At 38.1% G+C, this 60948-nt stretch overlaps 2 protein-coding genes across 2 annotated transcripts; one reads left to right on the top strand and one right to left on the bottom strand.

Moving 5' to 3' along the window:
- Positions 1-6608: 6608 nt before the first annotated feature.
- On the bottom strand, positions 6609-38802 carry mettl24 (methyltransferase like 24). Its single transcript, XM_053479595.1, has 5 exons — positions 38425-38802; positions 26152-26250; positions 22609-22730; positions 17789-18014; positions 6609-8639 (listed from the first exon to the last, which is right to left on the bottom strand). The coding sequence occupies exons 1-5, from the start codon at positions 38650-38652 to the stop codon at positions 8319-8321; spliced, it is 996 nt and encodes a 331-aa protein (XP_053335570.1). The 5' UTR covers positions 38653-38802; the 3' UTR covers positions 6609-8318.
- A 7690-nt stretch (positions 38803-46492) lies between these two features.
- Positions 46493-60313, top strand: slc22a16 (solute carrier family 22 member 16). Its single transcript, XM_053479561.1, has 9 exons — positions 46493-46576; positions 49305-49778; positions 50279-50396; positions 50739-51053; positions 54125-54365; positions 55611-55738; positions 57109-57218; positions 58682-58781; positions 58993-60313. Exons 1-9 carry the CDS (start codon positions 46527-46529, stop codon positions 59167-59169), a joined length of 1713 nt encoding a protein of 570 aa, XP_053335536.1. The 5' UTR covers positions 46493-46526; the 3' UTR covers positions 59170-60313.
- Positions 60314-60948: the final 635 nt, after the last annotated feature.

Raw genomic sequence — 60948 nt, 5'->3', positions numbered from 1 at the left:
ACACACACACACACACACACACACGCACACACATACACAGTACCTGCATGCACAAAGGGAAACGCTTATCTGCCGGGATTTATTTTTAACTTTTTTGAAAGTAACATGCAGGTTAATTTGTTTTATTTTTACTTAATATTTTGTATTAATTATTTTTATGTATTTATTTTTTTGGGCTGTAAAACAAATACTTTAAGTTTCCATTATTTCTTATGGGAAAATTTAATTTGGTTTACGAGCATTTTGGAATACGAGCCCACTTCCGGAACGAATTATACTCGTAATCCAAGGTTCCACTGTACATTGTTTGATTTTGGTTTGGAGCCATTTAATCCCTTAATCCACGGCACCCTAAGAACACACTGTCAACATCCTGGTGCCAAACAGCACAACACACCTCCAGAGGTCTTGTGGAGTCATACCATGAGCAGTCAGACCTGGCTCACGTGGCACAGGGGAACTTACACAATACTGGGTATAATGTTTTGCATTGTAAAGTTATAACTGATCAATGTATATCTATAGTTACATTACAACAGTGAACATACCTGACCTGTTTGAGTCATTGTTTTTAGAAGGGAGAAGGAATATCCAAGGACTGTTAACAAAAAACTGATGTGTTGGAAGAAGGTTGAGTTTAAATCAATCTGTGAAGCTACATCATTGTTCCTTAACAAGTGCCTTAGGTAATTCAGAGACAGATTCTTTCCATGCCTTTTGGCCATAGCTTTCAGGATTCTTGCTGTGATTTCACACTGGACTTCATCAGAGGATGATGCTTTAAGGCCTTGAATCTCACACTCCTCTGACAGCTTTATCAGGAGCTTTTCAGTATTGTTCCAAACTTGTTTAATTTCGTTAGCTGACATCATTGCATTTTTCATCACTTCACAGGACTTCCACTTCTTCACAATTTTGTCTGAAAGCGTCTTCATGCTACTTATTCCCACCGTACCTAATCCGAGTAGCAAAAGCGGAAGTGAAGGCAGACCTGCCAGGAAAAGCCCACAAATTCCTCCAATGACCAGGCCAGAGGAAACGGACACATTTAGTGTGTTATATTTCAACTGACGTTTTCTCTTGATCTCTGTTATCTCCTCCAGCTCAGCTGCCAGGTCCTTGAGATGTTCTGCACATTTCTCCTGCTGATCAATCCAACGAAATAGCTCACCACACAGTTCATCAGCCTTATTCATTGTATCCATGACAGAACAGCAAAAAAAAAATCAGGAACTGAAATTAGAAAATGGAGTTTTGGTTTTATGTCATGAAAAATAACTTAATCTCAAACCAAAAATATAAGATGGTTTTAACAGTTCATTAAAGTAACTTATATCATCATTAGCATCATCATTGCTTTAGTACTGTGTGCACCCTTATAAACACTTTTAAACAGACTAAAGAGTGAAGAGAAACATACCAGAAGCAGGACACACACACACACACACACACACACACACAGAGAGCTCATTTTAACAATGCTCAAGTATTTAAAGTGTTATCTTATGTAATAAGATATTTTATCTTAACTGATTATTTATAATCTTTACCTGACAAAACCAGACCATTAGTTTTAACTAATAAAAATGCAACATACTTACATAGACACCAAGATTGTAACAAGGTTCCAAAGAGGAGCAAACTAATTTAGTTTCGCTTTTAAGACCCTTTTATAACTTTGTGGTTGTGGGTTGTGCCGAAGAAGCAGTTTTTGTCTGGCTCCCTCAATGGACCTCTTACAGCTGGCCTTCCAATAGAAATGGACCTCTGTCATTGGTTGAAATTGCACATCATTATTTTCTTGACATTTGTATCTTAAGCGAGCAGTGTACAAAATGTCAGTGGTGAATTCCTTATTAGTTTTCTGACAGTAACTGACAGGCTTTCTCAGTGTTATGAAAGTAAAAGTATAGAGTTTAGTCTGGGGTCCGGAGATAAAGCACAGGATCGTGCGGTGGAGTTATAGTGAGTGGCAATCGGGTGGGACGATGTTATGCACCCTAGAGACTTTAAATGCGAGACTGGAATGCCGCCCCTTTGATCTCTGTGATGAGCCCGTCTTTGCATCCCGGCTAGAGGAAAAGAACGCCAAGAGGACTGCGTTAAGGCCCCTGATACCAGCCAGGAAAGCAGATCAGCCAATGGACATTGAGGAAAAACTATTGCCTGTGGCAGCGCCGAGCTGGGAGGGGCCGGTCTTGGCTCGTGTCTGCGAGAGAGACAACAGAAAGGGGAAAAGGTGCTTTAAGTGACTTTGCAATGGTTGTTGGTGCCAGATGGGTGCTATTTCTGAAACTGCTGATCTACTTCTATTTTCATACATAACAAGAGGAAACACATAACCATAAGGGGTAATATCCAGTGCGCAGCAGGTCACTGGGAGAAAATGCCTTGTTGATGCCAGCGGTCAGAGGAGAATGGCCAGACTGGTTCAACCTGATAGAAAGGCAACAGTAACATCTTGTTACAACTGAGATATGACGAAGAGCATCCAACCTTAAAGACCGGTGCTACAACTGTCAGCTAAGAACAGGAAACTGAGGCTACAATTTTTATGGGTTCAGCAAAATCAAACATTATTAAACAAACATCATCAAGAAGCCCAAGGAATTGCCATTGGAAGTTTAAAGATAAGGTGGCTTGGGTGTGAGGGGTCCAAAGTAATATTCCGAGCCCTTTACCTCGCTCCGGATGTATACAGTTCTTGCAGCGTGGCCAGGGGAATGCCGATAATCCTTTCAGCAGTCCGAACCGTCCTTTGAAATTTTCTGAAGTCTGCTTTCATAGCTGAGCCAAACCAAACAGTTATTGAAGTGCACAGGACGGATTCAATGACGGTGGGTAGAAACGTGTGAGCAGCTGCTGTGGCAGGTTGAACTTCTTCAGAGTCATGATTGTTCAAGTAGATTCCACAAAGGGGCCGATATCCGCCAGAATAGTTCAGATTTGTTCTGTAAATCTGTAAGTTCTGTAAGTTTTTCCAATGGGAGAAGATTACCCACTTGTGCCAAACACATCTTTAAAGTTGGTACATGAGATAATGACCATAAGATCTTATCGTTGCCAGATAAGTAATGAAATTTAATAAACAGTTTAAATCAGAAGGAAGATCTAATGATATTTTACAGTTTAGCAGGTATATAGTTGGAGACAGTGAATTTTCTAGCCAGTATTTTCTCAACCAGATCATGCACTTCATACCAAAAAGTTTTAATTTTCTTACACTCCCAAAATAAATGCTTCAATGTTTCTGTTTCTGAATTACATTTAAAACACAGCTGAGATACATTTTAATACATTGTGTGTAGACGCACAGGGGTGAGATATGTTCTTTATATGAATTTCAAGTTTTGCTCATGCACAGAAATTGAAGTTGATTTGTGAAAAACCTCCTCACATATAGAGAGCCATTCATCATCAGTGAATGATCGGCCCATATCCTTTTCCCAAACCTTTCTTAAAGGATTTAAAGGTGAAGAGGTTTCTGATAAAAGGGAACCATACAGATAGGAACCAGCCATACAGATAGGAAATGAACTGGATACTACCAGTTCGTTTCTTTTATACTGCATCACATCCATTATAACCTTCATAGAGTTTAATTCACGGTTCTGTGAAGCATTTGTTTAAAACTCAGGAAACCAGCCCTGGCCACCTCCATGCCTTATACTACCCTTAGTGAAGTTTAGTTTTCCAAAAGCTCTTTTTTTATTATTGTTACATCCCTGACGTATTATATACATATATATTTGTTATATTAATCTTTTTGTTGCCTGCTCTCTTGGGTGTGTTTCCCTCTCTCTGTTTGTACAGCAGGTTTAATTGCCCTCTACCGTGGAGAGGGGTGCTGATCGGAGGATCAGTCAGTGATGTGTGCCTTACTCCCGCCTCCTGTATCTCCATTGGACAAGCACTTTGTGCAACGCCATCCTGCCTGCTGCTTGAGAGACAACTGCTTGGCTTGTTATGGTGTTCTGCTTGTGTATTTTGGACTTATTGTGTATCGACTTTTGCTACCCCTTTCAACCTCAATTTTTGTTATTGCCCTTTGTACATGAATTTGTATACTTTGTAAATATCATCCTATATATAATGCCAAGTAGGTGGTCGACACCCTTTTTGTCCCGTCCCCCCCCCCCCCCCCCCTTCTCCTGGTAAGACTCGATGTATTTTGGTATGTTTTTGTTGTTAGGTTAGGTAGACTCTAGTTTGTGGGTTTGGTTTATTATTTTGGCATTGAAGATATTATCTCGCTACAAAGCACAGTGTCATCTGCAAACATCATAGTCCTTGGAGACTCCTGTCTAACCTCATCTGTCATCCTGTCCATCACCAAAGCAAACAAAAAGGGTCTTAGAGCCGATCCTTGATGCAGACCCACCTCCACCTTGAACTCTTCTGTCACACCTACAGCACATCTCACCACTGTCTTACAGCTCTCATACATGTCCTGCACCACTCTAACATACTTCTCTGCCACTCCAGACTTCCTCATACAATACCACAGCTCCTCTCTCGGCACCCTGTAGTACCCTTTTTCTAAATCTACAAAGACACAATGCAACTCTTTATTACCTCCTCTGTACTTCTCCATCAGCATCCTTAAAGCAAATACTGCATCTGATGTACTCTTTCTGGGCATAAAACCATATTGTTGCTCACAAATGCTCACCTCTGCCCTTAACCTAGCTTCCACTACTCTTTCCCACAGCTTCATTGTATGGCTCATTAGCTTTATGTCTCTGTAAGTCCCACAGCTCTTTGTAAATATTTGTACATTTGTAATATTTGTACGTTTATTTCCCCATTATCTTCTTTCCTTTTCCTAATTTATTTTATTGTCTGTTGCTGCCTGACCCTAGACCAGGAGGTCTATATAACATTTTTCAAATTTTTATTGTTTTTTATTTTTGAGGTTGATGAATTGATTCTCCATCATTACTCTTCTTCTGTACCCATGCCTGTTTATTCTGTTTTAATAGTCAGTGCACTTACTGTATGTCTTTCTAGTAATTATTTTTAATGTCTGAAGCAAATCTTGCATCTTGGTATCTTTTTCTTGATTTCACGTCCTTCATTTTTTTACTTTCAGCAGATCCACTTCTGAATGTCCAGTAGATTTGGCAGGTCAAATAAGTTTAATATTCACACTAGTTGGGGGCTGAGTGGGCAGTTGAATGGAGGACAGGGTTCAGCGCTTTGCTTATTGCATAAGGGAGTAAGTGTCCTGTAGGGGCCACTCTGTCATTTACATTTGTGTTCCTTTACTTATTCATTTAGTGCTTTATACTTATTCATTTTGTGCTATTGCTTCATTCTAGTCAGGGCTGCAATTGATCCAGAGCCTATCCTGGGAACACCAAAAATGGAGAAAAAAAAACACCCAAAATGGGACACCAGTTCATTGTGGGGACACTGTATGCACACACACTCATACAATGTTTTATAATTTAAAGCAGCAAGTAAATGTGCTTAAATGCTTATGGACAGTGGGAGAAAACAGAAAACTGAGCACAAACCCATGCAAACACATGGACAATATACAGAGCTTTAGACAGACATTGCTGCATGGTCAAGATTAAACCAGAAACCCTGGTTGCTGCCCGTGCTTTGTAGTGGCCGAAGATCAGGCTAGACCAGGATAGGGGTAACTGAAAGGGTTTCTAATGAGGGGATCTACTAAGTAAACAATGCATGAAGAGGGCAAGCAATGGTAAAACAGTGGTTAATAAATTGTTTGTATTCTCTGCATGAGTCTAGACACGCTTTCTCTAGCCTGTGGGACATAGTCAAACAGCCTCAAGTTTGTATGAATTGGTAACCACTCGTCATGTGACTCATCACGTGCCGTTTCTTGGGGTGCAACAGCAAGTCAGCCTTCTCTACACAAGTCCCAATGGTTCCGGACAGCCTTATCATAGGAAGGAACATATATCAAGGTAGACTATACAATCTCTTTCTGTTGTATGAAGAACTGGATGAGGCTGGATGAAGTATTGCAGATCCCAACATTCATTATCCCTTATCTTAAAGTAAATGCAATCTTGGCTTCTGGATTCAACTCTACTTGCCAGTATACAATGTGCAAATCCAGGGAGCTATAACAGGAAATCTTTCGAAAAGAATGTCCTTTTGCTGCTGCATTTGTTTCTAAAGAGGACTACAGAGACTCGCCATTGACTCTAATGCTCCAAGAACCCAGACGAATCTGCATGTCTTTGGACTGTGGGAGGAAACCAGAGTACGCGAAGGAAACCCATTAAGCATGGGGAGATCATACAAACTCCATGTACACAGAGGAATTGAACCTGGAACCTGGAGGTGCAAGGCCACAGTGCTAACCACTAAGCCACCATGCTGCAATCTGTGAAACACACATAGTTTTAAACCTTGTAGAAAATACAGTGCAAGTCTTGTAAACCCTCACCCCCAATACACTCAACTGTTCCTCTGAGATTAACACTAAGAACTAAGGCTGTGACCAAAAGTGGTTTTACAAATCAAAACATTTTTTATATTTCTTTACAACTTTGTACAAATCTATGATTCTTTTTCTTAACAGATTTATGAGTCAGATTTATGCAGAATGGATTTTTTTTTTTTTCAGTTTTTAAGCTCTACTTATCAAAAGTATGGGACAAAATTAGTACATGTGAAAACACAGGGTTTTTTTTAGCAGTCAAATAGTAAGTAATTGAAGTAGAAGTAAGTATCTGAACAGTTATGATTCCAGTTTTGTGACATTATTCCAAAATGCTGAAACCAAATGGCTTCCTTAAGTTATGTTTCTCAAGACTCCAGTTGATAGTTTGTTCTCTTTTTCTATCTGAACCATTCTGTCTCTTGCAAGCATGCCATCCATTTTTCTATATCTGAGATCTGAAAGCTAACATCAGAATCGAGGCTTAAAAGTCAGAAATTAAAAACATTTTTGTGTTTTGACTGACAGGGACATAGGGAACAAATTTAAATGTTATGCAAATACAAATGATAAAATAAAATCACATAAAAAAGTCCATTTTCGTTTGAGATTAAAAGATTACAAAATGTTGCAAAGTTCATTATACTGTGGAAACATACAGCTTCAGTATAATGTCATGGCCATGCCCTAACAACAGAGTGTCTGCTTATGGAAAACCTCTGAATGAAGTGAAGTTCACACATTTATTACAGAAAAGGCAAACACACCATCCAGTTGCATTCAAGTCATAATATACCTGAGCATTCTGAGACTTTATTACTTATTGTTTCTGGTTAAAGGTTTTATTAATTAGCTTGTAAAACTTGGCAGTAGCTGGGAGGAATATCAAAACCATGAGTAGTACACTATATATTGAGTAAAGTATTTGGCGAAAACTGCAATAACATTGTATTCAAATACATGTACTTTAATATAGAGTTAGTCCCACTTTTGCAGCTATAACAGCTTCCACTCTTCTTGGAAGGCTGTGTTCAAGTTTCTGTAGTGTTTCTGTGGATACTTGTAATCATTCATTTTGTAGAGCATTTATGGGGTCAGTTACTGATGTTGGACGAGAAGGCCTGGCTCACAATCTCCGTTCCAATTTATCACAAAGGTGCTTGATGGGGTTGAGGTCATGGAACTCATCAACCAAACTGAACTCATCAACCAAACTGAACCGAACCCATGGCTTTATAGTCGTTGCTTTGTGCACTGGGGCGCAGTCATGTTGGAATAGAGAAGGACCTTCTCCTTGTTAACAGTTGCCACAAAGTTGGAAGTATAGCATTGATTATATGCTTAAGTATAGATTGCCCTTCACTGGGGATAAGGAGTCTGATTGAAACACTTAAATTCAATAATTAACAGGTTTTGCCAAATACTTTTGTCCATAATGTATCAAATTCCTCTTAGATGTATTGGTAAATTATAACCATTAGAGAATCAATGAAGTGGGAATTTTCCTGTAAAAATGGGGACCATGACTTTTGAATGTAGAAGTAAGTCTAATCAGATGAAATCCACATTTGAGGTTTTTATAAATCTGCTTCAGCTTGGCGAAGTACAGTTGTTTTTCCATTTCTTGCAATGATTGTATCGAGTACATTGTGTTGATCCACTACACTTCAGTTTATCCCTGGCTTGAGTCTCGTGTTTCTACTCCTGAAGATACACAATCTTGCAAATGAGATTGTTGCAGGGGACAACACACATCTTGCTGCTCACAATAAATTGACTCTAAGTACAATAGTTTTCCCTGCAGATTGCAATCTTTGAATAACTCCTCTATACAGCCGCTCTCCAAAATAAAATCTCTGCTGTACTCTATTTTTCTAACTTTCAGTCCGGATGAGTCTTACCGTGCCAAATAGCACTCATTGACCCATCCCAGTATGTAAGTGCTGCTTGCATTGTGTATGTTCTTTTGAAGGAAGAGCTGTGGCTTTGCTGGGTCTTTGTAACTGTGGTAGAGGCGGAAGTGTGTATTCTCCATCTCCTTCAGCAGACTAAACCAGTAGCGCACTACGGAGGACTCGTCGCCGCTCACTTCGAACCCGGCCCAGTGTAGGTGAACCTCGAGGATCAAGAGACCCACAGAGGGTAAAACGTTTTCCAAAATCAGATTCTCCAAGATTTTCCATTCGGCACTTTCCATGTCCACTTTCAGCACGTCTAGCTACAAGAGAGAAAGACAGAAAACAAGTGTTTATCAGTTCATTTGTGGGACAAAGAATGTCTCGGTAGTACCCAGATGTTGTGTAGTAACTCACTCACTCATTCTCTATACCACTTATCCTGTACAAGGTCATAGGAGGCTTGGAGGCTAATCTCAAGGGGCTTAGGGCACTAGGCAGGGTACACCCTGCATGGGGTGCCAGTCCATCACTGCACAAGCATGCACACTACAGACAATTCTGGAAATTCCAAATTATTAGCCTAATTTGCATGTCTTTGATCTGTGGTGGCAAACAGAGAGAACCCACTGAGGAGGAGGAAGCACAAGGAGAACATGCAAACTCCACACACCCACACCCTACACCACCTTGCCACCTTGTGGCTGTACAGTGTGTCCTACACAAATAAATCTCCCAATCCAATAGGAATAGAATTGACACAGTATTTATAGACAGAATAGCCAGCATGCGAACAAATTAAACACATACATCAATTAATATTCAGATGAAGCATCATTTACTTACTCACTAACTCATTGTCTAAACCACTTTATCCTGTTTACAGGGTCGCAGAGGGCCTGGAGCCTATCCCAGGAGCCTTAGGGCACGAGACAATGTACACCCTGGATGGGGTACCAATCCATCACATGGCACACACCAAAATTGTGGCAAAGTGCACATTCACCCCCTAGTTTTCCTAAAAACAGTGTCAAAGACCAAGTTACCGAGGATGTTGCTGAATCAAATATACTGTATTGCTGTCTACGAAAAAAAAAAGGTAATAACAGGAAAGAACATAAAGTAGGACAGCCAGTGAAGGAGAGTAGAGCAAAAAGACACTGAAGTCTGTAGAGTGTACTGTATGTGGCCTGAATTGGAGGCAAGGCAGGTTTTAAGCTTGTAATGATCTGTATAGGATAAAAATGCTTTTCTATAATGACATGAAGATTATAAAGAGAATGAATATAATATGACAGAGGTTGGCAACAAAGACAGGTTGTTTTATTCTTAATACATTGTATATAGATTTAATACACATGATTTTTTTTCCTGGTGGTACCTAATCACCCACCAGAGCACTAACATTACCTGTTGAGCTAAATCACTATGTCTGTGGTTATGTGCTCGGTACAGGATGCCAGGTCCCAGCTTTTCCCACAGAATTGGACTATATCTGAACTGCTAATTAAATGAATATTACACAAAACTGATTACACAGCTATGCAACTGTACATGTGTGCATCTGACTGTGCCATCCCACAGCTTAAGTCAATGCCAGTGCACATGTTGGTTGGTTGCTGATGATGACATATACATTGGCCATGGTTCGTAAGTTTCAAACCCTGCTGCATTAATTGTTACATAAGGCGCTAACCTTCATCGTATTTGAGAGTACCCTGCTATCAAGTTTGTCTGTTTTTTTTGTGATCAAATGAAATGCTTTTCTACCATTTCTAAGAAACCCTTTTGCACCAAAGCCATTCACCTTTGTTGTTTTATTGTTCATAACCAAAAGTTATGGCATTCTGCACTCTCTTATAGCCAGAGGTCTTATTTTACTTAAATAGCAACCTGCTACTCATCCATGTCATTGTTGTTGGTTAGATAATGTAGTCTGTTTTTGCTATTTGGAGAAAATTACAAACTCACTAATCTTAAAATTCTAAAGAGTTTCGAAGGTTCCGGAACAGTGGCTTAGCAGTTAGCACTGTCGCCTTGCTCCTTCAGGGTCCAGGTTTGATTCTTGTTCTCCCAATGCTTTGTGGGTTCCTTCAGGTGCTCCAGTTTCCTCTCACAGTCCAAAGACATGTACATTAGGCTAATTGGCAGAGGTGGAAAGAGTAATAAACTTTTGTACTCAAGTAAAAGTACTGTCACTTCAGTGAAATTTTACTGAAGTTCAAGTAAAGTTACCATTATAAAAATCTACTCAGGTAAAAGTAAAAAGTAGTTTATAAAAATTTTACTCAGAGTAAAAGTTACTTTTTTAACAGCGAGGATGGGATGAGGCGTTCTAGTGTAGTTCAAAAAAGACAAGCGGATAGAAGTTACAAACTAGTTGTTTTTAATTGAAGGAATTGAGCGATTCTTTCTCAGTGACTCTTTTACTCCAAGTCCTTCGTTCTTTTGTCACATGGCTCCCATAGACGCTATGCAGTGCAGTACACAGGAAACAGAATTGAACGGTTCTCAATGAGTTCTCAAGTCCCGAGTCGCTCGTTCCTTTGTCACGTGACTCCCATAGACACTATGTGGTACAATAGATTCAAAAGAATGAATCACTCAGACCAGAAGATATGAGAGGTGATCTACTCATTCTGTTTATTATAATATGTCCGTAGCTGCATTGTAATATTTTTATTACTGGAACTATAGCTTAAATGTGTGTATGTAGACGTGTTGGAGGTCTGTTTATTAAAAAAGGTTACATTTTATTTTGTTTCTGATCAAAAGGGGAAAAAATTTAATAAACCACTCAAAAAAAGGATTCGTTCATTTTGATGAACGAGATTTAAAGAACCGAGTCCCTTAAATGATTCAAACTTTTCATCACTAAAATGTAATTCAGTACTTTCCACCTCTGCTAATTGGTGTTCCCAAATTACCCTTAGTGTGTGAATGAGTGTGTGGTTTTGTGTATGTTTGTGTGCCCTAAGTCTCCTGGGATACGCTTCAGCCCCCAGCAACCCTGTATACACAATAAGGCGCTTTAGAAGGTGAGTGAATAAGTGAGTGAATGAGAACCTCTAAGTTGTTCATTAGTTTTACTCCATAATGGACTTTAAAAATAAGTGGATGGAATCTGAAAAACCATAAACAAGTAGCGTGGTGTAAGTCATGAATGAAGTCATCAAAGAGACAATGTTGGTGTAAAATAAGTAAGTATAAGACACATGAAAAGATAACTCAGTAGCTATGTTTACAGGAACAATATTTCTTCAATCTAATTAAAAAGCCTTCCATTAGAGATTTCATCTCAATTTTTAACATCCAAGTGTATTTAAAGCATTTAACCAGTATATTGTTATGTGGGGTTGTGGCACAATATGGCACCACCGAATATGTTGTTGTTATGAGTGGGAGCCCCAACGCAAGAATTAGAGGGGAGCGTTGAGACATGGGGTGATTATGTGTACTTTGGCGGGGATTAATCAATTAGTGCAAGCACCTCACATTGCTAAGAAAAAAATAGCTTATTTATTTATTTATTTATTTATTTATTCTTCTCCAGACCTTTTTCTTTATCTTTAGCGAGATACATTGTTTATCTTTCAGGCATCTTTTCAGTATTTTCTTTTCTTAATCTTTTCAGTTTTCTCCATTCTCTTTTCTTTCTCCTCTCTATCTTTTCACGTCTCTTTTCCGTTTTCTCTATACCAGAGCACCGCTCTCGAACCTGGTGCTATTTAATGTTCGCACATAGTGTGCTGGTTTCTGGGGGTTTAAATAACCTGCTGGACAGGTGTAGCGCATCTTCTCTGATTGGCAACATGGCGGGGTTGCCTAGCAACCATGGCCGCCAGCTGCTCTGCCTGCCTAAAAAGCAGTTGTCTGCAGATTTGCCCTTCACGCGGGTGGCCGTGTTACATCTATAACGGCTTCTGTTTACTGTGTGGTTAGGTTAGGCTCCCTATCCTTTCTGATAAATTCCACCTCCTGAGTTATGATTTGATTATGAGAATTCAGTTTCATTCAATATTACCCCCACATTGTGCAAACATGCACAGAAAGAGAATATGCATTATGACAGAGAATAAATAATCAAATCATGTGCTAACATGGCTAATATTTACTTATTGGTTACTGAAAGGTTTATCAAAGGTTTACACCCAACGTCTCATTCCTATTGAAAATTCATACCGGATCAGGTCAGACTGTTCCGATCGAGATGCTTACATGATGCGGTTTTATTCCGATTACGCAATTTCTCCCATTACTACTGGAATATTAGACACCTTGTGTTGTAAGGGAAAACCATAAGAGCAGTTCATTCAATCTTTAAAAATCTACCAGTTAGAGTCAGGTTTAGTGCTTGTACAATGTTGGGAATACTAAAGAATAAAACCATGCACTGGACATTTGATCATCACTGTATAGTCTGAAAATGCTAAGGAGATTTTAATAGTACTGATAAAGCAAAAAGTCAGAAAAAGCCTTTTCCAATCTCAGATAGATTAACTTCAGCTGCTATTCTCACTATCCCCGACTCGTCCCTTCAATGTAATAATGAGACTCCAGACATTCTTTAATACAACGTAAAGCTTTTGGAAGCTTCCTGAATGAGCTGCTTTCCCAGTATGAATCTACCCACAGTATATCCCTCATACTTCCTCTACCTGCCCAAGAAAGACAAATCAATCATCCCTTCTTACGAGGCATTAACTTCGGTAATGCTGCGGAATAATGCATGGCCTGTATGCTCTTCTCTTCAGGGCATTGTATTCAATTTGCCGAGATTACACTGTTGCGCATGCGGTGAGAAACAGGAGTGTAGAGACTGATTGATGTATGACAGCATGTAAAAAGCTTATGATACTGTGCATACATCACTGTAGCATTTACCCCTTTGATAAAAGAGGGCACGAAATCGTTCCTTCTGTCAGAAATGTTTTGAGAAGAGATTTGGAAGGATGACTGGTATATTTCCTTAAGTCTCAGACCTTTAATAACACAAAAGTCACCTCCTGTAAAACTGAATCCAGTGAGCAGTTCTCTGACCTTGTTGATGCCAGAGGTCAGAGGTGAATGACCTCATAAGCAGGTGGGCTACAGCAGCCGAAGACCACATCAGGTGCCACATCTGTCGTCTAAAACCAGGAAACTGAGGGTACAGTACAAATGAACTTACCAAAAAACTGGGCTAGTCTGATGAGTCTCGATTTCTGCTGAGTCATTCCGATTGTAAAAGTACAATAAAAGTAGTAAAAGATAAGTTGATGTTGCTTTCAGCTCACCCTATATAAGAATACATGATAAGAAAATTAATTCCTCATTCTTCATTCATTCCTCGTCTCTCCTCGAAACTAAGATGCTGTTTCCTCTTACTTTCCTGCAACTACATCTGAAATGTTTTTCATTTATTTATTTCCTTCTCACTGTGCACACGTACTGTAACTCAATAATCAATACCACCTTTACCACAAAAATAATAAAATAAAGTGAGGTGCCAAGGTTACTTTCCTTTTTTACTTAAAATCCTTCAGCAGCTGCCAGTTCAGAACCTTTGCGCTCATTGGTCTAAAGTTTTTAAGTATATCATCTTTTCAAACTATGTCAAGGTGTACATATTTAACATATTTTAAACACGTGCCAAAAAAAACTGTATCTCTCCACTAATCTGAAAGAGGGAAAAAAAAACGCTTTTGTAAACTATTTCAGTGTCTTGTTCAATATGTTGGCTGTCCTTATTTTAGAAAGCTTGCAATATGAGGAATGTACTGAGTGATGAGCAATGTGCTGTACCTGGACACAGTGCTTGCGATACAATCTATAGAGGTAATTGTATTACATTCAATGTACACAGCAGTGGCTCATAGGCAGAGATTTGAGTTGAGCAGGATGACATTAATAATGACATTGGAACCTCAAAGAAAACTGACTATCATATATTTTTTAGTTTAGAGTATGTATTTCGAGTTATTTTTGCACATCCATTTGTTAAACATCAAGTATCTTATTATCATATTTGGTCACGTCAAGTAATTTTCAGTCCAAATGTTTCCCAAAAAGCACACCAAAGACCAGAAAATATAAGTCACTTGAGTAGACAAAACATTTGACTATTCTTCTTGTTGTCTGGTGCACACGTATTTCTAATGTATAGACATACATGTCTCTTTCATTCCCTATCCCAATCTTTTTAATATTCCAAAAGCAATCTTAGGAGTAAGATATTATTATTATTTATATCAATCCATTCATCTAGGAACCTCTTCAGTTCAACTAGGGACCGTGGAGGCCAGTGGTGACCACTGTATTTATTCCGACCGTAGTAGGACCTCTGGTCAACATTTACATGTGCATTCACACACTACAGGCAATTTAGGCAACACCAGTCAGCCTAATCTGCATGTCTTTAAAATGTGGGAGGAAAGAGAAGAAACCCGGATGAAACCCACCAAGCATGGGAAGAACATGCAAACTCCGGGCCACCATTATTTATATCCACAATATTTATTCTTGTGAAGCTGCATGTGACCATGTCCAATGCTATGTAAATAAAATAAAATTAAACTGAAGTGAATTGAATCTTACAATAGAAGTGATTATGGGCATCACAAGCAATCTGTAAATAGCCTGGACCTACACACTGCCTTTGTTTATAAGTAATTAAATTTTATTGCAATTAATTGCTATTAAACAAGATTTTAATCTGCCTTAACCAACTGTCCTGTTCCCTGCTTCCCCTAGGAAACTATTCCAAAAAGAAAGAATGAGGCAGAGTGATTCCTGCCCCAATAGGCAGTTTCTGCAGTTCCCATTTTGCAAAAAAACAAGCAAAAATTTTTTATTTGCTCATCTACAAAGATGAGTAAATGAATTGAACACGTTCTTATACAGTGGAGCAAAAAAGTATTTAGTCAGCCACTAATTGTTTAAGTTCTCCCACTTAAAAAGACGAGAGACGCCTGTAATTTTTTCATCATCACCTCAACTATAAGAGACAAAATAAGAAACAAAAATCCAGAAAATCACATTGTAGGATTTTTAAGGAATTTATTTGCAAATTATGGTGGAAAATAAATATTTGGTCAATAACAAAATTTCATCTCAATACTTTGTTATATACCCTTTGTTGGCAATGACAGAGGTCAAATGTTTTCTGTAAGTCTTCACAAGGTTTTCACACTGTTGCTGGTATTTTGGCCCATTCCTCCATGCAGATCTCCTCTAGAGCAGTGATGTTTTGGGGCTGTCGCTGGGCAACACAGACTTTCAACTTCCTCCAAAGATTTTCTATGGGGTTAAGATCTGGAGACTGGCTGGACCACTCCAGGACCTTAAAATGCTTCTTATGAAGGCACTCCTTTGTTGCCTGGGCGGTGTGTTTGGGATCATTGTCATGCTGAAAGACCCAGCCACGTTTCATCTTCAATGCCCTTGCTGATGGAAGGAGGTTTTCACTCAAAATCTCACGATACATGGCCCCATTCATTCTTTCCTTTACACAAATCAGCCCCAAAGCATGATGTTTCCACCCCCATGCTTCACAGAAGGCATGATGTTCTTTGGATGCAACTCAGCATTCTTTCTTTCTTTCTTTTTTTTCAAATTTAAATTTCCCATAAGAAATAATGGAAACTCAAATAATTCGTTCTACAGCCCAAAAAAATAAATACATAAAAATAATTAATACAAAATAAAAAAGTAAAAATATAACAAATTAACCTGCACTTTACCTTTGAAAAAAAGGTATGTGTGTGTGCAGAGAGTGTCATTCTGTATCTGTGTGTGAAGCTGAGAGGAGGAGGGGGTGGAAGGGGGGCTGTAAAGGCAAGAAATGTGTGTGTGTGTGTGTGTGTGTGTGTGTGTGTGTGTGTGTGTGTGTGTAATGTGCGTGCACACAACACACATTAACGGAGAGATTGTTGTATCGGATAAATTTGCAAGGAACATCGTTAGTCACACTCGCGCAAGCGCATACTAATGGAATCACTGCTGTAAAGTAAAAAAAACAAATGAACCTCCACTTTACCTTTGAAAAGAATCGCGACAGAGCGGAATTGCTGTGTAAGGCAGAGTGTGTGTGTATGTGTGTGCGAAGCCGGGAGTAGGAGGGTGTGGAGGGGGTTTGTAAAGGCAAGTGTGTGTGTGTGTGTGTGTGTGTGTGTGTGTGTGTGTGTTGCTGTGAGTGAAGCTCTCTGCTCTTTCACGATTCTTTTTAAATGTTTAAGTGCAGGTCCTTTTTTTTGTTACTTTACAGCAGTGATTCCGTTAGTAAGTACACACGCACGTTGTACAAACACACTTAAACACAAAATAAAATATGTTTTACGCACACACACATGGTCACAGTGTTATAGTAAACAGTACACGTGTGCACAGATGTTGATTATACCAGTAAGAGACGAGCACTAAGACCCAGCAGGGGAGACGATTGCCCACCATTCCGCAGCGCAAGAGAGAGAAAAACCGTTGGCTCAGTTGTGATCACGTGACGCTCGGCGTCAAAACAAGAAGCGATGCGCAATGCTCGTTTTTCTAATAAAAAATTATTACACAATCTTTGCTTGTCTTGTGGAATGCTTGTAAACTGCGTTACTTGTAATCCGAGGTTCCACTGTATTTTGGTTTCATCTGACCATATGACATTCTCCCAATCCTCTTCTGGATCATCCAAATGCTCTCGAGCTGCGGCGCAGCATGTTACTGATGGTAGCGTTTGTTACTTTGTAGGTCATTCACTAGGTCGCCCCGTGTGGTTCTGAGATTTTTGCTCACAGTTCTTGTGATCATTTTGACCCCATGGGGTGAGATCTTGCATGGAGCCCCAGATCGAGGGAGATTATCAGTGGTCTTGTACGTCTTTCATTTTCTAATAATTGCCCCCACAGTTGATTTCTTTACACCAAGCTGCTTAACTATTGCAGATTCAGTCTTCCCAGCCTGGTGCAGGTCTACAGTTCTGTTTCTGGTGTCCTTTGACAGCTCTTTGGTCTTGGCCATAATGGAGTTTGGAGTGTGACTGTTTGAGGTTGTGGACAGGTGTCTTTTATACTGATAACAGATGCCATTAATACAGGTAACATGTGGAGGATAGAGGAGCCTCTTAAAGAAGAAGTCACAGGTCTCTTGCTTGTTTGTAGGTGACCAAATACTTATTTTCCACCATAATTTGCAAATAAATTCTTAAATTCTACAATATGATTTTTCCCCTATTTTGTCTCTCATAGTTGAGGTATACCTATGATGAAAATTACAGGCCTCTCTCATCTTCATAAGTGGGAGAACTTGCACAATTGGCGGCTGACTGAATACTTTTTTGCTCCATTGTATTTGTGAAATAGTAACAATATGTCAAAATTAAATAAGGTCATTGATATTTAAATGGAATTTATAATGTGTAAATATAGTGATTTGAATGTTTGAATGTATCAAACCATACCACTATGCATTTTATCGCCACCCTTGTAACAGCATCCCGTATTACCTGTCTGTGCCCATAGTGGTTAAGGACTGCGGAAAGCTTCTTGGTGCTGCTGTGCTGTCTCTCCGTCATGACAGCAGGGTTCGGGTCCCTCCAGTCGATGGAGAGTCGGTGAAGCCACATGTGTGAGTCCTGCAGGTGAGCCTCTCTGATGCTGGGGTCGAAACAGTGAACCTCACAACCTGCCTTAGCTAACACTCTCTCCAACTGCTTATCCTCCCCTCCCAACCTGCAAAGACAGAGGATGAGAATAATTATTATCTCTCTGTCCTTAATGTTGGAGCCCCCTAGTGGTGGTGGTTGGGGGGGGTTACGGGCTGGGAATCCCCCAATAAATGATGTTATGTTAAAATGTCTGTGCAAAAAGTAAAAAAAGCACATGATTGATATTTATTAATTTATAAAAAAAATCTTTTAGTTGGTGTTTGTAGCCTGTGGTAGTTAATTTTAATGAATGTTTTCAAAGCATTAAAAAAAACGTGTGATCTTTGTAATTTCAGTAGACATGAGTGCAGTTTACAGACAACCACAAAAACTTTTTAAAAAGGGTAACAAGATCATTTATGTAAAAGGCACTGGACTCCTACATAAGCTCAGATTTTCAGCAGCTCTGATAAACCTTTTTTTAGCTGCATTCGAGAGTAGCAAGGAAGACAGATTGATCCACTTTGGAAGATAAGCCAAAGTAGGATAACTGCACAATTTGGCAAAAGAGAACGAAAGTTCACTCTGAAAGTGAGGACACGCAGCTGTGCATTGGCAAAAACACTCTCTAACTCCATCCAATCCGCTCTACCTTCAGGTCAATGAGCTTGGGAGTCGTTGAAAAGCAGAACAGAGCTGTAGGGTAACCATGTTCCCCTGCGCAGATATTATCTGGATGTGTACTTGCCCTGAGATGATTTCGGTATGAATTAAACATTAGCTTTGATGATTAAAAAGTTAAAAGACATTAATTTCCCCATTGCTGTTTTACGAGCTGCCTCAATGTGGATTACATGGAATGTTTTGTTTCCTAGCTTTCTAACCCGATTTCATGTAAACTGGATGGGCGATGTAGCGATCATTGCCAAAATGTGCTGGATTTCTTACAGATAATGTAACAAAAAAAATATATTATTATTCCCCTGCTCGTTTCTTGTAATATTTATCTCATGAGGAGACACTGATCACTTGGATGAAGCACAAGATTCACAAATTAGTGCATGAGAAATATGCAATAACACATCTGGAATTTTCTTTGAATCTGTAAAAGTTGTACAGTACAAATAAAAATGGAATCTTATGAGAAACATTAAAGCATGATGTGAGATCATTTTGGATTCTGTGGCGCATCCAGACAGATTAAATATGACGTGTGATATATATCTCCCTTGTAAATCTCAAGTGCTTCAATTTTAGCAAGCAGCACTTGCATTTACAACTCGCAGCTTCCAACACCCACAGTTTTTTAGGTCATCGCTTGTACTGTGGAGTCTCTAACAAGGCAAATGGTACAGGAGATCAGAGGGGAGATAAAGTGACAAAAACACACCTCCGGAGATCTCTGTAGCACACTGGATTGTGTTAACAAGTTATATTTATACACTACATTACCCAAAATATGTGGACATTGGAAGCACACGATTGTATATGATTGTGGACTGTTTCAGCATGACAATGCCCTTGGGCAATAAGTGAAATGGTGTGTTGAAGTTAGTGGGTAAGAACTCAAGGCCTCCTCAGCAGAGATCAGGTTGTCATCATTTTTGCATGCATAAGCTCAAATCTCCACAGCTACACTGCAAAATCTGGCCAAACAGCCTCATACGCAGCAGGCTGTAGGTGCTCTGGTGCCTTTCTATCATCGCCAGCTTTAACAATCTTTAGCAGTTTGTGCTACATTGATTTTTCGGCGGGATTGGACCGGACAGGCTGGCCTTTGCCCCCTGCGTGAATAAATGGGTGCTCATTATCCTGTCGTCAGTTTCATGTTACAGTGATGAGCCAGAACATTAACAAAACTGCCAGGTAAATTGAATTCCATTGACTATCAATGTTATTGACTATGCACACATGTCCCTCCTACTGTATAACAGATAGCAGCATCTTTGCAAGGTATTGACCATATGCATGCACCATAATATATCCTGTTCTGAGGGGATGAAGATGATTTTTCTAATTAACACTGGCGTTTTGATGACAGTGGTGATAAAGAAGAAGAAGAATGCTAACTTTAACATGTAATTATTGAACATAATAATTATTTGTTTTAATAATAAAATAAAGTCATTTAGTCACTGAACTCCTTAATATAATTTATTTTATAATAAAAAAAATCTTAACTGTATTACGTTCATTTGTGTTTGTGTACGAGTGTCTATGCAGGCACGTAAATTTTTGCAGATCATCCTTAGGGAGCAGCACTGTGCACCTCGAACCCTCCCACTTTTGTTCTTATCAAATCAATATTGTTTTTAAATATTTAGGCTCATGTGATTGGACCATTCTCATTGAGTCTCATTAACGGTCAGCAGATTGTTAGTTAATGTATTGAAAAGTAATTGACGTGGAAGCCAGCTAAATACGAGAGGAAATTCTGTAATTTCTGTGCTAAAGTACCCCTTCGCAAGGCGATCGGACAAAGAAAGAAATAAAAGTTAAAGAGCTTGGACCAGATTGACCTGATCTCCTAATTAAGTAGCAGTCAAGTGATCGCGGCCGAGCTTGCACTTTATGCTTTTCCAGCACTTCTTATGGCTATTTACAGGCAATTATTAAAAGTAACAATTTTAATTTTGTTTGCGCCCCCGCCCCCCCAAAAAATCTTTGTACCAGCCACTGACTATAAACCTTGTTGGGAGAACAAGCATGCATCTGCGAGCAATTTGCCTCTGGCACATAAAAAAATATGCATATAATTTGTACATAGAAAGAAGAGGAATCTTGATATAACTTGATATAATGCCAAAGCACACCACTTTGGACCCAGACATTGGCTTAGACAAGTAATCCTTTTAAATCTAGTTAGTCGTTCAAGGTTAATTAAGATGGGAGTTTTAATTAGATCTGAAATTTATCAAGGAGGCTTTAACCATTTTTTTGTTGCTCCCATAAATCAGATAAATGTTTTCATTTTATAATAACATATTATAATAACATGGATGGTATCACGCCTCCAGGATCCCTAATTCAATCCCGAACTTGGGTTATACCTACTGAGGTTGGTGAATAAAATAAATCACCCAGGGTAGTCTAAAAACCCTGGAAAAGGTTCCTGAAAGTGAGTAAACTGTACCTTGATTTGGTAAATTTCAAACTGTGCCATTTGCTTCCAGTCCTTTAAGGTGATTTAGTTATTAAAGCCCTGTTTATTTGACCTCGAACGCTTGTTATGTTTAAACAAATTACCTTTTATAATTAGGTTTAGAAATGATATTACTACACACATAATATTATTTAAACCCTTCCTCTAAATGTGTAAAAACCTTTGAAGAATACCTATGAAGTACGGTTACCATGGGAAAAACAAACACTCTTTCATACAGATGTTCCTGAGTTTGCCTTAATTTAAGTAAGAGCCAATTATTTGGGTTATTACCATACAGCTGGGCGCATACTGAGAGAGAGAGAGAGTAAGAGCGAGGGCTTATGCTATAATGTGCTGACTCAGTTAAGGGGATTCGATTGAATGCAGATGAAGAAAAGTGTGTGTGGGTGTGTGGAGACCAAATGTGTGGAGGTGTGTGGGGGCCAGGGGTAGCTCAGTGGTTAAGGCATTGGACTATGGTTCAGAAGATCCCAGGTTCAAACCCCACAACCACCAAGTTGCGACTGTCGGGCCCTTGAGCAAGGCCCTTAACACTCAACTGCTCAGATGTGTAATGAGATTAAAAAAAAAAAAAATGTAAGTCGCTCTGGATAAGAGCGTCTGCCAAATGCCTAAATGTAAATGTAAATAAAGGAATACCTGACAGCTTCGGACTTACATTGTGCACTGAGTAAGCAAAACAAATTCCTATCCAAAATATTATGAGCATTATTAGGTTGTGTTCACATTGCCAGTCTGATGTGAGACAGATCCAATTTTTTACCCTAATGGGGCACAGATTAGATTTTTTAATGGTTGTTTTTATGATCTGATTCCCGTTTGTACGTATGGGGTCCTAGGTTATCTAATATATATATATATATACAGTGGAACCTCGGATTACGTAATGTGGTTTACGAGCAACGATTTTTTATAATTTTTGACTTAAAAAAAGAGCATTGTCTTAGTTTACAAGCACCGAGTATCATGTTTCACGATATATATATATATATATATATATATATCCTAGATTAGATAACTTAATAATGCTCATAATATTTGGATAGGAATTTGTTTTGCTTACTCAGTGCACTTAATCAATACTATTCCTATAATGTAAGTCCGAAGCTGTCAGGTATTCTATATATATATAGTTGCATGACCATAAATATATATCTAAAATACATGGTCATGCAACTTGAATGAGAATGGTCAGATTGGAATACATGTGACTTTTTGCCTTTGTGTATGTGTAGGGCGCTGATGTCATCACAGAAAGTATTCACACCCCTTTCCCCTTGTCATTGTATATTGCAGCTTGATACTACAGTTGTTTTTTCCTTATTGATCTCCACCCAGTACCCCATAATAACAAAGTAAAAACAGAATTTCTGTCAATTTATTAGAAAGGAAACAAATTAAATAATCATATACGTATTTATACCCTTGACTCACTACTTCATTGAAGCACCTTAGCCAGCAATAACATTGTGTGAGAACTCAAAGAGAACAATGAAAAGAGAGTGAAACTCACCCAAGCGAGTAGACTCGACAGTGTTTAGAGTTGATGCTTCTTGCCAGGCTGAATCGGTTATCCAAACATAGCGCCCATGATCCCTGAGCTGGCAGGCTGTCTGCGGGATTCCTACAGGATAGCTGTACATCAAAACACACATACACATACATGTATACACAATAATACTCAATTATACATCTGTAACTTCTTTATCTTGTTCAGTGTCATGGTGGATCCGGAGTCTATAGAGAAACATGGTGTGCGAGGCAAGAATACAGATGTAGATGGGATGAACCATGCGCACACACACACACACACACACACTCACTACTCTTATTATATTCGATCAACATGCACATCAGGAGAACATGTGAAATGGTTTACAATCATTCTTTGAAGGTACTGTCGAAAGGTTTGGTTACATTTTCATTCTGCCGTCTTATTTTTATTTAACCTACTTTCATTGCTAAAGAAAAATCCAATCTTACCTTCACCTGGTGTTTTTTTTCTCGCGTTCCTCTCCCAAACCTACATCTTTTGCAGCTTCCTTTTCTCACCTTCACCTCACACATTATAAAACTCGGCTTACAGTATCACCATTCCTCCGCACAATATTGCCTCAGCTGGTGACTCAATAACACTCCCTGGCAATCTCTCTCGCATGGTGATCTAGTGACTGAAGGCCATGGCACACAATTTACAGCCATTTTATGAAGCCAGAGTCAAAGGTTCATCTGGTTTAATAGATTAATGGTAAATTTTTATTTGAAGTGAACAATTAGAGCCGAACCATTCTAGAAAAGAGCTACTCACTTGGATATGTCTGTGTATTTGTTTAATATGTTAAAGTGTTTTGCCCTACATGATTCCCCCTAGTATTCGCTATGGGATGTTTCTTCGTGTATATTGTGTCTTCTTCCTTTTCCTGTTTATTTTTCAGACATTAAAGAAGGATATGTTATTTTTGAGTGCCTCACATAGACTTTGACTTTTCATTATCAGGTGCATGTAATCTAATTGTGATCCCGATGTGGTTTCTTTTGGAGGTTGTGAAAAAGCAAATCTCGCTGTAATGGAGAGAGAAGTTTGAGCCTAATACTGGTTTCCAAGGAGAGGAAAGAGATAAGAGTGTTCATTCATCACCTGCAGCTGCAGTGCACGACACTCACTGCCAAGTTTGTTCTATCTACACTGTGTGTGTGTGTGTCTGTGTGTGAATATGTGAGAGAGAAAGAGAGAAAGAGAGAGAGGGTGGAGCAATTTATAGGCCTGTCATGACTCTTTATAGGCCTGTCATGACATTGTGGTAGGTATTCAGCCCAATTCCTTATCACGCTTTTTATATGTGTGTGTGTGTGTTTGTGTGTGTGTGTGTGTGTGTTTGAGGTGGGTATGTTTTAACGTATGTAAATGCACACCACCACCAAGACAGTTTTGACCTCACTGGGACAATTAAAATGATTTAATGTTATTATTATTATTATTATTATTATTATTATTATTATTAATAATAATAATAATAAGAAGAAGAACCTGATTTACAGTTTGTTTAGTTCTATTTTTCCACTAGTATTAGTTTTCCACGACTTATCCTCAGTTAAACAGGCTGCTTTCCTTCACAACATTCGCACTGTTCACATCCATATTTAATTATCTGCTCATGTACACCCCTTATGGGCTATCCACTAATATTCATTAGTGAAAATTTATTTTCCCTATTTGCACACATTCATTTCATATTATACTCTTTTGATTAGTTATTTTTGTTGTGTTATGGTCGTCTTCCAGGTTTTTTTTTTTTTGTATTTACATAATTGATTATCTGTAATTGCAACTACATGTTTATTGTCGACTACAGCATGTTATTATCCTTGCTACTGGAAATTTTGTTGGGAAATTTCTATCTATCTATCCATCCATCCATTCATCCATCCATCCATCCATCCATCCAATGCATTTGACTGTTCTTGCAATAACGATTCCAGAGCAGCTGACCTTCGTCTCTTAAAATAACAACTGACTGTCGTTCTTAGTTAATTACCTAATGCCATATATGTTATTTAATCCAGTATCGTTCTATAAATCAGAAAATAATTTATAAAACTTGTAATAATTCCAAAATTCCAGGAAATAATTTCAACTCTTGTGTTCAAACTTTTGACAAGTACTGTACTAACATATCTAGTATGATCTAGTATGTACAAATATACCATGTTAGATACTCTTTAAACTGTAGTAGCCACTGAGATGCCCAGTAAGTATCCTGGTCTTCACCAAAGTACACACCATAATACTAGGTGCCATAGGACCCACCCTGTTGTTCTATTACTAAATAAGCCGTTTGAAGTATTACAGTTATACTGTGGTATATTATGGTATATACATAGTACATAGCCATTGTAAGCTATAATATATCCCACAGTAAAATGTGTTATAAGATTTTTTTGTTTGATGGAAGCACTGTTGTTGTACCTTAATTGTAGCGATGTTAGCTGTTTTGCCAATAGCCTAGCTGTTTTTAAAATTTTATTTAAAGTAATTTTTGTTATGAACAGTTGTCCTTATGTAAGAAAGACATTTTATTAAAAATGCACATAAAAATCGACTTGCAAAATATTAAATAATGTAGGGTTTACTTTTTTATTATTAGGGGTATTTCTAGGTATTGCTAGGTTGTACGTTAAATGTTGTGTAAAGAAAAAAAAAAGAAAAATGCATTGACCTTTTGCAGTGTCCTAGCATTTTGGTCTTGTGTCAAATGTTTTTCTTTAAAAGCAGATTATGATTTAAATAATTCCTCATTTGCATGCACATTGGCATAGTGGACTGTGGCTTTGCACCTCCAGGGTCGAGGGTTTGATTCCCAGCTCAGGTCTGTATGCAACTACTGCAAATACTTCCCTTTCTCCAGTAATCCCTCTTTTCAAGATTTGTTTTTCTTTTAGGCATCTTAGCAAAATTCCTTGAATATCCACAAAAGTATTGCGTACTTCCAAAAATAATACCAAATTGGCACAACAGTGGCGTAGGGGTTAGCGCTTTCAACTCGCACCTCTAGGGCTGGGTTTCGATTACCGCCTTGGGTCTGTGGGAGAGTTTGCATGTTCTTTATTTGTTTGATGGGTTCCCTCCGGGTACTTCAGTTTTTTCCCACATTCCAAAGACATGCAGATTAGGATAATTGGCGATCCCAAACTGCCGGTAGTGTGGGTGTACCAGGTGTACAGTGTGTACCCCGTCTCATGGAATAAATTCCTCATCTACAGTTTTATCCCAGTCATATATGCCACATAGACCTTAGCACGGTATATTCTGCACATGTATGAGCTCTGTGCAAATGCAGCTTCTTTTTCAAATGCAACCCTTCTAGTCAAAGCCCACTGTAAGACTCAATTCTGCATCAGTTCCTCTTCTCTCATTGAAGACACTTCTATTAAATCCTTGAGATACAAAGCCAATTCTGGCAATGCACTCAAGTTAGGACCGAGTTTAAAAAGAAGGTTTTATGTTCTTTATTCATGTACAGTATACTGTGTAATAAAAGCAAGTGTGTGGGTTTACCTGTGGTGTCGTGATGTACTTGATAAATCTGAATGCCTCATCTTCCAGGGTGCGACTCTTACTGGCCCAAGGCTCCAGCTCAATTCTCCACCGGAGAGACTACAGAGAGAGAGAGAGAGAGAGAAAGATTAAAAAGACTGTAAAAACAGCAATGAGAGACCAACAAGAACAGAGAAAAATAGGATGTTTAATGGAGAAACGGATTGAACAAAAAAGGATCAGGTTTATCAGTTGTTCTTTTCCAACCACAGCTGGATGTATGGTACTCAGGACTGTTTGACAGAAATAAATAAAATACATTTTACAACAGATCTGGCGGCATGGTGGCTTAGTGGTTAGCACTGTCACTTTGCACCTCAAGGTTCTGGGTTTGATTGTTGGTTAGACAGGTCTGTGTGCATGGAGTTTTCCCTGCGATTGGTGGGTTTCCATCAGGTTCTCTGGTTTCCTCCCACAGTTGACAAAGAGATGTAGATTGGGCTAATTGGTGTTGCCAAATTTCCCATTTCCACAAGTGTGTAAGTGTTGAATGGAGGTCCTACAACGGCGGTTGCACAAAATGGAAATAGATGTTTTTTTTTATCTCTCTCAGAATTCTGACTTCAATCTCAAGATTCTGACTTTCTTTCTGAATCTCTAATTTATGACTTAAAAGTCAATGTGAAAAAGTGTTACAATTCTGAGATCAAAGGCAGAATTCTGAGGAATAAACTCTGAATTTATATTAAAAGAAAAAAGGAATAACAAAAAAAGAAAGAAAATCCATGTTAAACACTAAAAACTGGGGTATTTAATCTGAGCACAGAATACATTTTCTATTGTTAGTGCTATAAATGCTGTATGCCAGTGAAGACCTTCGCATGAACTGTTTCACATGAACTAAAGTCAGACAATTACAGGGAAGGAATGTACAGACAAATAAATAGGAAGGAAAAAAACAGAGATTCTCAGCCCAGGGTAAAACTGAAGTTATTTCCTGTTCAAATGCACAAACAAACAAACTATCATTTCCAAATGCATTTTAAATTAGTTAATTAATGATGTATGAAAACTCAGTCATTTACAGACGAAGCTCTGAAATTGTAATAATAAGTATTTGCCCCCTATTTAATTCAGTAACCATTTGACCCTTATCTGGGTTGCACCACTGGACAGAATGGTGGTGTGAAGTTACATATGTTCACTGTGTGTCTGCATTCAGTTTAATCATGAAAACCCCTCCCAAATGCTGTTGGGTGGATCGAACCCGGACCCTGGAGGTGCAAGGCGACAGTGCTAACCACTACACCACCATGCCGCCTAAACACAGAATTTAGAAACAGAAATGCTGTTGTTCCAAAAGGTTAGATCTTGAATGGATTAATGTGTTTAGTGAGACATGCACTTTCTCTCTCTATGTTGTTGGAAACGGTTTCTGATTAATTCCAAAACACAACGGACTCTTCTCATTGCTTTGCACGCTTGTGCAAGATGCTTCATGTCTGCTTACAGTACCAGTTGCCCTCACTCAGACTACTGTAGCACAGTAAATGTTTGCTTACCAAGGCAAATGTCTCTGCCATAACTCCATTAGAGTATTACCTGCCAAAAACAGTGAGTTCATTTTCCATTCAGAATTCTGCCAGAAGCTTTTGACAGCTTCTAAAAGCATCTGCTATGGTCAGACTTTACAGCATTTACACTTATTTACACCACTTTGTGTGTGTGTGTAAGTTTGGGTATCATGTTCTGTTATGTGAGTAGCTGACTTTTTTCTTGTCAAATGAATTTCTATGCACATACAGTATGTTCTCGCATAATGCACCAATGAAAATGAAATGTAATAAAATCCACGATCCGTATCAATCATATAATCAGTGTTATTATGTTTATAATTAAATGCATGAATATGTTGGTAGTTGATAGCAGGGATAATAAATCAAATAAACAGTCATCATATTATTGGACACATTTACCCATCTGGAGATCTGCACTGCGAATATGTACTGAAACAATCTGTGGAATGTTTATACAATTAAAGTGGTGCTTGGATGGTAAAACGCTTGAGAACACCTGCACCAGCTGTGGATATGCTGTATAATACTGTACATAACGCTTGTTTTGTAAAGAGAGAAAAATAGACAAGAAAATAAAGAAAAAAAGAGTGGGACAAAGATTCTTACTGTTATGACAATGTAGGTGTGAGTGTGTTTGGTGGGTTATTAATACCTCTAATGTGCACTCCTTATGTGTGTGTGTATGTTTGTGAGAGATCTTGAGAATATTATCACCTTGTAAATAAAATACATAATAATAAGTTGTTCTGTGCCTCTAATTGTAAAAGACAGCAATAAAGAAGAGTGTAATGGTTCGTGAGGTTGGCGGTACAGTTCACTGAGTGCAAATGAAAGACGTTAATGACTCTAGATTCGTCCTTCCATGCTCTTTACACTGATGTCTACTCAACGTGTTTATAAAAAGGAAAAAGGCCCTGGAGCTTTTTCTTTTCTTTTTTTTTCTCAGATATCCCTGTGTAAGGTGAAACGACAGCTAAACTGAGTAAAAGAAAACTCAGAGATCAAGAACAGTACGCAGGTACCATGAAATACTGTAAGGTAAATTATGATGTAAAATTAATTGCTAAACAAATTGCTTTTATTTGTCTATAATTAACAGATGGTGGGTGATTATAAAATGTAAGCCTTTACTAGGCTTTATCTCTATTAGATACATTTTACATAATAATACACTAGCTATCTGGATAAATAAAAAGCACACATTAGTCCTACTTACATACAGTACAGTATGTGATCATTTTAAACTGCAAAAAATGTACCATATATTTTATCCAACTTCATAACTGCTGTATGTGGAAGGGAAGCATTTTAACAAATTTTATCCTCTTCTATCCACACACCTGCAGTGAAATGTCCATTTAAAAATTTGACCTATAAAACTGTGGTACCTAAGTAAACTTTTATAATCCACCATGCCTACTTTTATTAAAAGGTGCAGGTTATTTGTTTGTGCCTCGTACAATGGAAGCCTCACAGTTATGGGATAGCCATTTGATAGCCATCCTATTTCCGGGTCCAAGCTGAAAACTTATTTGTTTAGTCAAGCATAAAGTATTGAACTGGTATGTTTGAATTCTGTCTCCTCTTCTCCCATTCTCTTGAGCTCACTCAGATTTTTGTGCCTGGCTCATCTTTAGTTTTCTCCCTCATGTTCATCATTTCCAGCTTGCTCACAAATGCTTGGACACATATTTTTTATTCATATCAAATATTTGTGTTCTAGTAAAGCTGCTTTGCAACAGCGCTCACTGATAAAAGCACTATACGGATAAAACTCAATTGAACTGACTTGGAATATATCTACTAAGCAAGTTTGCTCTGCTTTAAACATCCAATAGGTTTTTTCGAAAACCTACAAAAACAAAAGCAATAGATTAAGCAATGGCCTTAAGCAAAAGCATACAATATAAAGTTGCTAAAAATATTTGTTGAGAAAGCTTATTTCCTTTTTTTGGAATTAGTTTTTTGTATTTTTGTTTGTTAGAATTTATTAAAATAAAATAAAAAATTCCACACACTGTATAAATCATCATTCTTTGTTCAATTTTTTTGCTTGGATAATGTCTTTATGTTTACAATATAAATAAAACACCCTCATTTATGGACGATGTAATGATTATGATCGTCATATTAAACATTAAAAAAACAACCAGAATATAAGTTTCCCATCAGGCTTTGGGATAAATTGCACAACATGAAAGTTTTCTCATCAACCAGTGCATGCACAAGACATACAAAATGCTGACACTGGTTTGTGCATGCGTTTTTCCCATGTCTGTGTGTGTGTATGTGTGTGTGCTCTGCTGATTGTTCCACAGATGAAAATCAATCCTTCTCTCCTATTTATTTTGCTCATGCTTGAACATGTTGCCTTTCTCACCCCTTTTTGTTTGAAGGCATGATTACAGCATTAAGTTTAGAAACAAAATTATCTCAGTTGCATTGGTACCATATCAATCATCCCTGTGCAGTGCGCCAGGGCGGATATAAAGGAAATCCTGCACTGCTTTAGGCATGGCCAATGGAACAGCATGAACAGAGATTTATTACACAATTAAATCCTATGTTGTTTACAGAGTTATACTGCATAAGAAGTAAAGAGTACATTTTAAACTGTATGTTTGATGAAAAAAAGCATTAAGGTTAAAACCTTGACCCATAAAGTAATAATAAAAACATTAATGAAAAAAATGTTTTTTTTTTCAGAATTAATCAGTAAGCTTATTAAAAGTGAACCATTTTATTTCTCATGCTGTGTGATTTCTCATGCTGTGAGTCACCCAGACTTTATTTAATATTGAGATTTATAACTTGTAGTTCTTAAGCGTGAAATCCGCTCAGTGTCTCGCTCACCCTCAAAGGGAACGTACAGTAATACTATTAATGTAAGGTATTAGGATGATGTTTTAATAATTAAAGAAGTTAATCTGACATAGGCTTGTGAGTATGGTATGTTAAAAAGAAATGTGTAAGTCGTTTTGATGTGAGCTGGAGTAGAGCAGGCTGGAGTGTTCAGAACACACTGTTTAAATTTATACTAACGTAAGATAACAAACTAATAGTTTTTCTGTTTTTTCAGCTTAAATTTACAAAAAAGCTAAGATGAGGAGTGTGCTGGTAGTGCTTCTGTACAAAAGTTGCTGTGTCTGTGTTCATCATGTGTTTGCACAAGTGGTTTTAATTCATGTCTGAACTGTGGAGGAGCTACAGTCTGCATGAAGCTCTAAGGTGATTTTGCTTTCAGGGTTTTCCAGCCATGATTAATGTACACATATACAGTACGTATTTAAAATTTTCATAGTGTTGGGTCTAAGACTACCATTGCCAAGACGGAGGCAAGTCCAAATGTAACAGTGGGGCAAGACCAAGAGCAACACCACGTATGGCCGAGTCCACGTCAACAGCTTATGGTGTACAGTAGTGGTTAGAATAGCTGCCTTTAAAGTAGGTGATTTGGGTTTGCGTCTCAGCAAAGGGGCTGTACCCCACCTGGAATAGGCTCCCGCCCAACCACAACCCTGTACATAGGATAAGCAGTATAGATGATGAATGAATGAATTTAAGGTACAGTACTGTGCAAAAGTCTTGAGCCCCCTGTAATTGCTACATATTTTGCTTCCAAAGGCAATCATAAAAACCATCAAACCAGTGAGAAACAGGTGCAGATGATGACAGACGATCAGGCTAGTAGATTGGTAGACTGGTGATGCCGAATGCTTTAAATGTTCAATTTGTAAACTGTATATTTAGGCAATTTGTAGTTTGTTGCAGTAAAACATTTGTTCCAATTTCTGTATTTTAATCCACATCATGTAATTTAATTAAATACTTTAAATTGCTGTTGTGGTCTCAGGTATCACAATTTTTTTTAGACAGAAGCAAGACGTGATTGATTTGTTTCTGCAAGTGCAATCTCAAGACTTTTATAGATTTAATGTTGTCTCATCTGCCTGTTTTATATACAATATCATATATTTGTTGTGTTTTGGGAAAATCAAGTGGATGTTACTTGCATTAAACTTTTTTGTACTTACATTTAAATTTTGCATTGATTTTAAAATACTACTTTTGACACAAAAAAGCTCTGAATAGTCTTACTACACAGTATAATCTGCCAATCAAAAGGTGCAGGCTACTTGTTGGTGACATGTATCACTGAAATATTTTCTTAATTCGTTTTATCAATTTGTTCAAGAAATGCAGTCAGAACAGGTTAAGTAAAAATATTAGATGCTATTAAATAATAAATGATGTAGAATTATTTAACATGCTGAAAAACAAACTTTTTGAAATTAGCTAGTTCTGTCACATGTGATATGTTTTTTTTTTTTTGGAAATAATGTCATGGGTACACAAATTCACAAATTGTCAAATGACTGCACCAGGAGATTCATTAGATGTCACTTTGGGTCTTCATGAGATTAAATCAAGGATAAAGCTGCGTAAGGAACTTTCCAGAATGCTTAAATGGTTTGTGACACCTGTGTCACTATGGCTTCTTACGGCTTTGGAATTTGGTCATTTAATATATTTAAAATAAATAATCCCAAATGCCGCATAATGGTTGGTTGACACTGATATAGTTTCTAAAACTGGTTGTCTTCTGTTGGTGTCTGTATGGGATATTTGATTTTTAAGCTGACAGATAACATTTGTCGTAGTGTATCCTATTTCAACTTATTGGTAGGCAGCAAAGGACAGTGGGGGATGCTTTCTATTTCTTTCTCTCTCTTACTCTTTAAAATACCCTCAGACCATGTTACTACAGAGATAATAAACCTGGAACAATTAAATTAACTTCATAAAATATATATATTTTCTATACTATTTCTCAAAACATACTGTATTTGGAGAGATAATATGTTTGTAGAAAGCTATGGCATTAACATCAAGTTGGCCGCACCATTGCTTCTATTCTAGCCTCTACTCTTTCGGAAAGGCTTTTAACTACATTTTGGAAATTTTGCCAAGAGGATTAGCAAGCGTCTCATTTTCAGTTATGTGGCCTGGGATGAATGTTACAGTTTATCCCAAAGGTGTAAACTTGGTTTGAAATCAGAGCACTCATGTTCTTCACATCAACTTAATCAACCATGTGTTCATGGAGCTCACTTTGTGCACAGGAGCATCCTCAGGCTGGAACAGGTTTTATGCACTTTACTTCTAATAATAAAGCATACAAAGACATTTTATATAATTCTGTACTTCCAACTTAGTGGCAAACATTGCATCAACATTGCCACAATGTGATGTTCAGTCTTTTGGCCATACTGTATAGTGTAATTCTATGCTTCTGCTCTCATAATATGAAAAATAATGTTGTAAGTTTCCAAACTCAAATATTAATAGGCTTGCTACTTTATACTCCTGTCCAACCGCCAAAAAATAAAAACAGCCTACACAGTACTTGTACAAGCCATGTGTTCTTTCTTATCTTTTCATGGTGGATTATTCAGGCTGTTTTGTTAGCTCTTTCTGTTTACAGTATGCATATTTTAGACTGGATGTCATCTGTGTGTATGAGACACTCCTCGTTTTCCCTCTGAATGCGTGTGGTCCAGATGGTTAATGTCAGTTATATCAACATGGTACAATCTCAGATGTAGAAACGTTTGTTAATGTGGATTTCTGTTTATAATTTTGTGTGTTTATTTTGCAGTTCACATAAATACAATACAGAAGTGTTGTTTAATATATACTATATTAATATATTATTTAAACTGTAAATAAAGAATTACAGGGAGTAATGACAATTAGTTTAATCGATTGAGTCATAGCTAATTCTTAATTCTTTAGCAGGCTAACAAATTAGAACTGGCAAGGACACAATGAGACAACAAACACTTTAAACTTTAAAAATCCACAGTGATTTATAAGAACGGTCTTTTTTCTTTGTGGCTTAAAAACCTCCACATTAAAACCACCTTGTGGAAATGATCCAGAGTTCATTTCCTGTCCTGTTTTAATTTGTATTGAGTTCTTACGGTTTAAGCTACTGCATTAGCATGTTAGCATTGTTAGAAATTTACACTCACTCTGACATTATCTATACCGTTTTTATCCTGTATTCAGGGTCGCAAGGGGCCTGGAGCCTATCACAGGAGACTTGGGGCATGATGCAGGGTACATCCTGGACAGGGTGCTAATCCATTGCAGGACACACACACTTACAGGCTCATCCACACACTATGGGCAATTTGGGAATGCTAATTAGCCTAATTTGAATTTCTTTGCAACGTGGGAAGAAATTGGACAACACAGAGGAAACCCACCAAGCACGGGGAGAACATGCAAACTTTATGCACACAGACACAAAGGCGGGAATCAAACCCGGACCTTCACGGTGCAAGGCGACAGTGCTAATCATTTGACTGTGATAATCTTTTATTTATGCTCCATATTTATCTGGCTATTCAAATAATTACCAAATCGTTGCGCTTACATTCCTGTCCATTAGCAATGTCACTAATCCTGTGTCCAGCTTCATCTGTTGCACCAATAGTAAATGACTCCATCTTGCCAAAGCACTGCCAGTGTTTGATCTGGTTTTACTGGATTTTATTCATTGATTGATGTTTGAAGCACTGTGTGGTTTTCCGTTTGTAGGAGAAGTCATGTATGAATATATCAAAGCAGGTGCAGGTACAAAGGTGCTTTATTACAGAACTTTTAGACAAATGCAAAATACCAGATGAAAATCTCAGGTTGAGTCCTTAAAGCCTCAGCAGACCAGCTAGCACTGGTGTTCACTGTAATACTCAAATTGTATTTATCACATACACAGTCATACACAGTATGATATGCAGTGAAATGCTTATACAACCTTATGACCTTAAAATTTGAATTATCAATAGAAATAAAAAAAAATAGGGAATGGAATTAAGAATAAAATATAAAATACGGGATAAACAAATACACAATAATGTCTGTACAAATTCGAAAAATATGAAAAATGTGCAAAACTGTACAAAATGTAATGGATATAAATGTCCAGAAAGTATGCAAAAATAAAATGACCAGAAGTGTGAAAAATGAAATTAAGTATAAATGTCTAGAAATGTCCAGAAATATCCAGGGTAAGTGCAATTGTGCCTAAATGTACAAATGTATAATGTCTATAAATAAATTATAATTGTCAGGTGAGAAATGTCCATAAAGTGCAGTGTGCAAAAGGATGTTTTGGTGTGTGGTGTTTTGGTTGCAAGACCTTATTGCATGCGGGAAGAAGTTTCTCCTCAGTCTGTCTGTGTTGGCCTTCAGGGAGCGGAATCACTTTCCTGACCGCAACAGGGAAAACAGTCCATTGTTGGGGTGGCTGAGGTCCTTCACGGACTTCCTGGCCTTGGTCCAGCACCCACTGCTGTAGATTGAGTGCAGGTCAGGGAGCTCTGTGCGGATGGTGCGCTCGGCTGATCTCACCACCCTCTGTAGAGCTCGTCTGTCCTGCATGGTGCTGTTCCCAAACTAGGTCGTGGTGTTTACCATCAGGATGTTCTCTATGGTGCAGGAGTAAAAGTTCCTAATCACCCTGGAAGGCAGTCTGAAATCTCTCAAGCGTCTAAGGAGGTAGACGCTGCTGGGCCTTTTTCACCAAGTGTTAATGTGACAGGACCATGATAGGTACAGCGTGATGTGGACACCGAGGTATTTAAAGCTGTCCACTCTCTCCACTGGGCTCTCGTTGATGACAGGGGTTTGGTAGTTCCTCTTTTGCTTTGTACTGAAGTCCACTATCAACTCCTTTGTCTTGCTGACATTTAGAAGGATGTTGTTCCTCTGGCACTAGTTCTCCAGATTTCCAATCTTCTCCAGGTTGGCCATCTCGTCGTTGTCAGCGATCAGGAAACTTGATGAATGTGGTGGAGTTAGTAGTTGCCACGCAGTCGTAAGTGTACAATGAGTACAGCAGGGGACTCAGAACACAACCCTGGGGGGCTCCAGTGTTGAAAGCGAGAGCTAGTCAGAAAATTGGAGATCTACTGACACAGAGATGAGCCCCAGGTGCTCCAGCTTGGTGGTGAGCTGTAGTCAACATAAAGCATTTTAACATAATTCCCCCTTCAAGTGTCCAATCGGTAATCTGCACATGCTTTAAAGAGTCTGTTATTGTTTCTGTCCCAAAGAAACCCCATCCTGTCTGCCTCAAACACTGTCGCCCGGGTCAGAGACTGACTTCATCATCCTCTGCTGATGATGCCATCTCACACCTCCTACACACAACCCTAACTCACCTGGACACTAGGAAAGGGAAATGTTATAATTCCCTCCATACTCAATCTACAGCAAGCGGTGCTGGACGAAATCTAGGAAGATAGTAAAGGACATCAGCAACCCGAGAAATGGACTGTTCTTCTTTATTAGGGTCAGGAAAGCAGTTCCACTCCCTGAAGGCAAACACAGGAAGGAAGACCACATAGGACTAAACTGATCAGACTTGCCTTTGATTCCTCCACACCTGGTTGATGAAGGGCATTACTCAGCACATTGCACATTAGCACATGACTCATAGTTTGCACATTTCTTGTTCTTGTTTAAGCATTTCACTGCATTTCATTCTGGGGATGGTTGTATAAAATGCGGAGAAAAGTTGTTAACAGGATACAGGATACAGGCCCTGGTCCGATGGTGAACAAGAAAGAATAACCAGAAAAAGTAAACTAGTATATAAAAAAGACACCATGGAAATAAAATACACCTTGGTTACATTAGGTGTGCTAACATTGGCGGTCATGTTTGTACGCTATTTATGTAGTTTAATAGATTAACATGTTTTTGTGCAAATGTCATTAAACAATTCTTTTTTATCATGCTTTACATACGTTTCTGAATATTTATAAAAGTACGGATTTGTAAAAATTTACTTTTTTACCTTGTTCCAGTATGGAGCTCTGTGAAAAATGTATGATGTACAGTATAGTAATGAGAACAGACATATGGCATGTGTAATGTTCTTGTCTAAGAGCCCTATTGTTGCTGTTGCTTATGTGAGAGGCTGAAACTAAATAAGGGCTTTTATGCACTCCAGGATGTTGCTGCATGTCGGGTAAAAATCTAGCTGGAAGAAGAAAACGGCGACAAAGGAATATTCAGTGATAAGACAAACTAGACATTGTGTGCCGTCGAGAGCAAGTGAACCAGTGTGTGTATGTGTCATTGTTCATTTGTGTGTGGTTAAGAGAGAGAGTGTGAGATAACAGAGAGGAACTGAGGGCCGTGGTGTGTATGTGTGTGGAAGTCTGAGCTCCTGCTGTGATGTGTCACAGTGTCCGCAATTCCAACATCGTGATCAGACAAGTAGGTCTTTACAGTCCACACTGCACACACACACACACACACACACACACACACACACATACACGAGAAGAAAGAGAGCAGAAAACTTTACTTGGGTGTGTTTTTTTTCATCTCTGTGGATTGTTCATTCACACAAAGTGATTAGGATTGGAAATGCATATCCACACTGGGACAGCCTTCTCAATCCAGACCCCACATCAGATATGATGCACAAAGCCTTACTCACTAATCCAAGTCATTTGTATCCACAGAAGACACTTTCTCTGAGGGATCGCATTATAACTATACATCTGGCCTTCTTCTGTGTGTGTGTGTGTGTGTGTGCGTGTGTGTGTGTGTGTGTGTGTAAGACAACAATTCAATTACCAGGGTTTTGCTTGAGATTTAAATGAGCCTGCAGTCTTAATCGGCTTTTTGTCACTTTACAATAAGAGCCGCTTCTGTGGACTGTGCTCCAATGATGCAGCCTTAAAAATCTATTTTAATTCCGGCAGCCCGGAGGAAATGACAAAAATGAAAAAATATTTTAAAAAGTAAGGTAAAAAATGTTTAGCATTCAAGCAAGAGCTTTGGACACACCTTCTCACTTCATAGTCATTCCTGACTTGTTATTTCTTTCGACATTATAGCATCCAAAATATACAATAATCTCCTTTGAACAGTTGATAATGAGATGTTTCTGCTACTTCTGCTCTGTAAATCCTTAATAACGGCTCTAATCTGAGGTGCTGGTTGTTAATTGGTGATTTCTGAGGCTGGTGATTCTAAATGAACTTCTCTTCTGCAGCAGAGGTATGTTCTGGTCTTGGTGGGTGTGTAACTGCTTAGAATGGGACACGATCCACACCATATCTACACTACATGTTGTACGTTTACATCCTGGACCAGTGCACAAAGACACTTTAATAACTTTGCACACCTACCTTCACAACTACACTAAATGTTTACGTTTACATCCTGGACCAGCGCACAAAGACACTTTAATAACCTTTGCACAAAGACACTTTGTTCTATGCATATTTGCACACCCAGTACAGTATATTTCAATTTGTACAGTATATTTCTATTTTTATGTACATCATATTTCTATTTTTATTTTTAGTTCTATTTTTCCTAGTTTTATTTAATTTTTCTATTTAATTTTTCTATCGTATTTCTTTTATTCATATTTATTTCTTATTTGTAAACTTTAATTCTCTTTTAGGGTCACTGGCAGTCGTATAAGCATTTCACTACATTTCGTACTGTGTATGACTGTGTATGTGACAAAAAAAATTTGAATTTGAATTTGAGGTGGAAGGAAACTGGAGAACCCAGAGGAAACCCCTTATAGACACCAGAACATGCAAGATTCCACACAACATGAAAACAAAAATGAATAAATCAAAGAATAAAATTATACAGAAATCAAACTCTCACTCACCCTTCTGTCTTTCTGTCTGCCCGTGAGGTGGCACGTGGGCACTGACTCACTCAATCCTCTGCTTTCCTCCAAAACTCCCAGAGTCCTGGTGTGTTTTTGAGGTTCCTTTGTGGGAGCAAGTGTCCTCCGGCTCTTCACATAAAATCCCTTAAACTCTACATAGACATGAGCGCCGAGGCACAGAACAGAGAACAGGACACACACGCGCACAAAGACACACCTGTTCATCCTCTACTTCTGTGTTCTTTGGTTCTTCAGGGACCTGCATGTTTCTCCATTTCTCTCCATTACCAGGTGACTCTCACATGCACTGTGGTGAAGTTTTTCCTTCTTTCCCCGGGTCTGGTTAATCTTTGTTCTGCTTGCTCATCCCATTTTCTTTACAGAATGCACTCTGGCTACAAAGTGCACCATGTGTAAATATCTACAGTGTGTGTGTGTAGAGTGCATTCAGAATTTGAGGAACTCCCTCCCTCTCCCTCCCTGTCTCTAATTTTGGGACCTCCCCCTCTCACAGTCAGCAGTCATCTGTCCTGCGGTCTGTATCAGAAGCGTCTGCATTGTTGGCACGCTCAAATTCAGGCCAGATGGCAAAAGAAATTTCCTTCATCTCCTTTTAGCTCCAAACAGCCGGTCTCCAAAACCAAATGGTGCTTTAAAAAAGGCATAACTTTGAAAGCAAGTACTGTAAATAGCAGGAAAGCCCTTATTTCAAAGGAATAAACGCAGACATGGATTCCAAACTCAATGACTCCCCAGACTTCTTTCTTTAACATATAAAACAAATTCAAGACTAATAGCTTGAACCCAGTGCTGATGTTATGTTATCTTATTCCTCTTGTTTTTTTGCAACATATTTTCAATATTCCCGTTTAATCCCGACCCAGTGAGCATGCAGACTAAACCTCAGTTCGTCTTTAGTGGATGTAGTCCTTAAAACTTAAAGCATTTTGTTTGTTTTTTAATAAACATATACAGGGTTCAGGATTGTGCAGTACTGAGTGACATCCTTTTTTCAGCACAAAATAAGCAAAATGCTAAATAGATTTTTATTTCATTTTAACCAACTATACAAACATGACTCAGCAAAAATAAAACAAAAATACAGATGCACACGATTGAGTGTTTTTATGGTTGTTTTCGGTTGTTTCTATCACCAAAAATAATAATAATATCCTCATTTTGGCAGGTGGTGTAGTGGTTAGCACCGTCGCCTTGCACCTCTAGAGTCCGGGTTCGATTCCTGTCTCTGTGTAAATGGAGTTTGCATGTTCTCCCCGTGCTTGGCGGATTATTTCCACGAACTCTGGTTTCCTACCGCAGTCGAAGGACATGCAGAAGCTAACTGACGTTCCCAAATTGACCAAAGCGTGTGAATGAGTCTGAGTATGTGTATGGATTGGTTTCCACCTCGTGCCCCAAGTCTCCAGGTATAGGCTCCAGGCTCTCCGCTCATTTTAAGAGTTCCACATTTTTGCGACATCATTCCCATATTCCGGTAGTGGTAAAATGTACCCTTTATAAAAGTAACTATACATTTCATTCTACTTTATGCCTCTTCTATCAACACCCACTGGAAAGGCTTTCTATATTAGCACTTTTTTAAATTGTTATTGACCTATGCTATGTTTCCGGCACAGATCTGTGCCACTTGAGTTTTAAGGGTTTTAATACTCCAGAGGTTTTAAACTCATCTTTAAGACACCTTTAATATGAGTACTTTAGGAAATTAGTCCTGAAGACATCTAGGGTGTTAACGTTTTCAGGTCTGAAAGACATTCTCATTAGATCCTGAATATGTCCTTGTTTGGGCCCACTGGGGAAAATATGCAAAGTGCTTTTGTGTTTACTCTGACTACAGTACATCAATTCAAGCACCTAAAATGTCACATGACTAACAATGTCTGTGTAGAAATTAATATTTTCAATGACACACTGCAAAGTAACAGATGTTTGGAGAAAGCAACTAAACTAAGGCACGTCAAAGCGCAAGAGTTGATAATTGCTGGTTTTGCGTACACTGGACGTAAAAGTAAATAGAGAAAACGTACATGAGACATTTAATCACACAATGTAATGTCAGTTTCTACAGTCCCTAGAATTAAAGCTAAAAAGTAAAGAAAAATGTATTGTGTAATGTGAAAGTACTTTAGAAGTACAATTGCAACAAGACTTGCATTGTTGCCTGAAATTGCTTAAAACTCTTAAATGCATATTTACAAAGGTTCGGTGTTGGAAAATGATTTAAATATATTATTATTATTATTATTATTATTTGGTTAATGTGTAAAACATTCTCCAGTACTCCAGTCGTTGAATTATCCACCATCTGACCTTCCTTATATGGTTATTGCTTCCTGTTTCTGTTGCCATGGCAGTTAATTAGTCACATCTGCTTCTTGTTATCCATTATTATTTTCCTATCTACTCTACTCCTTAGGTTTCCCTATGTGCAAGTGTGCCTCCTACATCTCCTTAGCTATGGCTTATTTCTGAAGGTGCTTTTTAGAATCTTTACTTTTATGCATGTGACCATACTGCCCCCTGTCGGACACCCATTGCTACTATCATGACAGTTACTCATTGTCCTGTGCTCCAGCTGCATCATGGCCATCCACTGTAACAGTTCACTAAATCTTCTCACACATTTAATTAGTTGTCATGATCTATAGTACTGCAAATACTCCCCTTTTTCACTAAATTTATTCAGTACATCCTAAAATAAGATTACATGAACCATATAGGCAGCCCGGTGGCTTAGTCATTAGTGGTTTAGTGGTTCGATTCGGAACGTGGTCTGTGTGTATGTAAGTTTGCATGTTCTCCCCGTGGTTGGTGTGTTTCCTCCAGATACTCTGGTTTGACCCTGTAGTGTGTGAATGAGCGTGCGTGTGCGATGGATTGCCACCCCTTCCAGCCTTGTGCGCAAATTCCCTTGGAAACGCCTCCAGGCCCCATTCAAACTGTACAGGATACGGGGTATAGACAATAAAACACATATTAAATTACTAAATAATTCTATATATTTTGTAAAGCTGTAATTAGTATTATTTTATAGGCAATTTTGACTATTACTCACCGGGCCACTTTATTAGGTACACCTGTTCAGCTGCTCATTAATGCAAGTATCTAATCAGCCAATCACATGGCTGCAACTTAATGCATTTTGTCACATAGACATGGTCAAGATGATCTGCTGAGGTTCATACTGAGGAAGAAATGTGATTTAAGTGACTGAACAATGTGGCATAGTTATGAAACTGCTGATGTATTGGGATTTTTAAGCACTATCAGTGCTATCAGTAGTGTTTACAAAAAGTGGTCTGAAAAAGAGAAAATATCCAGTAAGCGGCAAAGCTATGGGCAAAAATGTCTTCTTGATGCCATGAGGTCAGAGGAGAAAGGCCAGACTGCCTCATGGCAATTGAAAGACGACAGTAACTCAAATAATCTTGTTACAACCAAATGCCGAAAAGCATGCCACATGCCGAAAAGCATCTCCGAACACACAACACATCGAACCTTGAAACAGATGGCCTACAACAGCAGAATATCTCACCGGGTGCCGCTCCTGTCAGCTAGGAACAGGAAATTGAGACGACAGTTCACATGGGCTCAGCAAAACTGGGAAAATAAAAGATTAAATATTGGAAAATTGTCTGATCTGATAAGTTCCGTTCAGATGGTAGCGTCTGAAATTGGCATAATCAATATAAAAGCTTGGATCCCTCCTGCCTTTTATTAAAGGTTCAGGTTGCTGCTGGTGGTGTAATAGCGTTCTTGGGTCCTTCAGTACCAATTAACCATTATTTAAATGCCACAGGATAAAATGCCATGTCAGAAAGCTAAAATTATGTCAACCTGGTTTCTGGAACGTGACAATGAGTTCAGTGTACTCAGATGGCCTCCACCGTCACCAGTTCTCAATCCAACAGAGCACATTTAAAGGATCACATTATTACAAAGAAGTCTTTGTTACAATCATTCAGTTGTTTTTTACTAAGATTCAAGATTCAAATAACTTTATTAATCCCAGAGGGTTCAGTTGAGGTCATGGTTAATCAGTAAATTAATAAAAAATTATGATCTGCCTTTTAATAGTTAATTAAACACTTTGGAATGTGGAATATTGGAACAACACTTTGTTGTTTGGAATATTTATGTGTGTATAAGAGAAACCAAATGATGATGGGTTATGGTCACGTGACTTGATGTGAAGCAGAAGTACAGGGCCTTGCAAAGGTATTCATAGCCCTTGAACTTTTCCACATGTTACAATCACAAACTTTCCAGTTTCCAAAAGTTATTTCACGTGATAGACCAGCACTCCTCTTATGAATACTTTTGCAAGGCACTGTAAGAAAGAACTTATTTTATAATTGCATTCCTAAATATGGGCCATGATCCTTAATGCATCAGTTGTGATGTTCAGATGTACTGTAATATCGCTTTTAATTTTTAAGTTTCACACTATTGCTTTGCCCCAGTAGTATATACATCATGATTTTTTTTTTTAAACAGATGCCATTATATGATTTTTGGATTGCAATTATAATAACACACATTTTACCTACAGTGGAATTCTTAATAAACATAGACATGATTATCCATCAGAATATAGACACTGTGGAGCCCAAAGCTTGATTTTTCTCTCTCTTCGGCCAAAAAAAAAAACATTCCATGCTACAATTAATTAAAAAAAAGATGTCTGGTATTAACAACAACAAAAAAAATGTTAAAAAGGAAAAAAATGAAAAAGGGGTGGAAACTGGCTACTGAGTTGAGATTTGCAGGTGACCCCAAAGAGGAGGTGGGACCGGGTTCTGGGGACACATTACATTTCCCTGGGTTGATAATCAGTGGTGGAACTTTATATGTCTTTATGGGCTTTTTCCACTTTTGCTCTGTATACCCTGGAACCACTGTTTCACATACTGAGGATGAATGAGTATTTAATAAAGTCCTAAATATTAAATATGCTCCAGTTGTGTTCCTAATGCTCCTGATATGCTGTAAGCTATAATGAGAACAAAGTTGAATGGAATTATCACAAAAAAAAAATTCTGTTCCCATGTTTGCACATACTGTACACACACTGTACTCTGATCACCCCTATCAGGAAACCTTGATGTGTGGGAACTCTCCAGCTGGATGACGAGATGAAGGTTTCATACTGTATGCATCCCTGCATTGTATGAGCATGTAGCGAAGAAATAAAAATGCTTTGCCTTCTACTCTAAAGGTTCAAGTTGCAGCACAGGTTCTTTGTAGGGCCATTAACCTCAGCAGGAATGCTTTGATTTAGAACTTGGACTAGGGCCCTGGAACAGGAGTATTTAACATGAAATATCATGTGGGGGACCCAGATTAAGCCTCTTTTTATGAGGTTCATTATTTCTTACCTCAGGCTGGATTTGATTGCATTTCCCTTATTTCAATCCTTCTGTTATAAAGTGCAGCTACAAAAATCCTGCTGATGAAAAAATCACATAAATTTCTAATATAAGTGGAAAGATCAAACGATTTGGTTTAATGCATTCGTTTTTATAGGCAATGATTGAAGTGAATTGGAGCAACAATTGAAATCAGTAATGACTGATTTTAACTTGATTATTTTTAGGGGGAAAAAAGATAGACCACTGAGCTACAGAGCTTCAACACACTGATTAGAAGTCTTCATTCACACCATCAACAATTAACAATAGGCCTATTGAGGATTTTTAATAAAGCTGATCAGAGGCTACATAATCATGTCATTTTGTTTTACAGATTCGGTGTCACAATCAAAAAAAATTTTGCCTCCTAATGAAAATGGCATTGTCTTGCATTATGTAAAAGCTTAAAGTTTATACCTATAATTTCACGTGATCATATAGTAAGCTTATCCACATGTACCGAACATTACAGAACAACTACATTCTATTGACTATTAATGTTCGTGTATAAAAATACCTGTATGGAAAAAAAGTCATTATCTGAATGCATGAATCTCAGCAAATATATTTTTGAGATGTTATAGTGCGGAAAGAGCGAGGTGAAATCCAACCAATGTGCACTGAGGGTACTCAGAGGAGAATGGGCGCATTGATGGCATCATGGACTTAAAGGTCTGCACAGGCATTATGTACAGTATGCAAGCTTGCAGAAACTAGTGAAGAAATTATGCAGTGGAATTTTGAGCAGGATTATGGTCCAAATTAAATGCTTTATTTAATGTTTAATGTTAACAGAATGTTTGTGGTCAAATTAATGGCAGTTGGTTTAACATGTTTTTTTTTTCTCTATAATTAAGTGGAATTAATGCATTGGTAAGGTGGAGCTTATGAGTCCAGATATTTTTGGAGGCCAGTGAAAATGTGACATGATCAAATATTTACACTGTAATTAATAATTAATTCAAACCTGAAATTCTTTTTTGTCCAAACAGCTGTGAGAACATCTATTGTTTTTGTTTACTTAAGATATGATAAGTTTAACAGTAAAATTAGATAACTCCATTTATATTCTTGGGAGAAACCTTTTTAAAACACAATTTTTAGAAGCAGACAAACACACTATGGGAAATTTTGGAAATGCCAGTTAGCCCACTAGCATGTCTTTGGACTGTGGGAGGAAACTGGAGTACGCTGAGGAAACCCACCAAGCATGAGAAGATCATGGAAACTCTACACACAGACCTGAGGCAGGAATCAACCCCCCCCCTTTAACCATTTTAACCAAAACTCACTGACTTTGAGTAGAGAAAAAGCAAATCAAGTTTACTGTGGACAGACTTTGACAAATCAGAATCGGCAAAAATGAAAAAAAAACCTCTGTAGAAAGCTGGGAGGTTTCCGTGGTCTTCTTAATTTCTTGTTTATTAAGTTCCCCTTTTTAACCAGATTCTTTGTGACATTAAATCAGATCACTTCATGTCACTCCCATCTTTCTTATAAACTTTTAGCACAATTACTTTAGGTCTCAAATTTTCCTCTTATTGTCCTGTGGTCCTGTATACTGGAGTATAACAAATAACTAAGTCTACTAATTATCATAAATATGACATTTTAAACAGATTGTAATTACTAGTTCTGATTCTATAATGTGTTAATTATTAAGTGTATAATAAGCTCATTGCATACTTTACTGTCCTACTTATTTCCACTAATCCTGATAGCCCCATCAGCCTTAATCCCACTTCACCTGTGATTATCTTAACAATTCTGATGAGTGCTTATTCATTTGCCGTCACTACAGCACCATGCATGATCCTCAAAAAATGTATCTACCATAAAATTCAGTACCTTGCTATATACTGCACACTATATATGCAGATAATTCTGCGCTGTAAAAACGCATTTCTGGTTAGAAGCTAAGTGTATTTCGTTGCCTTGTACCTACAAGTTGAATCTAATTTAATCTAATCTAAAAAGTGGAAGTCAGTCTGTTCGCCTTTTCCTGCTCCGGGCTTACCTCAGCAGTTCTGAGCAGGCGGTTAGATTTGATTTTGTGCACTTTGTACCTTGAACTTACACGTTGTCTGGATGTCTGGACTAACTTCCTCCTTTTGTCATCCCTACAGTATGTCTCAGCTTCCTTCTGGGCTTACTGCTTTATATGTTGATTTCATTTAGATACCTTATATATAATATATAATTGAAAACCAAAAAAAAAAAAAAGATGTACACCCAAGACTCAGAAAGTGGACTTGGGTAGCTCAGAGGTTATAGCATTGGACTTCTAATCCAACCACCACCAAGTTACCACAGCTGTGCCCTTAAGCAAGGCCCTTCACCCTCAACTGCTCAGATGTATAATAAGATAAAAAGGTTCATGGTGTCTGCCAAATACCCTAAATGTAAAATGAACAAACCAGTGTGTGAGTGTGTGACAATATCCCCAGCTCTTCCCTGATCTTTTTACTCTGGATTAAATGACACTTTAAAATAGCTGATAATGAATAATTACACCCTAGTACTGTACTGTATGTCACTGCGAAGTGCTCGTCTCTCTCGAATGTCCCTCCAGTAACCTCCCCCTCTGAGCTGGGCTGTACTCTGGGGGGCAACATTTAGCCTACAAGAAGTGACCGCTCCAAAAAAAAATCCTCACACAACCTCAACATGAAAAACGGTGTAGAGCAGCTGTTCGACCACCTTGGCCACTTCAACAGGTAGGCTTTGTTTGTTTGCTTATTGGTTTTTCCAAACCTCATGCTGATATATAATACAAGGCAGTGACAGGTTATGTATTTTTACAAAGTTATGCTATCCATTATGGCACATTATCTTATGGTATATGTTTTAATATGGAGACACAGTTTATATCACATGCGTGGTGCAAAATATTAAATTTAGAAAAGAGATATTTTTAGCTAACAGTGTAAACACGGTTATCATCTTCTCAGCCATTGTGTAACTCTTATCTGTGACGAGTGTGTGTGAGTGATAGCGTCCACTTTCAAGCCAGCCTCATGTTTTTTTTTATATATATATATATTTCTGGCTCACATTTGCAAACTATCATCAGACCTAGACACATTTTTAGCAAATTTAACTGTTAGGCTTGAAATTCCATGTTTCACGTAAACATTACGACATCAGTTCAGTATTAATGTTGTTGTCAAGGTTAGTGTTTTTTTGTTTGCTTGTTCTTTTAATTGTCTGTTAATTTGTTTTGCATTGTCTAAGTGTCAGCCAAATTCCGTTTTGGACATGTCTATGTCAAGGATGTACATACCAACAGTTTGGAAACCTGACCATCACAACCATGTGTGTTGTTTTGTTTCCCCATGCTGTTGCAACAAACTTTGAAGCACTTAGTTGTCTAGTATCCAACTTCATGTTTTGATTGCCTTTTACTAAAACTAAGCATTACATTGCATCTGTGTATAAAGTGAGCTCCAAATTGGTGTGAAAAAACTCACATGTCCTGCACAGACCCCTGACATTAACCTTGGAACTGGAACTGGAACTCCGAATTGTTGTTGAACTGGAACTCCTACTCATAGCCTGACATCAGTGCCTGACCTTATTAATGTTCTTGTAGCTAAATAAACAAAACACCTCACAGCAACACTCCAAAATCTACTGCTATTAATACATTAATCCACCGTTCAGAGGAGATGTTCTTGAGCCAGGTGCTCATGGTCAAAGAATCCATTATTTCAGAAGAACAGCAAGCAGAAGAGATCAGTGGCAAACTGTCGTTTGGTCTGATCAGTGAGATCTCAAAATTAAGTTCACACTCCACCAGCATGGCTACTACAGCATTTTGCATTGACATGCCATCCCATCTGGTTTGCACTTAGTGGGAGCGTCATTTGTTTCCAAACAGGACAATGACCCCGGACACACCTCTAGGTTATGTAAGAGCTATTCGTCCAATAAGGAGAGTGACAGAGTGCTGCATCAGATAACCTGCCTTCCACAATCATTCTATAATACATCCAATTGAGATGGTTTGGGATAAGTTGGACCAGAGAATGAAGGTAAAGCAACCAACAAGTACTCGACACCTCTGGGAACTTCTTCAAGATAGTTGGAAAACCAATTTCAGATGACTTCTTCATGAGGCTGACTGATAGAATGCTCAGAGTGTACAAAACTGTCATCAAAGCAAAAAGTGGCTGTTTTAAAGAATCGAAAATATAAACCATATTGTGGGAGCATTTTCTTTTGTTGACTCCATAATTCTGTAATAGTTCTGCCATAATTTCATTGTCTGCAGTATTAATATTCAATGTTGAAAAACAACAAAAATAAACAAAATCCATAAAATAAAATGTATGTCCAAACTTTTGGCTGGTACTGTAACTAGTTTACAGCTCTAGGCTTCATCTCGGGTTCTCTCCATATCCCCATGTGGATTTCCTCCAACTTCTCTGATTTCTTTCTGCCTTCCAAAACCATCAGCAGACAGACTGACTAAGATTTACTGACTCTAGGTCTGTGCACAAAGTGTCCTTGCCTGCCATATACCCTTGGATTCAACATGATCCTACACAACCTCAACCAAGATAAGGTGCTTACTGAAAGTGTGTGTGTGTGAGTGAGTGAGATCAGTACCACATATGAGCAGATAGGATGTCCAGTTGATTAAGCCATCTGTGCCTCTTGAAGGAACCAGTCATATTTGGGCCACGTATCTTTTACAGTAAACACAGCCTTTAAGTTTTATTTTCTATTAGCTGCCCAATTTAGGTTTGAGTGCTGAATTCTGAATGCTGTTGTGTAGAGGAGAACGTTGACCTTACAGTAGGTCAGTGCCATTGGTGTATCAGGAACCTCAGAGGTCATTGAAACAGTACCTAACCCTAAACCTAGGCCTATATTTGACTGGTCATGGTATTTTTGAAGGATTGGTGACATTCCCTGATAATCACTTACTGTTACGTCCTACATTAATTTGTTTTGGAAGGAACTTTGACTCTTTGTTTCCTTTTTTTAAAATAAGCTTTTTAACTAATAATGTAGGTTTCAGTGGTACTGTACTGTAACTCAGCTGTTTAGGGCTTTGGGTTACCGTGAGTGACGAGTGGGTTACTGTATCATGGCTGACCCTACACTCTGACCCCTGTTTCCTATCAAGCTGGCATTTGTGAAGATAAGAGTTTCATTACAGTATACTGTGTGTACTCTATATGTAACAAATAGGGGCTTCTTCTACTTACCCACCTAAATTGTACTCACAATATAAGGTTATCTATAAAAATTATTTATATTTAGACTTTTGTCAAAAGTAAGATACACATGAACCTTGTATTGCAACTGGGATGCATTAATGGTATTGCGTGAGATCATTATATAATGTTTTGATTTTTAAACATAAAAAAATGCATTTTTGCTAAAGATTATCCATAAGAAGAGACATTGTACTGACACTACATCCTCACTCACTAGGTTTCAAGCCTGCGTCTACTTCGCGGCAGTTTTCCAAGCCATATCATGTGGGGTTCACTACCTGGCCTCTGTTTTCTTGGTGGAGACACCAAAGTTTCTTTGCGATGCTCCCTGGAACATCACTGATGTCCTGTACAGAAACCACTCAGCAAGCTCCCTGGATGACATCTGGCCTTTTTACACTCCCGGACATGGGCCAGTGGTGGTGCGGACAGTTAACGGAGAGCAGTGGGAACTTGGACCCTGTCGCAAAATGTTGCGTCACTTCACCCAAGACTTTCAATACGAGTTTAGCGGCAATAAATCATTAGAGTCGTGTAGTGGTTATGTGTTCGATCACAGCCAGGTGGAACAGAGCATTGTGACAGAATGGGACTTGGTGTGTGAGAAGGAATGGCTTGGCAAGCTTACACAGCCCACCTTTATGCTGGGAGTCTTGATCGGGGCACTGCTGTTTGGAGACATCGCTGACAGGTACGCTTAAAATCTGCATGTCAGTTTGTCTCTCAGAAAAAAAAGTGTTGGGGACTAGATGTAAACTGTGTAGGCGGGGTTACACCATACATATGCCATAGTAATTCGGCTGTGTGCACCACTGGGGTCTACATATACATACATGCATACATATATGGGGGGAGGGGCGTATGTACAATTTGTACAGTTTTGCAGAAATGCAATACAGCGGGTAGCATTGCTGCCTGGCCTCCCAGGTATCATGCTTCAAACCTATGCTTAGATTATTGTCTGGTGCAAAGTTTTGCATGTACACGTTCTCCAAGAGAGGGTGAACTGGCTACTAAATGTTCCATCGAGAATGTATTCCTGGTTTGTGACCAGCGTTCCCAGGATAGACTCCAGATCCAGTATCCAGGATATAGCTGTATTCATTGCAGTTGCCTGATGAGAAGTCATCAGGGTCGTTAAGTGCTGTTCATAATAACACAATGTTCTCTGTTTTCTTCGTCTTTCTCCAGGGTTGGCAGACGTCCCATTCTTATGGTGACCAGTGTTTGTCAGTTTGTATTCGGCATCACCGTGGCGTTTACAGGAAACTTTTATATCTTCATGCTGACTCGTTTCCTCCTCGCCATGGTATGATTTTTATAATGAAACCCTGTTTTTCTTAAAATAAAGCAAAGTTTATTCTTTTATAAAGCCAATTTATTCTTTTGTTGCTTGTATAAATATCCTATATAAAAAAAACAGCATGTTGATTTCTGATTAAAAAAAATAGTTTAAGCAAAGACATCAGCAAGTGGCTGGGAAAACTGGTTTGGAATGCCCATTTCTGTCAGTCATGACGAGTAAATATGAATATTGTGATTGAGATTTGGCTCAACTAAGTAGAATGGAGATTTATTCCTCATTTTTATGCTTTGCGATACCTTACCTCTTTATCATCTTCCCCATTCTTTTATCTCCCTATGTTGACAGGTGTCAAGCGGCTATCTAGTTGTGGTGTTTGTGTACGTTACAGAGTTCACAGGCAGCAAAGTGAGGACGTGGACGTCCATGCACGTGCACGCAGCATTTGCAATAGGCGTCATGGTGGTCGCACTGGTGGGTTACCTGGTCAGAGTCTGGTGGCTCTACCAGATCATCCTCACCCTCAGCACCTGTCCTTTTCTCCTGTACTGCTGGAAGTTCCCTGAGACACCCTTCTACCTGATGGCCAAAGGACGGCACCAGGAAGTCCAGGAGCTCTTGGATACCATGGCTCGCTGGAATGGAACGGAGCCCAGCCTAAAGGTACAAGGAAATGTGGTTACCTGTACTGTGGGTATAAGTCATTTCTTTTGTTATTAATGGGAATCCTTTTTTTTTTTTACCAGGAAAGAAAGTATAAATATATAAATGAATGAATGAATAAACAATTAATTGATTGTAGTCCGATGCTTTATAAGCTCATGAAACCTTGTAGGAAATAGAGAAAGGGTCCGTCCACATGCCATCCGGCACATCGGACGATGGATACTCCCCACCCTGGAGATATATCCATGTCTGTGGCAGTTACTTACGGGGTCGGATTGCAAGCTCGATGCCTGATTGTATCTGAGCACTTGGTGGTGTAGGACCTCGCTCAAAGGTCCAACAGTGGCAGCGCAGCAGCTAAGGGCTGAAACTGGGGACCTCCTGATCAGAAGTCCAACACCTTAACCACCAAGCTACCTCTGCCCCCATTGTAAGCATTACCAGAGATAAAATGTTTTAGGCCAACTTATTAAAGGTTTTCAGCACATTATATTTTTATTTGAATGGTTGGTTTAGACAAAGAGGAGTGAACACTACAAAAGTTTTTTTTTTTACCAAATACATCACAGAATGAATGTTGTATAACTTTCAGCATTGGTGATTTTTGTGGATAAGGAAGTGACACCTTACAACAATGCAAGTAGACAGTCTGCGCTGCTTGTAGTTTTATTTTAAGGTAGCTGTGCTGCTTTTCCTTCCTTCCTGGCTAAAAATAAATCTTTGATTAACTTTGTTAAAAATGTTTCAGGTTTCAGCTTTTATTAGTCAGCGCTGTAGTGCTTGCCAATATGTCTTGAAATTAAAAAATATAAATAACCCAGAGAAATGCTTTTTTTCCCACACAAAGGCAGATGAAAAAGGAATAACTGAGAGATTATTAAGTTACTGAAGCTAGTAGAAGGTAGGCCCTGGAGATGATGGATATGATCCATGGCTTGTTGAAAGCAACAAGATTGACGAGTAGCATTTTTAGCTACTTCGTACTATTAATGATGGCATTGCTGGTAGCATTACCTGGGTACAACAAGAAAGGTTACTAGATACATTTTTGTGTATCCTATATATTTTTTCACTTGCTAAGACATCATTTTTGTAGTGTGATGATGTCAGTGTTTTCTAAAAGACGAATGTAAAATAATATGAATATAAGTGTGTTGCCTGATCCAAAGGCAAAAAAAAAAGACAGATAACAGTGAAGAAACGATCTTGTTGTACAGCCAACCCTATCACTTTACCCCAGAGCAGTGGTGGAATTCAGTGTCCTGGTAGGAGCAGGCCTGACATCTGCTTTTTGGGTTAGTGCTTATGGTATTTTTGCAACTAGATAGCACACCAGTGGTGTCACTAGGGTGGGTCTCCTTAGTATGGTAACACCCGGTCCCCCTTAACCTCAACGCTTGTAGCGCATGCAGATGTACCCACATTATTAGCTGTGTACTAATAATGTGTATATAAATATTTGATCTGATAAACATCTCTGATAAAATGCCAGGTTTATTTACAATGTAAAAAGAAGAAAAAAATAGACCAAGATGAATAATTTCAAAACTTTTTCCACCTTTAATGTGACCTGTACCCTAAAAATAAAAACCTAATTTGGTTGCATAAGTGTGCACACCATTTCATAACTGAGGCTTATGTGGCTATGTTCAGAATTAAACAATCACATTCAAACTCACGTAATAATTGGAGTCAGTTCAGATCTGTCATCATTTAAAGTTCCTCCAATAAACTCCAAATAAAGTTCAGCTGTTCTAGTAGGCTTTTCCTGGCATATTCTTAGTCACAGCTTCCAGCAAAACCCATGGTCCACGGAGAGCTTCCAAAGTGTCAGAGGAATCACATTGTTAAAAGGTATTAGTCAGCACAAGGCTACAAAAAATTTCCAAGCATTAGATATATCATGGAACACAGTGAAGGCATTCATCATCAAGTGGAGAAAATCCAAGTCTTCCAAACACACATGGGAAAATGTGTTATGGTTTGATGGAACCAAGGTTGCCCAAAATTCCAAAAGGAATGCTTGGCACAAAAACAACACTGCACATCATTAGAGGAAAACCATACCTACAGTGAAGCATGGTGGTGATGGTGATGATGGTGATGCCACCAAAATGCCATCAAAATGCTCCAACTCCAAGGTGATGCCACCATCATGCTTTATACCTTGGAGTTTATTAAATATTGCCAAGTAAAGATGTGCCATGCTGATAGACTCATACCCAAAGACTGCGAGTGCTGTAATAAAATCAAAGGGTCCATCACCCTTATGCAACCACATTATTTTAGTTTTTCATTTTGATTTCTCTACTTGTATACTTATATTGTTCAGGTTATAGGTCACATTTAAGGTGGAAAAAGTTCTAATATGATATATCTCGGTCTAATGTTTTAACATCACAAAAACCTGTCATTTAATAGGGGTGTGTAGACTTTTTATATCCACTGTACAGTACCTAATGAAGTGGATGCCAATTTTTGTGTCACCCAATCCAATAGTGTCACATGGTTCAACCCCAAAGTGTTGCCACCTCTACTGTATGTTCTTTCTCAGTCATTCAACTCATCTGAAATATGGAATAACAATGATTATTCGCATGTTTATTGACTTGCATTCTCTCATATGGGTAAAAAAAAAAGGCCATTCATATTTAATGTCTATGAGTGACATTAATAGTATCAGTATTTATACAATGTTTATTTGCATTAGTAGTCCAACGAGCAACTGGAGGAAAACCCAAATGTACCACTTTTTACTATCAAAGTGTTTTGGTTTAAATGAACGTCTCATTTACAAATTAGGGAATTCATACTGGACTTTTGTAACATTCAGAGCATGACAAAGAGGACTTTATCTATACTGTTTATATACATGTGCATGTATGTTATATACTATTTAGAGGATTGTTCTACAGTGTAACGTCTCAAAATGTTTTTTACATTCATTACTACAAATTAGATTTTAAAATGTCGTTGAGCTTATACTATTTCATGATCTCATGGTTTCTGTGTTAATATTTACAATAACAATATACAGCATCTAGATTTCTGCTCTCTTTGTGCTGTAGGTGTCAGAGCTGATGGACGAACCTGGGAACACACTGCTGAAGAACAGACAGCAGCATGACGGCAGGCTGGAGGAACCAGAGAAAAAGCTGAGCATCCTGGACATGTTCGGAAGCTGGAAAATGGTCGGGCGCAGTGCCACATGCTGGGCGATCTGGTTTATCGGCGCACTTGGTTACTATGTGTTCAGCCTGGGCTCAGTCAACCTGGGAGGAAATCAGTACATCAACCTCTTCCTGGCTGGTAATGAGTGTTTGTGGGTGTGTGTTTAAGATAAAGAAATCATCATTAAGGATGGTTCTCAATATGGTTATAAACAACCACATTACACACCATACCGAGAGTTTACAGGCTTCGTGTTTGCTATTTACAGTATACACACCAATTTTGGGTGGCTCATAAATAATGAAACAAATGGTTGACGATGAATTGCATGTCCAGGTGGGGTCTGTTTCCTCATTACAACACAAGGTCCAAAGATGTGTCTGTACAATTGAAAAAGGCCAGCATTAGCATACCACATCATCATCAAGCATGATGGAGACAGTGTTATGGCATAAACGCGTATCACTGCCAGTTGATTCGAGTGACCGGTGTTTATTGATGACCTGACTGCTGATAAAAGTAGGAGGAGGATTTCTGAAGTGTATAATAGCTCTATACTCTGTGCTTAGACTAAGCCATATTCTGCAGAACTGATAGAATGGCACTTCATATTGCAGATAATTAAAGGCCCAAAACATACAGTGGAAGCTACCCAAGGCAAAGAAATTGGATCTTCTTTACTAGCCAAGTCGGTCACCTGATCCTGACCCAATACAATTCATTAATTGAAGACAATAGTAAAGGCAGAATGACCCACAAAGAAGCAGCATCTGGAAACAGCTGCAGTAAACACCTGGAAAGGCATCTTGAAGGAGAAAACTTGGTTATGTACATAACATATGTACAGAACATATTGTTCAAGACTTCTAGCATCAGTCATTTACCGCAAATAATTTTCATCCAAGTACTAAAGCTTGTATTACATCCAAACACTGTGTTTAAAATGCAATCCTTACGTTTGTATGTTAGATTGTTACATTGCCCCCAGATTGTGTGTGTATGACAATGGCTGTAATCCCTAAATGGCTAATGTCACACTTAAAAGCTTGGAATTTGCTTAAATCTTCAGCAACAACCACAAAAAAAAAAAGCTAAGCAAAACAAAACAGAAATCAAAAATTTATGTTCCTGACTATATAAGCATTTGCTGTAAGAAACATAAATAAAAGCCTGTATAACATTCATTGAGGTAATGCTTTAAATTAAAATAAGGAAAGTGAAAATGTTACATCGTGTTTAAAAATAGATGTCTAAATAGGTGGTAAGTTCAGGAATAAATTAGTAAGATGCTTTGGAAGGCAAATAAATTAGTAGGATGTTCCGTTTGTGAACATTGAGAACCTCAGCACTAAACTGACACTGGTGATTGATTGGTTATGACAGGTGCTGTTGAACTGCCATCCTACTTACTTGGCTGCTTTGCCATGGACCGGGTCGGGAGGAAAATGACATGCGCCCCAGCGCTGCTGCTGGGTGGAGTTGCCTGTATGCTCATCATCGCAGTGCCTCAGGTACGAATACTGAGTACTACTGAGTTTTTGAGAGGTACTTGCTTAATTAAATTATCTGTAAATGAACTTGTTTCTTCTTGATCTCCCTTTTTAATTGTATATCAAGTGGGAAACTACATTCAGGAATCCTAAAAAATAAAATTCTATAAAAAATTAAAGTTAATTTAACTCTTTGCAGTTCCAGTAAAAACCCACACCTTCATATACTGTACATACACACACCCTCAGAAGACTTACACAGCTGGTAAATTTTTATCCAAAAAGTTCTTACACTGGAAACTTCAACTACTTCTACTATTATTAATAAAATATACTGTATAACTTTTTAAATGTATACATAAGTGTATAAAGACTATAGGATAATACCTAACAATTATAAATGCTTCTATATTTAAGTTTTTAGCATCATTTCCAATTCCAGTCATTTTCTGGACGCGGAATGGACCCTGATCTCTGGATTATTACGGATGGTTGGTTTGTGTGTGTTTAGTGTGTTAAAGGCCCACTCAGGGGAAATGTGATGACTGTCACAGACTATGTATTGTGCCTTATGTAAAAATATTGTATTAAAACATTCTAAAATGATATACAAATTTGTTAAAACTTTATAAAATTATATAAAAATATTTTTATACATTTCACCCTCATACCATAAAAACGACTGTGTATTTGAATTATAATTCAATTTTCTATATACACATTTTGCCCAGTGCCTGAAATGCTATATAAACGGTGGCCTGCTGCCTGAGTTGGTCTGCTGCCTGGTCTGGCTTAAAAATAGACCTGTAAGGCGTGAGTGGGTGTAAGGTAGCAGATTTGTATATTAGGCGGTGGGGATGGTGGAGTTTTAAATCGTTAATACATGGTGTAGTGTAATAGAGTGTCATATAGCACTGCTGAGTAGATACTGACTAGACTGTGCAGTATAGTGTGACACTTCTCAATTCTCAGTCATCGTTATCAGCCTGAATATTGAGAACTTTGGGATGAATACTTTGGCTATAACTGTTTAGTGTTTGCCTTTAAGGCCAACTTTCAGCAAGTCTGCACAACAGCTGTGCACTGAAATAACCTCTCCCTCTCTCTCTCTCTCTCTCTCTCTCTCTCTCATTCTTTCTTTCTCCCACTCTCGTTTCAACTCGTATTCGCAATATTTTGAGTGAAATTCTGAAATATTGCTAGAACTTAATTCTGTATAAGCTATAGCAGGAACAGGAATCGTTCCTTCATTGATGTTTGTGCGAAGTCATGTACAACGACTTTGACCAGGATCAATGCCCACGAGGAGTGTCTTTTAGCAGATTATGCACAAAACCTGTATGTTCAAATTCATAATTTTTTTTCCTATTGCTTCTCTTATTTTGCTGCAGGACTTTGAGGTTTTAGCTGTTGTTCTGAGTATGACAGGGAAGTTTGCCATTGCCATAGCGTTTGGCCTCATTTACTTGTACACATGTGAGCTGTACCCAACAATCATCAGGTGAGTAAATATGTGTAGAGCAATAGCGAGCTGTGGCTTTTAGACTTGGGCTTTCAGTGAGTTCCAAAAAACTGTGAGCAAAAAAAAAAAAAAAAGCAGCAAAGAAAAAAGGCACCACTATTGAACTTTCATAGGGTATAAGCCTATAGCCTCTATTCATAGGTGGATTATAGTCCAAAGAATATACAAACAAACAAACAAACAAACAAACACATTCAGAAAAAAACGCAAACTACTAAACTAACAAACTATTTAAAATGCACATCACAGAACATAACTGCAAAACAGTTACACAATAGGTTTATTAACAACAATATAATGTGCGTATTGGGGCTGATTAATAAATCCAACAACATGTCCTTTTATTTCAGAACCTATTGATGTTTGAATTTAATGTTTAATAAATCTAAAAAGAATCCATACATTTCCATTCTCACATCTCATAACGTCTTACATTAAATACAGCCATCATTGAATCAGATATCCAGATACAACTCCTTATTAGTGGATTTTGCTCATAAGGATGCATTTATGACTGAATGGACACATCACTGTGTTTGCTAAAGAAAAGTAGTTTAACATGACACTAATAGATCGCCACATTTCTAACAAGTGTTTGTCAAAAAATTGTTCTCTTAGAGCTGCCCGCATCATCAACTTTGACAGGGTGAAAAATAAAAATGTAGTCACATGTACAGTAAGGGGTAAAAGGCCACAAAGTTCCAAAGCACATATAATGTAAAAAAATATCCATTTTATTTCAAATACTCATTACTAACTATTCCAGTCAGCCCCTAGGATACATTTCTGTATCTATGCCCAAGCAGATCCACATGTGCAATGCCAAACAAGAGCTTGAGGGGGTAAAACTCACAATTAGGAGTCTGTTTGTGCGTTGACAGATCTGGGTTGAGAAGATGCCGAGTGAATATTAATTACCTCAAAGCTCAGAAATTTCAGAAGGCAAATTAATTTCCATGTGGCTTCACTACAAAATCCCAACTGTTCAGATTTTCACTCCCAAAGTGAAAGTATTGCAGTATGTAGCTGTATACTCTGCCTCATTTATTCTAGTTGCCTTTAGAACCAGGTGCCCTGGACTCAACTCAGACCCTAGAGCTCTGGACCTGAATAAAAATTTCAAAAGGTTTGATCAACAAGGTCTGATTTTTGTGTTAGAATTCAGCTTTCTATATACTGAATGCAGTCATTGTAAATCTATAAAAAAAAAAAAAAAGCTATTCCTGTAACTACTATTCCAGTTTCGGTAACCACGTTTAACATGTGGACAATTTAAACTTTGATGTCTGTGCATATTTCCTTATATTTGTGTAGAATACAAACAATCTTTCATGATTTTTTTTAATGAATCTTCATTTGCAGGATGCCGGGCTGTAAAGTGGAGTGTAGAGTAAAGTGCTATATTACGTGTGAAATATAAAGGAGTACTGGTGTGTCCGCAGGTCACTTGCGGTAGGAAGTGGTAGCATGTCATGTCGGATCGGAAGTGTTGTGGCTCCCTTCTGCGTTTACCTCGCAGATATCTGGATCTATCTTCCTCAGGTGAGTATAAGCCTGACTTGATACTGATTACAGAAAAATACCAGCTGCATCCTACTTAAAAAAAACTATGTTATCTTTAACATCAAAACTTGTCATAATGTATCCCAAACATAATATAGGATTGATCTGTATCTATGATTACCCACCAAAAATTTATATTTGTGTTTTAAAGAAATATTTAACATCATGTCTGTTTATCTCGGTTATGTAGCTCATCGTTGGTATCCTGTCTTTCATTGTTGGGGTTTTGACCTTCTTCCTGCCTGAGACACTGGGGGAGCCGCTCACCTCCACCTTGGAGCAGGCAGAAGCTCTGGGTACGAAGTCCAGCAAGAAAACAACAACAGACAATGAGATACAAATGAACCTGACTGACAGCAAAGCCTGAGTCGAAAGTGACTGAAGTCATCGAGATATTGCCTTCAGCTCCGGACTGCCGGGTGCTTGTTCTACACAAGATCTTTTATGGGGATTTTATAGCAATAGATTTGTTTAGGAAGACTATCGGAGTCAACTGTGGTAAATTGTGTAAATTACCGTGATGGACGTCTTTTGTTTTGTTTAATGTTTTGACCTCAGGTTTTGAAGTGGCATGGTGGATATGAGAGATACTTTCGTTTTTTAGTGGTCCATAGTTCTTTATTTTCCACTAAAAGAAAAGGGTGGCCAATGTCGTAGGGCGTGGCTCTTCCTTGCACTGGGTTAAGACCAAACTTAACTTAAAAGATGGTGAGATAACTGTAGTCCGAGGAGGAGACGTGAAAAATTGGATTAGACTAGACAGAGTGTGTAACCAAGATAAAAAGACGTGGTAACATGATATGCTGCTCCGTTTTTAAATGATTTTTTTTTCAATCAAAACTTTTACAAGTTAGGTACTTTAAGATGAAGCAAGGTATAAGAAGCTTAGCTCTAAAATTTAAGTTACACTAGCTACTGTAGTTTAGCCTCCAATGTTCTTTCCGTACAAAAGAAATGAAACTGCAGATTAATACCCCTGCTGTCCTAAGACTAACCAGGGCTGCCAGTCAAACATTTTCTAAACCATTTTAAAGTATATTTCATAGCTGCGAGGTCACAGGCAATCAGATGAGTTCACAACTCAGTTCGACAGTAGCATACGCGAGCGGTCCTAACTGGAGCTAACACGTCTAAAATTAAGACAGCCGCACATATGTCACTGTGTACAAGATTTTAACTAGCTATTAGCAAAATTTTATTACAATGTCCATAGATAGTTATTTTAAGATAGATAAAGATAGAAATGCAAAGATAGATGTTTTTCTCTTTTTTTTTTGGCTAAAGAACTTCATTTCAGTGCCTTGCACATGCCCTGGATGGACCAAAGAGTCTGTGACTGGACGAAGGTGCATAAAGGTTTCTTTAAACACTTCATGTTTTCATACCAAAACACTGATAACAGGCTATAATGAAAAAAATAAATCACTGGATTATTGTTACATTTCAGACACCATGAAGTGATGATGCATATGTTATTCAGATGTACTTTTTTTTTTTTTAAAGCTGCTGGCTTTTTTAGGTGTTTTTTTTTTTAGTACAATGAAATTATTTAAAGTGTAAGAATTATTTGAATCCTGAATCTTTCTTTTTGTTTGTCTTTTATTATGGTTATTTAACATATGACATATATCACAGATGATATTACTGTAGTAGAAATGTATTTTGATTTTATATATATATTTCAAATAAATATATATATATATATAAAAGCTATATATACAGGTGAAACTCGAAAAATTATTGAATTGGATTTTGGATTTATTGGATTTGGGTTTTTTATTAGCTGTAAGCCATAATCACCTCAGTTATGACTAATCATATCATTCATATCAATAATTATTATAATTACAGCAATATCCTTAGTCAAAAGTCAAAAATGCATATTACTGCTGCTCATTATGTAACTGAAGTCCATTACTACATACTTCGAAATTTTTCAGCTGTCTGTGGCTTAAGGATGTATTTCTGTCTAATGTGACTTTGCTGTAGTAGGAAAAAGTTATTCAGCATCAGCCCATCTGATGTCATTTACACGTTCATTAACTTTATGTAGCTGGCATGGGATTTTGCTGAAATGTGTGTGTGGGTGTGTCATTGACATAGCAGTGGTTAGAAGCCATCTTCCTTTGCATAACTTAACTCTGTC

The sequence above is a fragment of the Clarias gariepinus genome, chromosome 2 (genome assembly GCF_024256425.1).
Source record: "Clarias gariepinus isolate MV-2021 ecotype Netherlands chromosome 2, CGAR_prim_01v2, whole genome shotgun sequence".
Classification (NCBI taxonomy): domain Eukaryota; kingdom Metazoa; phylum Chordata; class Actinopteri; order Siluriformes; family Clariidae; genus Clarias; species Clarias gariepinus.
This window is presented reverse-complemented; position numbering and strand designations above follow the sequence as displayed.

Coding starts and splice junctions, on each gene's coding strand:
- mettl24 (XM_053479595.1), bottom strand. CDS start 38,652: ATGAACAGGTGTGTCTTTGTGCGCGTGTGTGTCCTGTTCTCTGTTCTG. Junction 22,731..26,151: donor AGTACATCACGACACCACAG/GTAAACCCACAC, acceptor TTTGATGTACAG/CTATCCTGTAGGAATCCCGC. Junction 8,640..17,788: donor ACCACTATGGGCACAGACAG/GTAATACGGGAT, acceptor TCTCTCTTGTAG/CTAGACGTGCTGAAAGTGGA.
- slc22a16 (XM_053479561.1), top strand. CDS start 46,527: ATGAAAAACGGTGTAGAGCAGCTGTTCGACCACCTTGGCCACTTCAAC. Junction 51,054..54,124: donor GAACGGAGCCCAGCCTAAAG/GTACAAGGAAAT, acceptor TTTGTGCTGTAG/GTGTCAGAGCTGATGGACGA. Junction 55,739..57,108: donor TCATCATCGCAGTGCCTCAG/GTACGAATACTG, acceptor ATTTTGCTGCAG/GACTTTGAGGTTTTAGCTGT.